This window comes from Oncorhynchus clarkii, chromosome 16 (genome assembly GCF_045791955.1).
Source record: "Oncorhynchus clarkii lewisi isolate Uvic-CL-2024 chromosome 16, UVic_Ocla_1.0, whole genome shotgun sequence".
In the NCBI taxonomy this organism is placed as follows: Eukaryota; Metazoa; Chordata; class Actinopteri; order Salmoniformes; family Salmonidae; genus Oncorhynchus; species Oncorhynchus clarkii.
This window is the reverse complement of record NC_092162.1, coordinates 67,234,523-67,306,611: the sequence shown is the minus strand read 5'-3', so window position 1 is coordinate 67,306,611 and position 72,089 is coordinate 67,234,523. Positions and strand designations below refer to the sequence as shown.

At 45.8% G+C, this 72,089-nt stretch overlaps 2 protein-coding genes across 4 annotated transcripts; both read right to left on the bottom strand.

The window, feature by feature from the left end:
* Positions 1 to 5,772: 5,772 nt before the first annotated feature.
* Positions 5,773 to 9,484, bottom strand: LOC139368958 (NSFL1 cofactor p47-like). 2 transcript variants are annotated; one of them, XM_071108488.1, is made up of 9 exons: positions 9,351 to 9,484; positions 8,504 to 8,607; positions 8,230 to 8,307; positions 7,621 to 7,786; positions 7,357 to 7,452; positions 7,108 to 7,217; positions 6,765 to 6,902; positions 6,280 to 6,450; positions 5,773 to 6,176 (listed from the first exon to the last, which is right to left on the bottom strand). In XM_071108488.1, the coding sequence occupies exons 1-9, from the start codon at positions 9,450 to 9,452 to the stop codon at positions 6,014 to 6,016; spliced, it is 1,128 nt and encodes a 375-aa protein (XP_070964589.1). In that variant the 5' UTR covers positions 9,453 to 9,484; the 3' UTR covers positions 5,773 to 6,013. The 2 variants fall into 2 exon arrangements, with proteins under 2 accessions (XP_070964589.1, XP_070964590.1); XM_071108489.1 differs by having other exon boundaries at positions 7,108 to 7,220; positions 9,351 to 9,482.
* Positions 9,485 to 55,880: 46,396 nt separating this feature from the next.
* On the bottom strand, positions 55,881 to 66,296 carry LOC139368957 (protein FAM110A-like). 2 transcript variants are annotated; one of them, XM_071108487.1, is made up of 3 exons: positions 66,172 to 66,296; positions 58,519 to 58,862; positions 56,768 to 58,327 (listed from the first exon to the last, which is right to left on the bottom strand). In XM_071108487.1, exon 3 carries the CDS (start codon positions 58,318 to 58,320, stop codon positions 56,920 to 56,922), a length of 1,401 nt encoding a protein of 466 aa, XP_070964588.1. In that variant the 5' UTR covers positions 58,321 to 58,327; positions 58,519 to 58,862; positions 66,172 to 66,296; the 3' UTR covers positions 56,768 to 56,919. The 2 variants fall into 2 exon arrangements, with proteins under 2 accessions (XP_070964587.1, XP_070964588.1); XM_071108486.1 differs by lacking the exon at positions 58,519 to 58,862 and having other exon boundaries at positions 55,881 to 58,327; positions 66,172 to 66,290.
* Positions 66,297 to 72,089: the final 5,793 nt, after the last annotated feature.

Genomic DNA, 72,089 nt, shown 5'->3' with positions numbered 1-72,089 from the left:
CTGCCTACCCATGTGAGAGACGCAGACTCGGTCTCAACCTTTAAGTCTTTATTGAAGACTAATCTCTTCAGTAGGTCCTATGATTGAGTGTAGTCTGGCCCAGGAGTGTGAAGGTGAACGGAAAGGCAGTTGAGCTACAAACCGACCGGTTCCCCTTTCTCCACTGGGATTCTCTGCCTCTAACCCTATTACAGGGGCTGAGTCACTGGCTTACTGGTGCTCTTTCATGCCGTCCCTAGGAGGGGTGCGTCACTTGAGTGGGTTGAGTCACTGACGTGATCTTCCTGTCCGGGTTGGCACCCTCCCTTGGGTTGTCCTGTGGTGATCTTTGTGGGCTATACTCGGCCTTGTCTCAGGATGGTAAGTTGGTGGTTGAAGATATCCCTCTAGTGGTGTGGGGGTTGTGCTTTGGCAAAGTGGGTGGGGTTATATCCTGCCTGTTTGGCCCTGTCCGGGGGTATTGTCGCATGGGGCCACAGTGTCTCCCGACCCCTCGTCTCAGCCTCCAGTATTTATGCTGCAGTCGTTTGTGTCGGGGGGCTAGGGTCAGTCTGTTCTATCTGGAGTGTTTATCCTGTCTATCTGGTGCCCTGTGTGAATTTAAGTATGCTCTCTCTAATTCTCTTTCTTTCTCTCTCTCGGAGGACCTGAGCTCTAGGACCATGCCTCAGGACTACCTGGCTTGATGACTCCTTGCTGTCCCCGGTCCACCTGGCCGTGCTGCTGCTCCAGTTCACCGGACGTGCTACCTGTCCTAGACCTGCTGTTTTCAACTCTCTAGAGACAGCAGTTGAATAATTGGCTATGAAAAGCCAACTGACATTTACTCCTGAGGTGCTGACCTGTTGCACCCTCAACAACTACTGTGATTGAACATCTTGGCCATGTTCTGTTCTAATCTCCACCCAGCATAGCCAGAAAATGACTGGCCACCCCTCATAGCTTGGTTCCTCAAGGATTCTTCCTAGGTTCTGGCCTTTCTAGGGAGTTTTTCCTAGCCACCGTGCTTCTACACCTGCATTGCTTGCTGTTTGGGGCTTTAGGCTGGGTTTCTGTACAGCACTATGTGACATCAGCTGATGTAAGAAGGGCTTTATAAATTAATTTGACCAATACAATGCATCTTCTCTGTAATCAAATTAACAGCAGGCTTTCAGCATGGTTATAGAGAAGGGGACTCAACATTTACTGCACTGACACAAATGACTGATGATTGGTTAAAATACATTTTGAAGATTGTGAGAGTTGTACTGTTAGATTTCAGTGCAGCCTTGATATTATTGACCATAACCTGCTGTTCAAGCTTTTCAACCATATCGTGGATTAAGAGATATCTAATATAACATAGGGTTTTCTTTAATGGAAGCTTCTCTAATGTCAAACATGTAAATTGTGCTGTACCGCAAGGCAGCTCTCTAGGTCCTATACTCATTTCTATTTTTACCAATGACATGCCAATGGCATTAAACCACATATGTCAGAGTCAAGGCCCGCGGGCCACATCCGGCCCGCAAGAAGGTTTTTTTACGGCCCCTGGGATGATCTTGATTTATTATTAGAACCGGCCCGCAGCAAGCCGGCAGCCCGCAGATCTTTTACACTCACCAATACTACATTTCCCACAATGCAAAGGTGACGCACCGAGCAGTAGGCTGCTTCATTTCAATATTTATTGGCACAGCAGTCGTCAGCATCACAGTAAAATTAACTTTCAGATACCCATCAAAAATGGCAAAACGGAAGGTGGATACTGAGAACCGGGGGTTTCAAACAAGGTGGGAGTCGGAGTATATGTTCACGAAGGTAGCTGGAAAACCTGTGTGTCTTCTGTGTGGAGAAAGTGTGGCGGTACTGAAAGAGTATAATCTGAGACGACATTATGAAACGAAACACGCGGACAAAAACAAGAATATGGACATGGAACAAAGGCTACAAAAGGCAGAGGAATTAAAACGAGGCCTCAAATCTCGACAGGCTCTGTTCAAAAAAGCCAAATCACAAGGCCAGGCTGCTGTCAAGGCCAGTTTTATTTTGGCAGAAGAGATCGCTAAATCAGCCCGGCCATTTACGGAGGGGGATTTCATCAAAAACTGCATGATTAAAGTTTGTGACGAAGTTTGCCCAGAAAAAAGGCAACTCTTTTTAAATGTGAGTCTGAGCAGAAACACCATTGCCGAGAGAGTAGACCAGTTGTCCATCAATCTAAAAGAGCAGCTTGTGAAAAAGGGAAAAGATTTTATTGCATATTCCTTGGCTGTGGATGAGAGCACCGACATTTCTGACATTGCCCAGTTGTCAATTTTCATCCGCGGAGTGGACTCCAACCTAAGCGTGACAGAGGAGTTTTTGGCTTTACGTCCTATGCATGGCACAACTACGGGGCATGATTTGTATGAAGAGGTGTCAAGATGTGTAAATGAGATGGAGCTGCCTTGGGAAAAACTCGTGGGTTTGACAACCGACGGAGCACCTGCGATGTGTGGACACAGGAGCGGACTGGTGGCGAAGATACGGGAAAAGATGCAAGAGGAAAACGCGACAGGTGAGCTGACAGCTTATCATTGTATCATACACCAGGAAGCGTTGTGCGGTAAAGCCTTGAAAATGGAGCATGTAATGAGCATCATCACGCGCACAGTTAACTTTATCAGAGCCAAAGGTTTGAATCACCGCCAGTTCAAGGCATTTCTGACGGAGTTAGAAACGGAGCATGGTGATTTGCCTTATCACACAGAGGTGCGATGGCTAAGCCAGGGAAAGGTGCTTCAAAGATGTTTCGAGCTTCGTGAGGAGATTTGTCTGTTCTTGGACAGCAAAGGGAAAGACACAACACAACTCCGAGACGAAATGTTTCTGTGTGAAATGGCTTTTCTGTGTGACATTACGAGTCATCTGAATGCAATAAACTTGCAGCTGCAGGGTCGGGATCGTGTCATCTCTGATATGTACAGTACAGTGAAGGCATTTAAAACCAAACTGACTCTGTGGGAGACGCAGATGCGGAAAGAAAATTTGAGCCACTTTCCCAGCTGCCAGACCATGAAAGAGAAGCTCTCTACCAGTGCGTTCCCGAGCACACAGTTGGCTGATAAAATAGGTGTGCTTGCCGCTGACTTTCGACGCCGATTTGCTGACTTTGAAGCACAAAAAAGCAGGTTGGAACTGCTCGGTAACCCATTTGCTGTTGACGTGGAAAGCTCACCACCAAACCTCCAAATGGAGTTGATTGACCTCCAATGCAATGATGCACTGAGGGCAAAATATGCGGCAGTGGGTGCTGCGGAGTTCGCCCGTTTCCTCCCCGGCACAATGCCCCAGCTGCGCATCCAGGCTGCTCAAACGTTGTCTATGTTTGGCAGCACATACCTGTGTGAACAACTGTTTTCTTTGATGAACCTGAACAAAACATCACACAGAAGTCGACTTACTGCTGAACACCTCCACTCAATTCTGAGGATTTCTTCAGCTCAGAGCCTTACCCCGAACATTGATGAACTTGTGGAAAAGATGGGACACCACCAAGTATCACCCTCAACCTCAAACAAGTGAACATTACTGTGCAATCACATATTTAGAGTTTTTACTCAGTTCAAGTTTAAAAGTTAAAATGTAATATTTGTTTTCACTGCATGTTACTTCTCCTTAAACAAAGTGTTGTTTTTGATTAATAGATTTTTGCACTTTATTTTTTTGTATTTCAATCCAATTATATTTTAAAAATATTTCAGTTGAGTGGATGATAGAAAATTGCTATTATTGTTTTTTCTTTGAAGTAAATTTAGCCCACTTTTGCTAAAATAGAAAATATAGTCTACTGATGGTGCCTTGAATACCGGTTTCTTTCATTTAATGTTCATGTTATGGGGATATTTATATAAAGGAAATTTGTCTTTTGTGTCTGTTGAAAATTAAAGATTACTGACAGAGCCATAAGAAAATATTGCTTTATTTATCTGATCATATTGTAATATATTTGTTAGGTTTTCAGTAGGTTCAATTAGGTTCACTAGACTATATGCGTCATTTAAAAAATTTTCAATGAACATTCGAACAGTCCGGCCCTCGTCTTGTAGCTGATTTTTTTATTTGGCCCTCCGTCCATTTGACTTTGACACCCCTGCATTAAACAAAGCATGTGTGCCCATGTATCCTGATTATTCGTCGATTTATACGCATCAGTTGCAGTCTGTTTTGGAATGGGTGGCCAGTAATAAACTGGTCTTAAACAGCTCTAAAACTAAGAGCATTGTTGCTTTCACTTGTTTGACTGCATCTCTCTTCTTCCTGTGTATTTCTCTATCGTGATCTCACTTCTTCCTGTGTATTTCTCTATCGTGATCTCTCTTCTTCCTGTGTCGTGATCTCTCTTCTTCCCTAAGTTCTAGACCTCAGCTGAATCAGGTAATGAATGGACTGGCTGTTGAACCAGTTGAGAAAAAATTAACTTAGTTACCTTCGATTGTAAACGGTCATGGTCAAAACATATAAATTAAATGGTTGTGAAGATGGAGGAGAGTTCTGCCCGTAATAAAGAGATGCTCTGGAAAGACTGATTGCGTCACTTCTTGTTTTTATAAGAAGCATTGTGTTGGAAAGTCAACTTACACACAGCACTGACACACACTTCTTTTTAGTCTCCAGGTCCAGAACAAATTCAAGGAAACGTACAGTATTATACAGAGCTATGAGAGCATGGAACTCCCATCTTATATAGCACAAGTGAACAGCAAACCTGGTTTCAAAAAAGCTAATAAAGCAACACCTCGCAGCACAACGCCTCTCCCCAAATGTGACCCACTTGTGTTTATGTACTGACATGTACAGTATGTGTAACTGATAGATGCGCACACACACTATGTGTTTATGTTTTTAAATGTATGTCAATTGTAAAGTATTTTGTCTGAAATGTATTTTTCGTTATGTGTCGGACCCCAGTCAGACTAGCTGTCACCATTAGCGTTGCCATGGGGATCCTAATCTATTAAATCAAACGGGTTGTAGTAGTAGGTGCACCGGTTTGTGTCAAGAACTGTAACGCTGCAGGGTTTTTCACGCTCAACAGTTTCCTTGTGTGTATCAAGAATGGTCCGCCACCCAAAAGGACATCCGGCCAACTTGACACAACAGTGGGAAGTATTGAAGGCAACATGGGCCATCATTCCTGTGGAACGCTCTCAACACCTTGTAGAGTCCATGCCCTCAACGAAATTAGGCTGTTCTGTTCTCAAATTAAGATCCTACATTTGGGCTCCAGAGCGGCGCAGCGGTCTAAGGCACTGCATCTCAGTGCTAGAGGCATCACTACAGACCCTGGTTCGATTCTAGGCTGTATCACAACCGGTCGTGATTGGGAGTCCCATAGGGCGGCGCACAATTTGCCCAGCATCGTCCAGGTTTGGGTTTAGCTGGGGTAGGCTGTCATTGTAAATAATATATTTTTTAAAATAAATTAGAAAGTCCATTCCTCTATGATTTGAGGCTGTCCTGAGGGCGGGGGGGGGGGGGGGGGGGGGGGGGGGGAGGTTATACACCCAGTTTATAATGGTAAACGAAAGTCTCAATAAAACCATTCTGTCTTTTGTTGTTGATGTTTTGTTGTGAATTGATGGGAGCAGGCTATTGGTGTACGTCGGGGATGCAGGGGTACATTTTCAGTTGAGATGATGGAAACTTGTGTGGAAAAAGCAGGCAAGAGTTGAGCCAAAGAAGAGATGATTGAAAGATGAACAAAACAGAAATGACAGTATTATAAACATCTAAAGCAATCTCTGAAACTGTTAAGAAAGCTTTATTGTTACTGTGCATGTTCAACAGCTACTTTCTAAACAGGTTTTACCACCAGATCTGTCTTTCGTCAAAAGCCTTATCCGCTCCCCACGTCCCCTCGCAAACAGCCGAAGAGGGAAAATGTATCATCACTATAGAAAGAAAAAAAAAGTCCATAAGTCCATGGTGTCTCATTCCTCCAGGGGTTAAAAGAGCTGTGAACCAGCTAGGCAACCAGGGGGCTCCATCACTTTAGTCGCTGCACAATGACTGCGTTGAGCAGGTTGGCATCCTGCAGCGACTGGCTCTCGTCAGTAAGCTCCTTGTTGGGGAAGGTTGTCATGAGCACAAACTCTGTCGCCGCCATCAAAGGGCGAGCTCCCACCACAAACTGACGCACGTCTGACACCCTGAGGATGGGAAGAGAAATGACGAGGAGAAAGTAGGTAATATGGTGTTGGACATGCCCTTCATTGAGGGGGTGATGTAGAGCTTCATGGCTTCATCACTGACCTGTGAGTGTGGTTGAACTTCTGCACCAGTCTCCCCCCGTCGGCCAGTCTGATCTGGATGTTGGTCACAGGCTGGGAGGCGTCCAGGTTCACAGAGGCGATGGCCTGGGTCTCACTGGCTACCGGATCCTGGTCCCCCATACACGGAGCAGACACCAGCTCAGGGGTGGCACTGAATGGACGGGTGAGGTGGGAAAGAGACATTTACTGTGATTATACTATATTTTAAATAAACTTGAAGAAAATATTATACGTGCACATTTTCCCAGAAGATAATATCAAGTTTTGAAAAAATCTAAATGTAACCCAGCAATTTAACTTCAAAAGTCCATCAAATACAATATCACTTTGTGCCAAAATAGCCCTTACTACCACCTTGTGGTAATAAGGTGTAACAGTCACCTTATTAACGCATTGTGCTGAAAAGGGGGGACCATTTCATTCCTTTCCTCTGTGTTGAATTCTATTAAAATAGAACTCACCCACCTGCCCAGTTTCTGTCCTTCCCCACCGAATGCCTTGAAGGCAACCTTGGGTTTGGAGAAGTCCTCATCCCGATTGTCCTCCATATCCAAGTTGACCTGACCCCCTCGGGAACGCTGCCTCAACTCCAAAGGAATCTCCCTGAAAGGACGAAGGACTTCTGTTATTACAATGCTCCACAGCAATAAGAAAACAGACTTCAGAGAGGGACACGTAGCCTCCAGCTGTCCAGTGCCATAAATCCATTTAGAACGTTTTAAATGGTTTGAGAAAAATGGTGATGTGTGACATGAGCTGTCGTCATATAAATAGTATGACAAGGACACGGTACAAACAATGTACTCACCCCCTGCGGATGGACTCCAGGAAGATGGCGTTTCCAGGGTCGCTGTAGTTTCTGAGTTCACCGTCATCCAGGCTGAAACCTGTCTTCCACAGCTTCAGGACTATATGCACCTTCAGCACATAGTAAAGAAAATACATAAGTAGGTAAAGAAGTAAACTGAAGTAAATGTATTTTTCTGAGATCTAATGTATACTAGCAATACAAAAAAATATATATATATAAAAAAAAAAATCACTGTCAAACACTCACATCCTGCTGGCTGTTAGCTGCTCTTCTCTCCCCAGCCACGTAAACAGGCTCCTCCTCAGGCGCGGCACCAAGCCGGTAGCCACCACCAATAAAGGGCTAGAGGGAAAGAGGAGAGATAAGAGTTTGAAAAACATGACAACTAACATCTTACACCATTGGATCCATCAATCCCAAAACATAGGGCTAATAACACATACATATGATCAGTAAATTAAAAAAAGAATGATCCTGGTGCAGAACGTATCACTGAGAATCTTTTCATACCCTGGCTCGACTAGGCTCTCCTGGGCCCCTCCCAGCCTTCTCCACGGGTACAGCCCCATGCTCCTTAGCCCCCTTGAAGAGGTCCTCCACCACCTCATTAGAGCTCTTCTTTTTGGGGGGTCCCACTATCTGCTGCCCACTGCGTTCAGAGCCCCCAGCAAAGAACCTGGTGGGAAGCCGAGGGAGGGTGTGGCCATTGAAGAGGGGAAATAACACAACCTGGATTTTGGATCTAATCCAAGCTTCTGGTTACAACACCAGTGCTGCAATTGTGTGGACGATGAAAACAATAACACAGGGACCCACCCCCACCCAGAAGAATCTGTTGATGCAGCAGAAAGCAATACCAGCCTACAGAGAACCGAGTACAGAAACATTCTGGAGGCTCACTAGCCTGGGTACCAGTAGGTTTCTGTGGTTCTGCTCTCTTGCCAACTCCTCATGGAATTGTCATGCTGTTTGGCTTGACAATGACACTGGAGTAGGCAGAAACAGATCTGGGACCTAGAGCCTCACTACACTACTGTCCAAAATGCACATAGACAACTACAATTCATTTTCAAATTCATTGAAAATACCCCAAAGTCACAGAAGTATAGTCAAACCTACCTTTGCCCTTCCTCCTCATCACTGTCATCTACTTCCTCATGCATCATATCTCTGAAGGAGGTCACCCTATTTTCACTCCTTTACACAACAGAAACACACACAAAAATAACCATCAACATCTATCATGTAACATGAAATGCTTCAATAGGATTTTATTTTATTTTAAGTTTGACAAGAGAAACACTGAAATGACTTAGATATAGCCTATCCTAAATTATACCGAGACTAACAGAGTAACAACAGATTTACGGAGGTCAGTTAGTTAGCTATGTACCTTGGCCCCGTAGGACGAGGCACAGAGGATCCACCACTCTCTGGCTGAGGAAGTGTCACGATGTCATCCTCAGGACCATCTTCAAAGAAACTGGCCAGGGCAAGCTAAGGAAACAGAACAAAACGCCATGTCATCCAAACATCAAGATGTCAGTGTCTAGTCACAGTCTAAACTTGATCGCCAACTACTTTGCTAGAGCTTAATTGTGAACTTGCCAAATTTAAAAAGGTAGCTAACTAAAAATTATGTTATTAAACTAGAAATTAGATAGGATGCGAAAATCTGATAAATTAGCTATCATCTCAGTCACTTGATGAAGATTAATGTTAGCTAGTTATGATTATGAACTAGGTTAACTGGAGCGGCAGGTAGCCTAGTGGTTAGAGAGTTGGACTAGTAACCAAAAGGTTGCCAGATCAAATCCCTGAGCTGACAAAATCTGGCATTCTGCCCCTGAACAAGGCCGTCATTGTAAATATGAATGTTATTAGATGACTGTGTTGAGAAAGAGACATTATTAAAATACTTGCTTAGTTAAATAAAAATATATTTTTTAAAAACTGCTGAACAATTCTATCTGCCAGTCTTAGAGCAAGTTAACTAACGTTAGCCAAGCTAACTATTAGACAGTGATTGTAAACTGATTGGTAGATTTAGGTCCTAGACAACAATGGTCATTCAAGCTTTTGTTGTGAGAAAGAGTGACTTGCACAAATCGTTACAAACTAGCTTCGTTAGTTATCTAGTACCGGCTAGCAGTGGTGGTCTGGCAGCTAGCTAACTACTGTCATTCGTATATCGTTGTGAGTTGAAATCAAATATCCCATTTAGTACAACTTGTACGTACCTGCAAATCCCAGCCGGCAGACTCCAAGAAAAAACGGGCCCTCTCCTCATCAACATCTGTAACAGCAACGAACTCCCTCACCGAGACTTCTTGGTCCGCCATTTTGATATGCCCATTCAATGAAAGCACCGACCTCAACTGAGGAAACAACTACCAACTTGGTTCCTATCCGAGCAAGCTGTGGTTCCTATCAGCGAGAAATGCTTTTTAATTAAATATTGTATTTAGCACAAAGTAAATACATTTTATTTGAAGGAATAATATTTCACATATATTTGACATTTATATCAAAAAAAAAATCTTATTTTGTATTACCATAACAAATACACCTATATTTTCTGCCAAAGCAAAGCGGTAATCTGGGATTTGCAAAATAACAATTCAGACACCGCCACTTGTTTTTGTTAACAGCTGAGGGATTGGAGTGGAGAAGTGTAACCACTCTCAAATTCATAGATAGAGCTATGATGCAAGGACTGACAATACATGGGATCAACAACTATGTTTTGAAGCTATATAGATGTTTATTTACAATTAAAACAAGCTTATATTTTGGGTTCTGATGGGTTACAATAGTTATACTGAGCCTATTTGCTTATTTATAAGTGATATTCTTCAAGACTCTTTGGGAAATCTGATGGGATTTGTATTTAAATGTTTTCATTGTTTCTAATAACGTGGACATTTAAACACTAACTCATCCAGTATAAAGATTGGTAGGATAAAGAATGGACCCTAGTGCTCGCCCCGTGAGGACTTAAGAAACACTACTGTTCCTGTTTTCTTCTACACATGTTTTAAAACACCTGAGCCAGGCTAGGCATATAAGCGATATGCATTACACAAATCCTAAACACAATTTATGACTGATAGCCTACAGGAATCATGTTTGTCTCACTTATAGGAATATTTTCACCATCGTTGTAAAGCCCTAGTTATTTGCTTTAACAAAGTTGTTTCAGAAAACTATTATTTATTTGATGTGATTCATTTAAATTTGTCCCCCAGGTTTAAGGTCAGCTCTGTAACTGAAATCTAATTTTAAAATTGGAAAACTATTCCTTTTTAAATATTATTTTTCAAAATAAACATTTAACATCCAACAGTCAACTGAGCGGGTCGAGCATGACATGTCAACCCTGTTGCCCAAGTAGAAAAAATAAATAATTCATTAAAGCACTTAACCCTAATTGCTCCGGTAAGTCGCTGTGGATAAGAGCTCTGCTAATTGACTAAAATGTACTACGGAGTGGCATTTTTATATTGATAACAGTTTTACATAGCCTTCACATCAATAGACATGTTTGCTCATTTTAATCTGTGTTTGTGATTTGGCTTTATAACTAGATATGAGATGATGTACCTTTTGGACTCATGATGCAGCAGTTTTTATTTTGATGAGGCGTCTGTGATAATAGTAAAGTATGAAGCATCTTAGTCAATGTTGGTTCTTGTTCTTGTTGAAAATGTAAACCCCTGCAACTAATGTTTTTGGGGTTGTAATGATGAGATAAGAGTAGCGCTAAATAATTTCAAATACTTAGGCTATGTATCATATCTTTCAAAAACCATGAGGAAGACGTTATTATCAATAACAATATCAAGTTACACCATGTTTTCTGATGCACCTTTAGTGTAATGTGTTTAGTACTTTCATATTCGTACTATATAAGAGAGCGGAAAAATAGATCATTTCATGAAGACTGGCTACCATGAGAGAGAAGAGACATTTTGAAAATCTATGACCTTATAATGCCTATTTACTCTATTCCATCTGACTGCGCAAACCACTGTCTCATCAGCCCAGCCTGGCAAATTACAAACTGGTTCTCCACTATAAAAAGGTATCTAGACATTATCTCACAATTCTTTTAGACTAACAGTTCGTTTTCAACAGCTGAGATTTGTATACATCTTGTTGTCTGTCTCTCTGACATTTGCAACATTGTTTCAATATTCAAATTGTCCCACAGTCATGTATGTGTAGGTGTCGGGACGAGACAGGCAGGCAACGTTTATCAGCCAGTCGAAATCATTAATCAGCTGGTATAATTTTAATGGACACATACAAAGAAATGTCAGTTGAAAAAAAGGTACAACGAAATGAAGTAAAGCTAGTTTATAGTCTTTACAACTTCATCTAAACGTTGTATATAAGTGATAATGCCCGATAAGCTGGTGTTTGGAGGAAATATTGGCACGTTTTGCAACACCTGTGCAAATATATCCTCCAAACATCAGCTTATAGGGCATTATCATGCTTAAATAAAACTTTTTACAACATATTAAAATAAAATAACAATGAATGACATGTTTTCATTAAAACGTTTTTCTGACAAGTTTTGCTATGCAAAAGACCTGGTCTTCCGTTCTAAACAAAATGTTTGCTATGCAAAAGGCCTGGTCATCCGTTCTAAACAAAATGGTTGCTATGCAAAAGGCCTGGTCATCCGTTCTAAACAAAATGGTTGCTATGCAAAAGACCTGGTCGTCCGTTCTAAACAAAATGGTTGCTATGCAGGCCGGATAACGTTATTGTCACTTGCTAGATAGCTAGCCAACTTCAGCTAACTCAGTCACGTCAAACATTGAACCTAGAATTACAGTACACTTTTTTAAATATATTTTTATCTACTTGGATATGTCCATGATAACGATGTTGATGCGTGATTTCGACTGGCTCAGAAAAAGTTCTCGTCTCGTCTGGGCACCACCGAGGTAAAAACAGTTTCACGTTGGATATTCGACGGATATTCGCCTGTAGTTTTCCTTACGTCCACCGCAGTTAGGGACCGTCAACATAGTGACAAATCAAAATGTGTCCAATTTCAATAGCTCTTTAACCATTACTCCTAACACTTTCAAAACTGGTTGTATCTAACCCGATGGCATAGACATACATTGAACACCCTTTAGTTTGTTCATTTTCATCTCACATGGTTTTACATGAATTTGTCAAAATGTAGAATTTCAATAGCTCCTTGGTCATGTGACCTAATGTCCGCTGACGACCCTTCTATATTGCACACTCTTGTTTGTGTACTGTAAAATCATGAGGTGAAACGTATATTTTTCATAGTTTCAAATTTGCAGTAGCTCCTTGGTCATGTCAATTACACACCTAAGAAGCGTGCAGTGGATATACACCCATATTGCATAAACTCTAGTCATGTATCTTCTGTGTTGTTGTACGTTATTATTAGTTTGACAATTAGGGGGTTCAGTCCAGTGTTGTGTTTACCCTTTTCTTTAATATTTATCTACAATAATCGGTAGTTCTAAGCACTTATTTTCCCTGTTTTTAATTTTTCCACAGTATTTAACAGTGGTACACAATAGGAGAGAGACAGATAATATCTCCTTTCGTTGTTAATATCAACCATAAAGGAAAAGGGCAAAGTACGAGAGTCATGCTATTAATTGTCCAAACCAGGGATGGAGAGTGAGCTGGTGAGGTAGGCTGCAGTGGGTTTACTGGTCAATACATATACTGATCATGTAACCACAGTCATGGTGGCCAGTAAATCAATGAATAAAAATGTAATATTGACAAATTAAACAAATTGTAGACCTTTAATCTTTTCCAACATGTCAGCAGACACTTAACTTCAATTAAGTATGAAACATTTTACAGTGTTAACTTTCTCTTTATCCCTGGTTGATGTACATGTCAGAGCCTCTTCAGTGTGGATGTGGTATAGCATACATTTTCGACAACAAAAACTGCACTTCCAGTTTGTGTTCTTCACTCTGTTGAACTATTTTGTCTTCCTTCCTAGTTACAGCACATGGAACCACCGTTGGCATGCAAAACATCCAATCAAAACAAAACAAAGCGTAACACGTTGTAAATAAAATCAGATATCAACGATGACGAATTAGACGTCCATTGTGTTATATCATAAATTGTCTTCCATGCCATCACTGTTGTCAAAAGATTATAAACATGTTAAATAAAGTTACTAACCCAGTCAGTCTTTGGGCCACATCCAGGTTCTTTATCAGTGGCACACATGAAGCAGTTGTTGGCTTTGTTGAACTCTGAAATCATAGGCATGAACTGAACATATGGCTGTCCCACACAAGTACATAAACATAAAGAATTTACATTTACTTTGAATTAAATGTCATTACATACCAGACATTTTTAGTATATCCTCAGACATTTCTTTTCGCAGTTGCTCCATGTGTTTTTGAAGGTTCCATATCAATTTGGGAGGGGATGTTGGGGAAGTTCTGTCCAACTTCCTTGGCCATCTATACCAAAAAAATCTAATATAGTTTTTGACCTAATTGTCACATAACAGCTAACCATTCATTATTGAAAATATAACTATCAAACCTGCATTACAAAGACCCCACAGCTGAAGGTGTCCTGCTGCATGGTGGGAGTTATTTCCCATCCTTTCCACTTTATGTCGTCTTTTCCATGGCAGGACCTTCTCATTTTGAAGTATTCTCTTTTTTTATGTAAAAATAATGGAATTATGATTAGTTATAGGCAAATTAATACAAAAGCCAAATGTGTATGCTGTTTTCACTATAATCTAGTAGTAATTTATTAGTAGAGATCATTTCCTTTATGCTCCATTCTACACACAGCCTACATTATAGGCACTGAACCATTTACAGTACAGTAATACAAGTAGCATATAGGATCCAACCCTATCACAGAGTGAATAAATGTAGAGCGTTTGTAGACTTTAAGAAAAAAATATTAAGTGACAGTTTCATCAGTACGTGTTTAAAGAAAGTCATATCACAAAATTCACAGATGACAGTGCCCACCAAGTCTATGACAATAGAGAATGAATTGTAAGCACCAAAGTGTGATTGTCAAATGAATATCTGAAAATGTCAGTTGTTGAACATAATACTTCTATTTGCAATAGTAATTTATGATATGTGCAGTTGAGGAATATTCCATGTACCAACACTACATATAGGAGGGACATAAGACATTTCCACATACAGTATTTAAAAATAAATAAAAAAATCACCTTTATTCAGCCAGTTGAGAACAAGTTCTCATTTACAACTGCGACCTGGCCAAGATAAAGCAAAGCAGTGTGACACAAACAACAACACAGAGCTACACATAAACAAATGTACAGTCAATAACACAATAGAAAAGTATATATACAGTGTGTGCAAATTAAGTTAGATTAGGGAGGAAAGGCAATAAATAGGCAGTAGTGGCAAAATAATTACAATTTCGCAAATTAACACTGGGGTGAGATGTGCAGAAGATGAATGTGCAAGTAGAGATACTGTGGTGCAAAGAAGCAAAAAAAATAATATATATAAATAAAATAAATAACAATATGGGGATGAGCTAGTTGGATGGGCTATTTACAGATGAGCTATTTACAGGTGGGCTACATACAGGTGCAGTGATCTGCAAGCTGCTCTGATAGCTGATGCTTAAAGATAGTGAGGGAGAAATGAGTCTTCAGCTTCAGTGAGTTTTGCAATTCGTTCCAGTCATTGGCAGCAGAGAACTGGAAGGAAAGGCGGCCAAAGCAGGAATTGGCTTTGGGGGTAACCAGTGAAATATACCTGCTGGAGGTACGGTGGGTGCTGCTATGGTGACCAGTGAGCTGAGATAAGGCGGGGCTTTAGCTAGCAAGGGCTTATAGATGACCTGGAGCCAGTGGGTTTGGCGACGAATATGAAGCGAGGGCCAGCCAACGAGAGCATACAGGTCACCGTGGTGGGTAGTATATGGGGCTTTGGTGACGAAACGGATGGCACTGTGATAGACTGCATCCAATTAGCTGAGTAGAGTGTTGGAGGCTGTTTTGTAAATGACATCGCCAAAGTCAAGGATTGGTAGGATAGTCAGTTTTACGAGGGTATGTTTGGCAGCATGAGGGAAGGATGCTTAGTTGCGAAATAGGAAGCCGATTCTAGATTTAATTTTGGATTGGAGATGCTTAATATGAGTCTGGAAGGAGAGTTAACAGTCTAACCAGACACCTAGGTATTTGTAGTTGTCCACATATTCTAAGTCAGAACCATCCAGACTAGTGATGCTAGTAGTGGACAGATGCGGGCAGCGATCGGTTGAAGAGCATGCATTTAGTTTTACTTGCATTTAAGAGCAGTTGGTGGCCACGGAAGGAGAGTTGTATGGCATTGAAGCACGTCTGCAGGTTAGTTAACACAGTGTCCAAAGAAGGGCCAGAAGTATACAGAATGGTGTCGTCTGCGTAGAGGTGGATCAGAGAATCAACAGCCGCAAGAGAGACATCATTGATGTATACAGAGAAAAGAGTCGTCCCGAGAATTGAACCCTGTGGCACCCCCATAGAGACTGCCAGAGGTCCAGATAAGGCAGTCATTTGAGAAACCAAGGCTGTTGAGTCTGCCGATAAGAATGCGGTGATTGACAGAGTCGAAAGCCTTGGCCAGGTCGATGAAGACGGCTGCACAGTATTGTCTTTTGTCGACAGCGGGTATGATATCATTTAGGACCTTGAGCGTGGCTGAGGTGCACCCATGACCAGCTCGGAAACCAGATTTTATAGTGGAGAAGGTACGGTGGGATTCGAAATGGTCGGTGATCTGTTTGTAGGTCTGTAACAGTTTGGGTCTAGAGTGTCTCCCCTTTGAATAGGGGGATGACCGCAGCAGCTTTCCAATCTTTGGGGATCTCAGACGATACGAAAGAGAGGTTGAACAGGCTAGTAATAGGGGTTGCAACAATTGCGGCGGATAATTTTAGAAAAAGAGGGTCCAGATTGTCTAGCCCAGCTGATTTGTAGGGGTCCAGATTGTGCAGCTCTTTCAGAACATCAGCTATCTGGATTTGGGTGAAGGAGAAGTGGGGGAGGCTTGGGCAAGTTGCTGTGGAGGGTGCAGAGCTGTTGACCGGGGTAGGGGTAGCCAGGTGGAAAGCAAGGCCAGCCGTAGAAAAATGCTTATTGAAATTCTCAACAATCGTAGATTTATCGGTGGTGACAGTGTTTCCTAGCCTCAGTGCAGTGAGGAGGTGGGTGCTCTTATTCTGAGGAGGAGGTGCTCTTATGGGCTATTTACGGACTTTACAGTGTCCCAGATCTTTTTGGAGTTTGTGCTACAGGATGCAAATTTCTGTTTGAATAAGCTAGCCTTTGCTTTCCTAACTGCCTGTGTATATTGGTTCCTAACTTCCCTGAAAAGTTGCATATCGCGGGGGCTATTCGATGCTAATGCAGTACGCCACAGGATGTTATAGTGCTGGTCAAGGGCAGTCAGGTCTGGAGTGAACCTAGGGCTATATCTGTTCCTGGTTCTACATTTTTTGAATGGGGCATGCTTATTTAAGAATAACCAGGCATCCTCTAATGACGGAATGAGGTCAATATCTTTCCAGGATACCTGGGCCAGGTCGATTAAAAAGGCCTGCTCGCTGAAGTGTTTTAGAGAGCGTTTAACTGTGATGAGGGGTGGTCGTTTGACCGCAGACCCATTACGGACGCAGGCCATGAGGCAGCGATCGCTGAGATCCTGGTTGAAGACAGCAGGTGTATTTAGAGGACAGGTTGGTCAGGATGATATCTATGAGGGTGCCCGAGTTTACGGATTTGGGGTTGTACCTGGTAGGTTCCATGATAATTTGGGTGAGATTGAGGACATCTAGCTTAGATTGTAGGATGGCCGGGGTGTTAAGCACATCCCAGTTTAGGTCACCTAACAGTACAAACTCTGAAGATAAATGGGGGGCAATTAATTCACATATGGTGTCCAGGGCGCAGCTGGGGGCTGAGGGGGGTTTGTAACAAGCGACAACAGTGAGAGACTTATTTCTGGAAAGGTGGATTTTTAAAAGTAGAAGCTCGAACTGTTTGGGAACAGACCTGGATAGCATGACAGAACTCTGCAGGCTGTCTCTGCAGTAGATTGCAACTCCACTCCCTTTGGCAGTTCTATGTTGGTGGAAAATGTTATAGTTAGGGATGGAAATTTCAGGGGTTTTGGTGGTATGGTACTACAGAGATCGATGTCTGACAAGCAGACAGCTAGGCTTATATTAACACCGCTGTACCAAAGTAAATGCTAGGCTTATATTAACCCCCGCTGTACCAAACTAAATGCTAGGCTTATATTAACCCCGCTGTACCAAACTAAATGCTAGGCTTGTATTAACCCCCGCTGTACCAAACTAAATGCTAGGCTTATATTAACCCCCGCTGTACCAAACTAAATGCTAGGCTTATATTAACACCGCTGTACCAAACTAAATGCTAGGCTTATATTAACCCCCGCTGTACCAAACTAAATGCTAGGCTTATATTAACCCCGCTGTACCAAACTAAATGCTAGGCTTATATTAGCCCGCTGTACCAAACTAAATGCTAGGCTTATATTAACCCCGCTGTACCAAACTAAATACTAGGCTTATATTAGACCGATGTACCAAACTAAATGCTAGGCTTATATTAACCCTGCAGTAGCAAACTAAATGCTAGGCTTATATTAACCCCGCTGTACCAAACTAAATGCTAGGCTTATATTAACCCCGCTGTACAAAACTAAATGCTAGGCTTATATTAACCCCCACTGTACCAAACTAATTGCTAGGCTTATATTAAAACCCACTGTACCAAACTAAATGCTAGGCTGGAAGCAAGGGAAACTAATGTGCAAGTTGAGATAAATACAAGAGATTATGTTTTTGGACTTTCTAGGGAGTTTTTCCTAGCCACCGTGCTTCTACACCTGCATTGCTTGCTGTTTGGGGTTTTAGGCTGGGTTTCTGTACAGCACTTTGAGATATCAGCTGATCTAAGAAGGGCTATATAAATACATTTGATTTGATTATTCGGATAGGAACATGAACATGGTATTCATATCGAGGCGAAGTGATACATTTCAGATGGAGCTGTTGCAAGTCATAGGTGTGTCTGTGACAGCCAATACAGCACGGGTTGGAACGCTGCTCGTCCTATCAGCATCCAGGATCCAAACAACCCGTTTTATAAAACAAAATACATTTTGAACTAATGTTAGTGTGTTGACTACGAGACAAACTGTCATTTTCTAGACTGTACATATTCACATTTGTTCTAATTTTACAGTTTTGGTACTTTTCCAATAAAATTGTTTATACCATTTCTACAAACCCACACAGAATCCATCACCTTAGTTATTACATCATCTCTTCTAGATTGACCAATCAGGATTGACAATAATAACAGCATCAATCCTCCTCTCTCCCCTGGTGTTCCTGGGTCTCTTGGCTCTCTCTCACCTGGATGGAGTGTTCACCTGTCACCCAGGGACCCCAAAATAATGTAATTCTCTTCTCTTTGTGCCTGGCTACAAACTAGCTAGGGAGGGCTATGATGTGGTGACACTGCAGAGCAAAGGGGCCTATGTGCTTGATGTTTATAACTACTTATTAACCTTTATTTAACTAAGCAAGTCAGTTAAGAACAAATTCTTATTTACATTGACGGCCTAGCAAACCCTAACCAGTACGACGCTGGGCCAATTGTGCGCCGCCATATCACGGCCAGTGTGATACCGCTTGGAATCAAACCAGGGTCTGTAATGATGCCTCTAGCACTGAGATGCAATGCCTTAGACCGCTGCGCCACTCGGGAGCCCAACTACCAACTCATGCACTGTATGTAATAAGCCATTTATGGGAAGTCAGCTGCAGAAACTCCCTCTCTACATGGTGGCCTGGCAATCCCAAAACAACTGCAGGAAGGACATTCACTGCTCCTCATTTACACCCGTCCCCTCTCTTGTACAGAGCTCCACCTCTATAATACAGAATGACTGGAAGGTGGGGCTCAACCTGAAGGATGTATGGTTGCATCTGGCGGGCAGCAAAGTGCTGCAGCCTCGTACTTCAAGACAGACAAGTCCTCCTTCACCTTCCACCAGTTTGCCTGCTCTCACTACAAGTCAGGTCATGTCTGAATGATCAGTTTGTGATCAGTGTAACTCATGCACATAAACTGTATGACAAGATTATTTAAGAATGGAATGTAAATTCACAGTACATGACGAGGCCTACCAGTGCAATATAATTCACATTTCTTCATAGCTAACAAAAACAACAAATCCTGTCAACACCACCCACACTCACATTATTAACCTGTCAACAACACCTACCTTTCACAGTACCCTGTCAACACCACCCACCCTCACAGTACCCTGTCAACACCACCCACCCTCACAATACCCTGTCAACACCACCCACCCTCACAGGAACCTGTCAACACCACCCACCCTCACATTAATCTGTCAACACTACCCACCCTCACATTAACATGTCAACACCACCCACCCTCACAGTTCCATGTCAACAACACCCACCCTCACAGTACCGTGTCAACACCATCCACCCTCACAATATCCTGTCAACACCCCCCACCCTCACAGTACCCTGTCAACACCACCCACCCTCACATTAACCTGTCAACACCACCCACCCTCACATTAATCTGTCAACACTACCCACCCTCACATTAACATGTCAACACCACCCACCCTCACAGTACCATGTCAACACCACCCACTCTCACAGTACCATGTCAACACCACCCACCCTCACAGTACCGTGTCAACACCACCCACCCTCACAGTACCATGTCAACACCAACCACCCTCACATTAACCTGTAAACACCACCCACCTCCACATTAACCTGTCAACACCACCCACCCTCATAGTACCATGTCAACACCACCCACCCTCACAGTACCATGTCAACACCACCCACCCTCACAGTACTCTGTCAACACCACCTACCCTCACAGTACCATGTCAACACCACCCACTCTCACAGTACCATGTCAACACCACCCACCCCCACAGTACCGTGTCAACACCACCCACCCTCACAGTACCATGTCAACACCACCCACCCTCACAGAACCCTGTCAACAACACCCACCTTCATAGTACCCTGTCAACAACACCCACCCTCATAGTACCCTGTCAACACCACCCACCCTCACAGTACCCTGTCAACAACACCCACTATCATAGTACCCTGTCAACACCACCCACCCTCACAGTACCCTGTCAACACCACCCACCCTCATAGTACCCTGTCAACACCACCCACCCTCACAGTACCCTTGCTCTTTCCATCTCCTAGATTCAGGGCCTCCAGTAGAGGCCCAGCGGGACATAGCTTCTCTCCCAAAGGAGTACACGTCCAACATCAGTCATGTCTGATGGCATGGGGTTGTTAAATGTGTTGAGTGGGCAGGGTTCAAAGGTCTTTAATAATGAAGATAGTATTACAGATTATGACAAGGGTTTCCTGAGTCACAGCACTGAGGTGACAGGTGGGGATGGCTGGATGGGTGAGGTTTCCATGACCAAACCAGACTCTGAAGGCTTCAAAAAAATGTCTGAATAGTCTAGAAAGGATCCCAGACATTCTGTCCTTCACTGGTCTCCCTCTGCGTGACTTGGTTCATGACACCAAGGTGAGGGATAATCTACAAGCAGCTATTGGTCAGAATGTGACAGACAATGGGATTGAGAAAAACAAGACAGAACAGACACCTTGTGGGGTGAGTTCTCCCAACCTGTCTCCTGATTGCTGCCCTCTGTTGGTAGGGAGAGGCAGACTGACTGTCTTTGTGGACCGTGGGTTCAGTATAAGGGGTGATGGGTGGGCCTGAACCAGAGGGTTACGTCAAATTGTGGCATGGAAATCCATACAGGCCCATTGGTATACTACCCATGATCCACTTTGGCACTGTAAATACCCATCACCACCTAACGCTCCAGGTGTGGTATAAGCCCCTATATAAACACAACCCCCCAGGTCAGTGATATATAAACACACATCATGGGAACCATTATCATCATCGTCTAACGCTCCAGGTGTGGTATAAGCCCCTATATAAACACAACCCCCCAGGTCAGTGATATATAAACACACAGCATGGGAAGCATTATCATCACCGTCTAACACTCCAGGTGTGGTATAAGCCCCTATATAAACACAACCCCCCAGGTCAGTGATATATAAACACACAGCATGGGAACCATTATCATCACTGTGGACTGAACCATGGTACTTTCTCCTTCTCCCTCTCATTAACTTGTGACAAACACCTGACTGCTCCTAAGCGTGATCGTTATGTCCTCATCCCAAACTAGAGGGGAATCCATATTACAGTGGTTTGAGGATGAAGATTATTCAAGAAAACAGTTTTTCTTAGAAGATTGCCAATGTATTTTAGGCATATTTAGTCTATGCATTTTTATTAGTGTCCAATTTGAATACATTCTCTGTTCATCTGTAGTGATTGATCAATGTGCAGTATGGTCCATATTTATTGTCATAAGCTAACTAACTGCAAGTCAGAGGGACATACTGAGGTGTCTGAGCCCACTGAGGTATCTGAACCCACTGAGGTGTATAAGCCCACTGAGGTGTCTGAGCCCACTGTGGTATCTGAGCCCATTGAGGTGTCTGAGCCCATTGAGGTGTCTGAGCCCACTGAGGTGTCTGAGCCCACTGAGGTGTCTGAGCCCACTGAGGTGTCTGAGCCCACTGAGGTGTCTGAGCCCATTGAGGTGTCTGAGCCCATTGAGGTGTCTGAGCCCATTGAGGTATCTGAGCCCACTGAGGTATCTGAGCCTACTGAGGTATCTGAGCCCACTGAGGTATCTGACTGTTATGTCATGCCTACATCTTAAAATAAACAATCTGTTGTCCTACTGTATTGTTCATTGCAAGAGTATTGGTCTAATGTCTGTTTAAGTTCTAATTTAAATTAAGACTAGCTCCTTCCAAAACCTTCAGTTATCCTCCAGTTCACCTAAAATCAACCGGATGTGCTGCACTTAGTTAGAATACTGCATTGTCATGCTACACCACTAGGTGGCAATATAATCTAACAATTTTGTTTAGACCGAGACCTCACATTGGAAATGCAGCTAGCAGCTTTAATAGCTGGTCTTGGGGGGAAAAGTAATTTAAGTCTCCTTACTTAGAAAGAAGGGAAATAACTCTTCACAAAGCTCACAAGCTTGACACCGGTCCTGACCGTGGTACATTTACTCCAGAAACACATATGTTGGCTCTGGACTGAGATTCTTCTCTGTACATGTTTCTTGAAACACAATACCTTGCTCTTGGTAAAGATTGTTAGAACAAAGATAATCCATCACTGTTCTAAACCTGTGATCACAGATCTTTGTTCCTGAAAACAAAGATAATCCATCACTGTTCTAAACCTGTGATCACAGATCTTTGTTCCTGAAAACAAAGATAATCCATCACTGTTCTAAACCTGTGATCACAGATCTTTGTTCCTGAAAACAAAGATAATCCATCACTGTTCTAAACCTGTGATCACAGATCTTTGTTCCTGAAAACAAAGATAATCCATCACTGTTCTAAACCTGTGATCACAGATCTTTGTTCCTGAAAACAAAGATAATCCATCACTGTTCTAAACCTGTGATCACAGATCTTTGTTCCTGAAAACAAAGATAATCTTCTACATCACAGACCCCTCACTGGGAGCCAGATGGCATGGTTGTACAGACATCACATAGTCTTAATTGTTTCTGTTTGATCTTCAAGGCTAATTAAGTTAATAAAATGATTGTTGTCACCAAGTACCTCTCAGTCCCCATCCGTCCACATACTGTATACGCATGCACACACGCACACGCACACACACACGCACACACACGTACAGGCACACACACATACAGCACACACACACACAGAGACTAAGTTGTTATGTATACAGAAGAAGAAAAACGTAACATTTCAGAAGGGTGATGACATTTTTCTTGTTTTCCCCTCAGTTTTTCTTCAAGCCCAGGGTCTGAACAATGAGGCAACAGTACATAGATACAGAGCAAGAGAGAGAGAGAGAGAGAGCGAGAGAGAGAGAGAGAGAGTACACCCAGTGACTGTGCTTTACACTGAACACCAGCCCCCTCAGACATGAAGATTCATAGACCTGTCACTCAAGAAAAAATACAATAATGTGCACTGTGGAATGAACCATCCTCTAGGGCACCCCAAGGACTGAGATTTGATCTTGTTTGAGACTACCTTTGGGATCTGTGAGCGATGTCGACTTCCCTAAAGCGTTACTATCATTATGTGGTTAGTGGTAGGACAAATAGGGGACAGTACATGTCGGCCCACACATTTTTTTTTAAAATAAAATAAGAGGCTTGGAAAGACAAATGTATTTTAAAACACTAAAGAAAATACTGTTGTTGTTTTTTTTAATAGGAAGATACATTTGTTCCTATAGAAGATCACTTTGAGAGAAGAGAGCTTAAGATGGCTGAGACTGTAGCAAAGGCAGACAAGGAAGCAAACACAATTATTGTTTGTTGGGTTTACATGTCTGATTTACAGTAAGGCCATAATATTTTGTAGTATAAGGTAAGTAACATAAAACAACAGCAATCAAACGTGTAGCTTGTGGGAGTTGATAAGGTCATCTGCCAAGCATCCATAAACCACAGAGAGAGAGAGAGAGAGAGAGAGAGAGAGAGAGAGAGAGAACGCCCTGTGACTGTGCTTTACACTGAACACCAGACAGCACTCACAAAGAGAGTAGTGGTGAAATTACCCTGCTCTCAATTCCCACCTCAGGCAATAGCACCATGTTGTAAAATAACCTTGCATTCTTTATGACTCCTTAAAGACTTCTTTATGACTCCTCCCTCTCACAGCATACTTGTCAGTTGAAGGAAAAGGGCTGACCTTATGACCTTCTGACCTAACATAATTGTTAACTTTATTTAACTAGGCAAGTCAGTTAAGAACAAATTCTTATTTACAATGACAGCCTACCCCGGCCAAACCTGGACGACGCTGGGCCAATTGTGCGCCGCCCTATGGGACTCCCAATCCCGGCTGGATGTGATTCAACCTTGATTCAAACCAGGGACTGTAGTGACACCTCTTGCGCTGAGATGCAGTGCCTTAGACCGCTGCGACACTCGGGAGCATTGTACTATCTGCCCAGAACAATTTCTCGCAGTGGTTGAATTTGTGCTTCATCATCTCTCATTCTCAATCCCTCTGTATCCTTGTTGTCCATCCCCCCATGTTCTGATAGAGTCATCATATATCTCCCTCAAGTCCCCTCCTGGGTGGAACAGTAGATTAATGGCTTAGAGATGCTGCTGGGGTCACGGCTCCATAGCTTGTTAATGTAACTCCCACCTAAAGGGTCAGCTGAGAAACAAGGCTTGAATGCCATGCTGTTGTTTGAGGAGAGTGCACAATTATGAAACAATTAGGCACATTTGGGCAGTCTTGATACAACATTTTGAATAGATAGGTAAGATTTCACCGGATTTCACCGGATTTCACTAGTTCTAAAACTTTGCACCTACAGTGCTGCCGTTTAGTGGACAATGTCTGAATTGTGCCTGGGCTAGAATAATTCATTATGCCCTTTCTCTTGCGTTTCAAAGATGATTTATTTTTAAACGGTTGTTTTTTTTCTTTGTATTATCTTTTACCAGATCTAATGTGTTATATTCTCATACATTCCCTTCACATTTCCTCAAACTTCAAAGTGTTTGTTTTCAAATGGAATCAAGAATATGCATATCCTTGCTTCAGGTCCTGAGCTACAGGCAGTTAGATTTGTCATTTTTGGTGAATAAAAAACAAAAAAAAGGTTGGATCCTTAAAAGGAGAGATAAAGTATAATCCTCTGAAATGAATGTGATGTATATCTACAACCGTAGTTACCTAAATACGGATGGGCTATTCCCCAAAGGCATTCCCTGGGTTTTAACATGGTATTGTGAGGTTGCACATGCTCAGATATAGAGATGGTGTGGTATCAACAGGAAGGAGACAACTAAGAGACTGGAGACACGGGAGATGGACTGGAGACAAGAGATGGGCTGGAGACAAGAGATGGACTGGAGACACAGGAGATGGACTGGAGACAAGAGATGGACTGGAGACACAGGAAATGGACTGGAGACACAGGAAATGGACTGGAGACACAGGAAATGGACTGAAGACACAGGAAATGGACTGAAGACACAGGAGATGGACTGAAGACACGGGAGATGGACTGGAGTCAAGAGATGGACTGGAGACACAGGAAATGGACTGGAGACACAGGAGATGGACTGGAGACACAGGAAATGGACTGGAGACACAGGAAATGGACTGAAGACACGGGAGATGGACTGAAGACACAGGAGATGGACTGAAGACACGGGAGATGGACTGGAGTCAAGAGATGGACTGGAGACAAGAGATGGACTGGAGACACAGGAGATGGACTGGAGACACAAGAGATGGACTGGAGACACAGGAGATGGACTGGAGACACAGGAGATGGACTGGAGACACAGGAGATGGACTGGAGACACAAGAGATGGACTGGAGACAAGAGATGGACTGGAGACAAGAGATGGACTGGAGACACAGGAGATGGACTGAAGACACGGGAGATGGACTGGAGACAAGAGATGGACTGGAGACACAGGAGATGGACTGGAGACACAGGAGATGGACTGGAGACAAGAGATGGACTGGAGACAAGAGATGGACTGGAGACACAAGAGATGGATTGGAGACATAGGAGATGGACTGGAGACACAGGAAATGGACTGGAGACACAGGAGATGGACTGGAGACACAGGAGATGGACTGGAAACACAGGAAATGGACTGGAGACACAGGAAATGGACTGGAGACACAGGAAATGGACTGGAAACACAGGAAATGGACTGGAGACACAGGAGATGGACTGGAGACAAGAGATGGACTGGAGACAAGAGATGGAGACACAGGAAATGGACTGGAGACACAGGAGATGGACTGGAGACACGGGAGATGGACTGGAAACACGGGAGTGGACTGAAGACACAGTAGATGGACTGGAGACACGGGAGATGGACTGGAGATGGACTGGAGACACGGGAGATGGACTGGAAACACGGGAGATGGACTGAAGACACAGTAGATGGACTGGAGACACGGGAGATGGACTGGAGACACGGGAGATGGACTGGAGACACAGGAGATGGATTGGAGACATGGGAAGAACTTGCCGCGGAGTAGGTAAACCACCAGTACCCTCCGTATTATTGGCCAAGTTGCCAATAATAATCATTGGAAAATAAACTGGACAATCTACGTTTAAGACTATCCAACCAACAGGACATTAACTGTAATATCTTATGTTTCACCGAGACGTGGCTGAACGACAACATGGATAATATAGAGCTGGCTGGGTTTTCCATACATCGGCTTGACAGAGAAGCTACGTCTGCTAAGACGAGGGGCGGGGTGTGTGTGTCTATTTGTAAATAACGGGTGGTGGGAGCAGGCATGTCCAATATTAAAGAAGTCTCAAGGTATTGCTCGCCTGAGGTAGAATACCTTATGATAAGCTCTAGACCACACTATCAACTATTCGTAGCCGTCTATTTACCACCACAAACCGATGCTGCACTAAGACCGCACTCAACAAGCTTTGTAAGGCCATAAGCATGTCACGCCTGCTCCCGCTCCCCATCTCTGGCGCTCGAGGGCACATCTGTCACCATCATTACGTGCATCTGTCACCATCATTACGCGCATCTGCGCAATATTGGACTCAACTGGACTCTAATACTTTGTTGATTGCCCCTCTATATCTGTGTGCTCCTCAGTTTGTTCCCAGGAGTTTTTTGTTTTTGTTGGTGAAGTCGGGTCCGGGACCCACTGCCGTAGAGGAGGAACCGGGGGTGCCTCAGCTGGCTCATCCGTCTTCCAAGCCTTAGCTGGCTCGAGAGGTTACCTTGCCTTGGTTGGCTCGGCAGGCTCCCATCCCACGTCATGCCTCAGCTGGCTCATCGGGCTCCCCCTGACCAGACGCAGTCCTTGTTTGTTTCTTGTCTGTTATCCATTAATGTTCACTCCCTGTACTTGCTTCTCATCTCCAAGTGCCCTTACAAATCGAACAACAAAATGCTCACCCAGAAGCGGTGCTCCTAGTGGCCGGGGACTTTAATGCAGGCAAACTTAAACTTGACCGGTTATAGAATGACTAGTAACAGAATGACTGGTTATAGAATGACTAGTAACAGAATGACTGGTTATAGAATGACTAGTAACAGAATGACTAGTAACATAATGGCTGGTTACAGAATGACTGGTTATAGAATGACTAGTAACAGAAGGACTGGTTATAGAATGACTAGCAACAGAATGGCTGGTTATAGGATGACTGGTTATAGAATGGCTGGTTATAGGATGACTGGTTATAGAATGACTGGTTATAGAATGACTGGTTATAGGATGACTGGTTATAGAATGGCTGGTTATAGAATGGCTGGTTATAGAATGGCTGGTTATAGAATGGCTGGTTATAGAATGGCTGGTTATAGAATGGCTGGTTATAGAATGGCTGGTTATAGAATGACTGGTTATAGAATGACTGGTTATAGAATGACTGGTTATAGAATGGCTGATTAAAGAGATTCCTACCATGTAACCATATTATTTCTTGTTATCAGGTTGCAGGGCCATAAGGCCGAGCTGCCCCTTGGCTCCAGCTAGTTCTATGTCTCTTTGTGATTTGATTGACAACAAATGAGAAACAGCAGATCCAGGCCCTCTGGGCGTTTTCAGATGTTTGAGGAAAAAGAGGATCCCATTCCAGTCTCGTAACAAGGTTTCAGACTACCATAAATCTGTGCCTCTCAGCCAAGATTTACTACAAGTTACTGTGTTTATTTCAAATTCTTCTCCCTCCTACAGCAGGGAAGGTCTAGCACTTAGCACACGCCATTGTTCCTCGAGGTCACACTGGCCTTCCATCGCTGCTCCACAAAGTTTATTTAAAGATGTTGATTTACGGTGATCAAGGCGGCACAGAACAGCGATTATATGTCAGACACATGAAAACAATCTATGTTGTTCAGAAAAACATATTAACGTAAAATGTTATTTCATTTTAATTACTACGGTCACGTTGAGCATTTTCTGTACAGAATCAGAAAAGCGAATGAAAATGGTAGTTGATTGAACTGTGTTACTGGACCAGTTATGTTGTTGAAAGAGCCGTTTGCATGTAGAGTACTGCCCTTTATTGAATCGGTTGAATTGCTTTGTTTTTCAAATTCATTAGGGTTTACATTCCCCCAAAATAATACATAAGGGAAAACATCTGTGAGTGTATGCACATGTCGACAGGTGCCTAATATACACATAATACACAATAATATACACATAATATACAATATACACATAATATACAATAATATATACATAATACACAATAATATACAGATAATACACAATAATATACAGATAATACACAAAATATACACATAATACACAAAATATTCACATAATACACAAAATATACACATAATACACAATAATATACACCTAATATACACAGTATACATATAATATTGTCACGGCTTTCTTCTGTTGAAGGAGAGGCGGACCAAACCACACTGCGTTTATTTTGATACATCTTTAATGAAGATGATAAATTAACAATATACAAAAACAAGAAACGTGAAAAAATGAAAACAGCCCTATCTGGTGTAACAAACACAAAGACAGGAACAATCACCCACAAAACCCAACACAAAACAGGCTACCTAAATATGGCTCCCAATCAGAGACAATGACTAACACCTGCCTCTGATTGAGAACCATATCAGGCCAAACACAGAAACAGACAAACTAGACATAGAACATAGAATGCCCACTCAGATCACACCCTGACCAAGCAAAACATAGAACATACAAAGCAAACTAGGGTCAGGGTGTGACAAATATACATTAATATACACAGTATACACATAATATACACACAATATACAATAACCTAAACATAATATACACAAAATATACAATAACCTAAACATAATATACAATAACCTACACATAATGATATACAATAATCATATATCATATATAATAATATACACAAAATATACAATAATACACAATAATATACACATAATATACACATCTGAATTCATGGCTTACAGAATTATAGACTTATTTAGCCATTTTCAGAAACAAAGGAAGTCAATCTGCTTCTGTAATTAACGGTGCAACAAAGCCTCGGGAACTCACTTGGTTGGTGTGAATGCACAATAAAAACCCAAGTCAAACAAGCATAAAAACAGCCCACTCTTAGTGCATGTTTCATCTCAGGACCCCCCCCCCCCCGCTCCCCACTCCAGGGGGAATTCTTTCCTCTTCATGCCTTTTTAGTGGGGTCACCATGGTAACCACATGCTCCACTGGAGGACCTCATCTGGCCAAATGGGCATTTGGGACGTGCCTGCAAGCCAATGCCCCAGATCTCGGCTGACATTTGGCAGTCTTTAGTGTCTGTCTGGCTGTGTATATGTGTGTGTTTATGTATGTGCTGATGTGCATGTGGGGGGAGGGTCTCTGTCTGGCAGAGTCTGGGCCATATAGAAATGACTTCTGTCTGGCGATTTTTTTGTTTAGTTTCACCGGCAAAAAGACACAACTGAGCTGATCTAAAGAATATAGAGGAGTGGTGGTGTGGCCCAAGGCTCAGCTGTGTCTGTGTCCTCGCTGATATCTGTGTTATGGGATCATTTATATTTGGGATCGATATCTGAGAAACAGATTTGGTCCTGTTGTGTTGTTGCCACTGGAAATATGGAGACGTGTTAAATATGGAGATGTGTTAAACATTTATGTCCTTACTTGAAACTGGTCTCTTGAAATACCATAGTATACTGTTTAAAGGGATACTTCTGTGATTTTGGCAAAATAGGCTTATAGAGTTTTATTTTTACCTTCAAACCGTACGTAGACACATAAAAATGGTATCCATCAGTTCATCTGAGTCTGTGGAAATAGATAAAGAGCCTCATCTGACTCTGGGTCAGTAGATAAAGAGCCTCATCTGACTCTGGGTCAGTAGATAAAGAGCCTCATCTGACTCTGGGTCAGTAGATAAAGAGCCTCATCTGACTCTGGGTCAGTAGATAAAGAGCCTCATCTGACTCTGGGTCAGTAGATAAAGAGCCTCATCTGACTCTGGGTCAGTAGATAAAGAGCCTCATCTGACTCTGGGTCAGTAGATAAAGAGCCTCATCTGACTCTGGGTCAGTAGATAAAGAGCCTCATCTGACTCTGGGTCAGTAGATAAAGAGCCTCATCTGACTCTGGGTCAGTAGATAAAGAGCCTCATCTGACTCTGGGTCAGTCGATAAAGAGCCTCATCTGACTCTGGGTCAGTAGATAAAGAGCCTCATCTGACTCTGGGTCAGTAGATAAAGAGCCTCATCTGACTCTGGGTCAGTAGATAAAGAGCCTCATCTGACTCTGGGTCAGTCGATAAAGAGCCTCATCTGACTCTGGGTCAGTAGATAAAGAGCCTCATCTGACTCTGGGTCAGTAGATAAAGAGCCTCATCTGACTCTGGGTCAGTAGATAAAGAGCCTCATCTGACTCTGGGTCAGTAGATAAAGAGCCTCATCTGACTCTGGGTCAGTAGATAAAGAGCCTCATCTGACTCTGGGTCAGTAGATAAAGAGCCTCATCTGACTCTGGGTCAGTAGATAAAGGGCCTCATCTGACTCTGGGTCAGTAGATAAAGAGCCTCATCTGACTCTGGGTCAGTAGATAAAGAGCCTCATCTGACTCTGGGTCAGTAGATAAAGAGCCTCATCTGACTCTGGGTCAGTAGATAAAGAGCCTCATCTGACTCTGGGTCAGTAGATAAAGAGCCTCATCTGACTCTGGGTCAGTAGATAAAGAGCCTCATCTGACTCTGGGTCAGTAGATAAAGAGCCTCATCTGACTCTGGGTCAGTAGATAAAGAGCCTCATTACCAAAATCCAGAAGTATCCCTTTAAAGATTCAGACATGGCTCTTCCTCTTTCATCTTTTCTCTCTCTCCCTCTCTCTCTCTCTCTCTCGCCTCTCTCGCCTCTCTTTCTCGCCTCTCTTTCTTTGTCACTGTATCAAGTGAATAAATAACTATATACCTGCTGAAAATGTGTGTCTGTTGGATATGTTGAGGGAAGTCAAAGGGGTGAGGAACCGTTTCATTTCTTAGGGAGGGAACAGAGAAAAGAGATTTTTTTTAAAAGAGCAGAACAGCAGACAGTTGAAAGAAGGCGTTGCTCATCCCATCACTGCCACCCAGATCAACGAGTCACCACATTAATATAAACCCTGGTCGATACATCAGCAGGGTTTTGTTCACATGAGGCTTGGTGAGATCCACCCTCTGCACACAGCGTGCAGTGTAAGGTACTCCCCATGTCCAAGGGATAACATTCTCAGTCTTTGAGGTAGCACATCCAAATCACATGCAGATGAAAAGGATTTTGGAGGCAGGGTTGTGGTCCCGGCTCGGTCCCATGAGGCCACCCCTTCTCGTCAGCTTCTGATTGTCTTCCAGACAAAACAAGGCCTTGGATCAAACGCTATCCTTACTAAACCATCTCTGTCTTTCTGTCTTGTACCGGCCTTTTTTTCTCTCAATCTGCCTGCCTTTATCCTCTCTATCGTCTTTATCTCTCCCATCCCGCTCTTCCTCCCTGTGATTGACTGGGCACATCCTTGGCAGGTTCTGTCTCAAGGCTCTCCTGACCTATTTCAACAACAGGAAATACATGTTTTGATGTAATTTAATCAAGTCCCTAACGCGGCGTCTTCTACTACTTCTACTTCTTCTTAGCCTCTGTTTCCTTTCCATTTCCCTTCCGTTTCTGCTATTGCTCTAACAAGTTTAATTATCTCTCTCTTAGAAATCTCCTTATCTCTTTCTCGCCCAGTCAGTCTCTGTTTTTTTTCTGTTTTTTTCCTTCCTTCCTTCCTTCCTTCCTTCCTTCCTTCCTTCCTTTTCTTTCTTTCTTTCTTTCTTCCTCACTCTCTCCTTTCCTCGGTCCCTTGTTATCTCTCGTCTCTCTTACTTTCCTATGCCTTCCTAAATCTGTCTCGGTCCTCTCCTCTGGTGGGGGTTTCCTCCAAGCTCTCGTGGCTCTAGTTCTCTCTGTTATCAAACAGGAAGTGGCTGAAAGTGGCATCCTGTTCCACATACACAGGCAGGGCATGATAATACCCCCAAAATTGCCACCACTATTTATGAAATATTCAGCCGAGAGCTCACTGCGACACTGCCGGGAGCTCCCTCTATCACGGCTTCTGTGTTTCATTGTGTGTCATTGAATGTTCTATAGACTTTTGCTATCATCGTGACATGTTATCAAACTCTATGACAAATCAAATCAAATGTTATTTGTCACATGTGCCCAAATACAACAGGTGTTACAGTGAAATGCTTACTTACTAGCCCTTAACCAACAATGCAGATTTAAGCAAAATAAGTGGTAAGTAAAAAAATAGATAAGTAAAACATTTAAATAACAAATAGTTAAAGAACAGCAGTAAAATAACAGTAGCGAGGCTAAATGCAAGGCGTACCAGTAATATGTACATGTAGATGTCTCAGCCTCCAGTATTTATGCTGCAGTAGTTTATGTGTCGGGGGGCTAGGGTCAGTTTGTTATATCTGGAGTACTTCTCCTGTCCTATTCGGTGTCCTGTGTGAATCTAAGTGTGCGTTCTCTAATTCTCTCCTTCTCTCTTTCTCTCTCTCGGAGGACCTGAGCCCTAGGACCATGCCCCAGGACTACCTGACATGATGACTCCTTGCTGTCCCCAGTCCACCTGACTGTGCTGCTGCTCCAGTTTCAACTGTTCTGCCTTATTATTATTCGACCATGCTGGTCATTTATGAACATTTGAACATCTTGACCATGTTCTGTTATAATCTCCACCCGGCACAGCCAGAAGAGGACTGGCCACCCCACATAGCCTGGTTCCTCTCTAGGTTTCTTCCTAGGTTTTGGCTTTTCTAGGGAGTTTTTCCTAGCCACCGTGCTTCTACACCTGCATTGCTTGCTGTTTGGGGTTTTAGGCTGGGTTTCTGTACAGCACTTTGAGATATCAGCTGATGTACGAAGGGCTATATAAATAAATTTGATTTGATTTGAGGTAGAGTTAAAGTGGCTATGCATGGATAATAACCAGAGAGTAGCAGCAAAGTAAAAGAGGGGGTGAGAGGGGGGGGGGGGCAAATAGTCTGGGTAGCCATTTGATTAGATGGTCAGGAGTATTATGGTTTGGGCGTAGAAGCTGTTAAGAAGCCTTTTGGACCTAGACTTGGCGCTCCGGTAACGCTTGCCGTGCGGTAGCAGAGAGAACAGTCTATGATTACGGTGGCTGGAGACTTTGAAAATCTTTAGGGCCGTCCTCTGCCACCGCCTGGTAAAGAGGTCTTGGCTGGCAGGAAGCTTAGCCCCAGTGATGTACTGGGCCGTTCGCACTACCCTCTGTAGTGCCTTGCAGTCGGAGGCCGAGCAGTTGCCATACCAGGCAGTGATGCAACCAGGATGCTCTCGATGGTGCAGCTGTATAACTTTTTGAGGATCTGAGGGCCCATGCCAAACCTTTTCAGTCTCCTGAGGGGGAAAAGGTGTTATCGTGACCTCTTCATGACTGTCTTGGTGTGTTTGGACCATGATAGTTTGTTGGTGATGTGGACACCAAGGAACTTGAAGCTCTCAACCTGCTCCACTACAGCCCCGTCGATGAGAATGGGGGTGTGCTCAGTACTCCTTTTCCAATCATCTCCTTTGTCTTGATCATGTTGAGGGAGAGGTTATTAACCTGGCACCACACTGCCAGGTCTCTGACCTCCTCCCTATAGGCTGTCTCATCATTGTCGGTGATCAGGCCTACCACTGTATTGTCGTCTGCAAACTTAATGATGGTGCTGGAGTCGTGCCTGGCCATGCAGTCGTAGGTGAACAGGGAGTACAGGAGGGGACTGAGAACGCATCCCTGAGGGGCCCACGTGTTAAGGATCAGCGTGGTAGATATGTTGTTGCCTACCCTTACCACCTGGGGGAGGCCCGTCACGAACTCCAGGATCCAGTTACAGAGGGAGGTGTTTAGTCCCAGGGTCCTTTGAGGGCACTATGGTGTTGAACGCTGAGCTGTATCAGCCTCATATTCAACACAGAAAGCATGACTATGGGAGAAATGTGGAATGACCAGAGAACTGATCTCTGTGCTGCTGTGTGAACTCAGACGTAGCATTCAACAGGAGGTCATTACTTTGCCCGTTATGAGCTCCATCTCTTCTCCCATAAGCATGTACTGTATCTGGCAAACACTGGGACCACACAGGCAAGCCAGCTATGTTTCACGCACAGACCAGCTACATGCTGAATCAAGCCCTTTCAACAGACCACTTTCAGGCTGGATCAAGCTTTCAAAAGGAGCCTGGCAGAGAGGAATATAGAGTGAGGAAATACAGAGAGACAAACAAGACAGAAAGAGAGACAAACAAGACAGAAAGAGAGACAAACAAGACAGAAAGAGACAAACAAGACAGAAAGAGACAAACAAGACAGAAAGAGACAAACAAGACAGAAAGAGACAAACAAGACAGAAAGAGAGACAAACAAGAAAGGAGAAAAGACAGACAGACAAACAAGACAGAAAGAGAGACAAACAAGACAGAAAGAGAGACAAACAAGACAGAAAGAGAGACAAAGAGAGACAAACAAGACAGAAAGAGAGACAAACAAGAAAGGAGAAAAGACAGACAGACAAACAAGACAGAAAGAGAGACAAACAAAACAGAAATGAGGAAAGTGTAAGTGGAGTACACCTTGTGTACCCCAGTAAGAATAGCAGGGACTCACAGCTAATGGGTACTCAAATAAACAAAACTAAACCTAAAGAAAAGTACAAAGACAGAAACTAGGAACATTCTGAAAAGCATATTGTTGATTCAACATGCATGTTTTTTTCCCAATGGTCTGATAGGAGAGCAGAAAGTAAAGAGGGGTGCTGGGGAGGAGGGCTGGGAGGATGGCTGGGAGAAGGTCCAGGAGAAGGGCTGGGAGAAGGTCCAGGAGGAGGGCTGGGAGAAGGTCCAGGAGGAGGGCTGGGAGAAGGTCCAGGAGGAGGGCTGGGAGAAGGTCCAGGAGGAGGGCTGGGAGAAGGTCCAGGAGGAGGGCTGGAGAAGGGCCGGGAAGAGGGCTGGGAGGAGGGCTGGGAGGAGGGCTGGGAGGATGGCTGGGAGAAGGGCTGGGAGAAGGGCTGGGAGAAGGGCTGGGAGGAGGGCTGGGAGAAGGTCCAGGAGGAGGGCTGGGAGAAGGTCCAGGAAGAGGGCTGGGAGAAGGTCCAGGAGGAGGGCTGGGAGAAGGTCCAGGAGGAGGGCTGGGAGAAGGTCCAGGAGGAGGGCTGGGAGAAGGTCCAGGAGGAGGGCTGGGAGAAGGTCCAGGAGGAGGGCTGGGAGAAGGTCCAGGAGGAGGGCTGGGAGAAGGTCCAGGAGGAGGGCTGGGAGAAGGTCCAGGAGGAAGGGTTGGAACAGACACAGAGAATGTCCAGAAACCATTCCTCCATCATGAATTGGAGATAGTTGGTGAGTGGCAGTAGGAGGCAGAGGGCAAGTCCAGCCAAGAAATGAACAAAACAAAGTCAGCCCACATGTTACGCAATCTGGGTTCGTCTTTCCCTTTCAGCTAGCCAACAGGTGAGTCAGGTGACACACACACACACACCGACTGAGAAATTGCTACAGAGGATGAGATTACGCATTTTTCTTGTGCCGTTCCTGAATATATTCTGAAATACTGCTGGGCCTCTGCTATTTCAAACTGCGCCAGCGGCTGAATTAGCAATGGAAATGGTTACATGAATTAGAGATACGCATCCGTTCCGCCTCATTGATTTATACATCACAAGCAATCAGACAGAGAGCTTTGGGGCGAAGGTCATTGTATTACAAATACAGATAAAAAGAGGAAAACAACGAAACTCTTGAGTGGCGCAGCGTCATCCAGGTTAGGGGAGGGTTTGGCGTGGGGGGGGGGGGTACATCGCGCTCTAGCGACTCCTTGTGGCGGGCCGGGCACCTGCAAGCTGACTTCGGTTGTCAGTTGAACGGTGTTTCCTCCAACACATTGGTGTGGCTGACTACCGGGTTAAACGGGTGGGTGTTAAGCAGCGCGGTTTGGCGGGTCATGTTTTTGGGGACGCATGAGTCCTCCTTCGCCTCACCTGAGCCCGGTGCAGCGATGAGACAAGAACATAAATTAAATTGTGAGGAAAAGGGGGTAAAATACTAAAAAAATATATATTTTAAAGAAACAAAAAAAGGAAAAACCACAATGATTCAGCTATCATATTAAAATGAGCCTTTGTGAAAATCCCTGTTAGTGAATCACTGGAGAGTTGTACACTATGTCCCTGTTAGTGAATCACTGGAGAGTTGTACACTATGTCCCTGTTAGTGAATCACTGGAGAGTTGTACACTGGAGAGTTGTCTACACCATGTCCCTGTTAGTGAATCACTGGAGAGTTGTACACTTTGTCCCTGTTAGTGAATCACTGGAGAGTTGTACACTTTGTCCCTGTTAGTGAATCACTGGAGAGTTGTACACTTTGTCCCTGTTAGTGAATCACTGGAGAGTTGTACACCATGTCCCTGTTAGTGAATCACTGGAGAGTTGTACACTATGTCCCTGTTAGTGAATCACTGGAGAGTTGTACACTATGTCCCTGTTAGTGAATCACTGGAGAGTTGTACACTTTGTCCCTGTTAGTGAATCACTGGAGAGTTGTACACTTTGTCCCTGTTAGTGAATCACTGGAGAGTTGTACACTATGTCCCTGTTAGTGAATCACTGGAGAGTTGTACACTATGTCCCTCCTCATAGACAATAGTCACATGGTCAGTCACATGACCTATCCAAACCAGAAGTGCTCCAGATGCATTTCACCAGAGCTGACTAACTGGTATGGCATCTCTGGAGGGGATTCATGCTCCAGTCATGGTTGTTGTGGGTTGCTGTGTGTCCCGGGGTGGATTAGATTGGGTTGGGCAGGTAAGAGGATTGGAACAGCGGGTCGGGGTCAGCACCCCGCATTAGCCAGCAGGTCAAACAGGCAGCTGCACAGTCAACCATAATCTTGCCTTCGCCTCTCTTCTCCCAGATCCACCAGTAATCTCAGCCGTACTCCCACATGAGAACCCCATCTCACACTCAGAACCACAGGATTCCAGGTCACCTGACCTGGTTCTATCACGTCGGCCAGCCATACGTATGCAGAGGCAATGCATTCACACACATCTCATCGTCTCAGTTTTTCCAGCTCCACTCATTCCACCCCCCCGACACACATCTCATCTCCACGTCTCAGTTTTTCCAGCTCCACTCATTCCACCCCCCGACACACATGCACGAGTCAAAAAGACAAATTTTTATCATGTCATCTAGCTCTCTACCAATACAATCTACCCGATACAATCTACCCGATACAATCTACCAATACAACATACCTGTCACGGTCGTCATATGGAGGAGACCAAGGCGCAGCGTGATACGCATACATTCTCCTTTTAATGAAGGAAACCACTAAACAAAGAAACAAAACGACTGTGCCTCTATGTAACACGAGTGCTGACAGGCAACTACACATAGACAATAACCCACAAAACCAAAATGGAAAATGGCAACCTAAATAGGATCCCCAATCAGAGACAACGATAAACAGCTGTCTCTGATTGGGAACCAATTCAGGCCACCATAGACCTACAAACACCTAGACATACCAAAACCCCATAGAATTACAAAAAACCCTAGACAAGGCAGGAACACACATACCACCCTCATCAAACCCTGACCTAAACAAATTAATAAATAAAATAAAGATAACTAAGGTCAGGGCGTAACAATACCAATACAATATACCAATACAATATACCAATACATTCTACCAATACAATATACAATACAATATACAATACAATCTACCAATGCAATATACCAATACATTCTACCAATACAATATACAATACAATAAACAATACAATCTACCAATACAATATACAATACAATATACCAATACAATATACAAAACAGTCTACCAATACAATATACAATACAATCTACCAATGCAATATACCAATACATTCTCCCAATGCAATCTACCAATACAATGTACCAATACAGTCTACCAATACATTCGCCCAATGCAAACTACCAATACAATGTACCAATACAATGTACCAATACAATATACCAATACAATGTACCAATACAATCTACCAATACAGTCTACCAATACATTCTCCCAATGCAATCTACCAATACAATGTACCAATACAATATACCAATACGATATACATCTTCACCACTGGGTTGGTCCTCTCCTCTCCACAGCTTCACCACTGGGTTGGTCCTCTCCTCTCCACAGCTTCACCACGGGGTTGGTCCTCTCCTCTCCACAGCTTCACCACTGGGTTGGTCCTCCCCCTCTCCACAGCTTCACCACTGGGTTGGTCCTCTCCTCTCCACAGCTTCACCACTGGGTTGGTCCTCTCCTCTCCACAGCTTCACCACTGGGTTGGTCCTCTCCTTCTCCACAGCTTCACCACTGGGTTGGTCCTCTCCTCTCCACAGCTTCACCACTGGGTTGGTCCTCTCCTCTCCACAGCTTCACCACTGGGTTGGTCCTCTCCTCTCCACAGCTTCACCACTGGGTTGGTCCTCTCCTCTCCACAGCTTCACCACTGGGTTGGTCCTCTCCTCTCCACAGCTTCACCACTGGGTTGGTCCTCTCCTCTCCACAGCTTCACCACTGGGTTGGTCCTCTCCTCTCCACAGCTTCACCACTGGGTTGGTCCTCCCCGACTCCACAGCTTCACCACTGGGTTGGTCCTCCCCCTCTTCACCACTGGGTTGGTCCTCTCCTCTCCACAGCTTCACCACTGGGTTGGTCATCCCCCTCTCCACAGCTTCAGCACTGGGCTGGTCCTCCCCCTCTCCACAGCTTCACCACTGGGTTGGTCCTCCCCGACTCCACATCTTCACCACTGGGTTGGTCCTCCCCCTCTCCACATCTTCACCACTGGGTTGGTCCTCCCCCTCTCCACAGCTTCACCACTAGGTTGGTCCTCCCCCTCTTCACCACTGGGTTGGTCCTCCCCTCTCCACAGCTTCACCACTGGGTTGGTCATCCCCCTCTCCACAGCTTCAGCACTGGGCTGGTCCTCCCCCTCTCCACAGCTTCACCACTGGGTTGGTCCTCCCCTCTCCACAGCTTCACCACTGGGTTGGTCCTCCCCCTCTCCACAGCTTCACCACTGGGTTGGTCCTCCCCCTCTCCACAGCTTCAGCACTGGGTTGGTCATCCCCCTCTCCACAGCTTCACCACTGGGTTGGTCCTCTCCTCTCCACAGCTTCACCACTGGGTTGGTCCTCTCCTCTCCACAGCTTCACCACTGGGTTGGTCCTCTCCTCTCCACAGCTTCACCACTGGGTTGGTCCTCTCCTTCTCCACAGCTTCACCACTGGGTTGGTCATCTCCTCTCCACAGCTTCACCACTGGGTTGGTCCTCTCCTCTCCACAGCTTCACCACTGGGTTGGTCCTCTCCTTCTCCACAGCTTCACCACTGGGTTGGTCATCTCCTCTCCACAGCTTCACCACTGGGTTGGTCCTCTCCTTCTCCACAGCTTCACCACTGGGTTGGTCCTCCCCCTCTCCACAGCTTCACCACTGGGTTGGTCCTCCCCCTCTCCACAGCTTCAGCACTGGGTTGGTCCTCCCCCTCTCCACATCTCCACCACAGGGTTGGTCCTCCCCCTCTTCACCACTGGGTTGGTCCTCCCCCTCTTCACCACTGGGTTGGTCCTCCCCCTCTCCACAGCTTCAGCACTGGGTTGGTCCTCCCCCTCTCCACATCTCCACCACAGGGTTGGTCCTCCCCCTCTTCACCACGGGGTTGGTCCTCCCCCTCTCCACAGCTTCACCACGGGGTTGGTCCTCCCCTCTCCCCCTCTTCACCACTGGGTTGGTCCTCCCCCTCTCCACAGCTTCAGCACTGGGTTGGTCCTCCCCCTCTCCACAGCTTCAGCACTGGGTTGGTCCTCCCCCTCTCCACATCTCCACCACAGGGTTGGTCCTCCCCCTCTTCACCACTGGGTTGGTCCTCCCCCTCTTCACCACTGGGTTGGTCCTCCCCCTCTCCACAGCTTCAGCACTGGGTTGGTCCTCCCCCTCTCCACATCTCCACCACAGGGTTGGTCCTCCCCCTCTTCACCACGGGGTTGGTCCTCCCCCTCTCCACAGCTTCACCACTGGGTTGGTCCTCCCCCTCCCCCTCTCCACATCTTCACTGGGTTGGTCCTCCCCTCTCCACAGCTTCACCACTGGGTTGGTCCTCCCCCCCCCCCCCCCCCCCCCTCCACATCTTCACTGGGTTGGTCCTCCCCCTCTCCACAGCTTCACCACCCTTTTGGCCTGCCTTCAGAAAGCTGATTCCTCTCCATAATACATCAATGTGTTCCGTTAGTTGACGCCGCTGGCCGTTGGCCTGCCTTCAGAAAGCTGATTCTTCTCCATAATTCAGCTCAACAGACATGGAATAGATACAGCGACAGACCTGCTCACAGTCACACCTGCCATATTTAATGACTCATATATGCAGCTGAAGTCTTAATAGAGAATCCAAGTCAAATTATGGTCTCTGGGGTACAATGTCTCCCACTGTTCGAGACAAATGCACGAGCGCTGGTTGAGACACTCACACGCACGCACGCACACCACACACACACACAAAACACACACACACTCCTTGTCAAGCAGTAACATTAGCTTGCCCATTAGATTGAGAAGGCCCAGGGGATTTCACCTCTTAAATGGTTGTAATGCCGGACACTTAGGCATGCTATTATTGCATGCTGTTGATGTTTACATACTAGAGAAACCCCCTGACCATCATATACGCTAGGGGGAAAGCTTAGTGGTGTGACACCTTCATTTAAAGAGACAGTGTCATTACACACTACATCCAGAAGCCTGGGGTGCATCTGAATTCCTTCCCCCCACAGTTCAATACATTGCATACCCGACAGCTAGCTATAATAAGGACAGATATTCAAATTAATATGTAAACCAATTAAATGTTATCCTCACTTCCCGTTTCCTTGGTGACTCCTTACTTCGCACCCTGTGATCCTACAGTATGCCGTATATGTTCGAGATTTAAAAAATAACCAAAACAAGGAGGCTGTGTCACGTCATTTGGATGGATTCAATTTATCCATCCAGGCAAACCATTATAACTGTGAATGTACTCATTCCAGTGCTACCGCCAAAACTTTTCTCTCTTGTAAAATCCTTGGCTACACTGGCGACCCAGTTTAGTGATATCGCCTCGGAGACATTAGCGTTTCCCTTTGAAGACGCGATGAGCTTCAAAGCATGGCGTCCACATTACAGAGCCGGGAAGAGAAATCCCTCAATTACTGATGCTGATTCCAGAGGAAGAGTGAAAATGCAACATTCATTTGACAAAATCAGTACTTATATCAAAAAATGTTAGCATAGATAGTGTAAAGGTAAAGTCTATTCTGTTCCATTCTATGGCATTTAGTGAGATACCCAATTGGGTTGGATGCTTCTCTTCACATCACTCATCTTGAAAAAAAAGGATACTAAAAAGTTGGATATCAATAAAAGTATTTGTTATTTAAATATTGAAAGTGTGTGGGCTACGGATAGAAACAGAATGATGCAGATTTAGGTTGTGGTGGGAAGTGATGCGGGCGCTGGAGATGGGGGTATGAGCTAGTGGGTCTGATGTAGTTGATGGAGATGGGGGTATGAGCTAGTGGGTCTGATGTAGTTGATGGAGATGGGGGTATGAGCTAGTGGGTCTGATGTAGTTGATGGAGATGGGGGTATGAGCTAGTGGGTATGATGTAGTTGATGGAGATGGGGGTATGAGCTAGTGGGTCTGATGTAGTTGATGGATATGGGGGTATGAGCTAGTGGGTCTGATGTAGTTCATGGAGATGGGGGTATGAGCTAGTGGGTCTGATGTAGTTGATGGAGATGGGGGTATGAGCTAGTGGGTCTGATGTAGTTGATGGAGATGGAGGTATGAGCTAGTGGGTCTGATGTAGTTGATAAAGATGGGGGTATGAGCTAGTGGGTCTGATGTAGTTGATGGAGATGGGGGTATGAGCTAGTGGGTCTGATGTAGTTGATGGAGATGGGGGTATGAGCTAGTGGGTCTGATGTAGGTGATGGAGATGGGGGTATGAGCTAGTGGGTATGATGTAGTGGATGGAGATGGTGGTGTAAGCTAGTGGGTCTGGGCAGGTATGATATAGTTGATGGAGATGGTGGTGTGAGCTAGTGGGTCTGGGCAGGTATGATGTAGTTGATGGAGATGGGGGTATGAGCTAGTGGGTCTGATGTAGTTGATGGAGATGGGGGTGTAAGCTAGTGGGTCTGGGCAGGTATGATGTAGTTGATGGAGATGGTGGTGTGAGCTAGTGGGTCTGGGCAGGTATGATGTAGTTGATGGAGATGGGGGTATGAGCTAGTGGGTCTGATGTAGTTGATGGAGATGGGGGTATGAGCTAGTGGGTCTGATGTAGTTGATGGAGATATGAGCTAGTGGGTCTGATGTAGTTGATGGAGATGGGGGTATGAGCTAGTGGGTCTGATGTAGTTGATGGAGATGGGGGTATGAGCTAGTGGGTCTGATGTAGTTGATGGAGATGGGGGTATGAGCTAGTGGGTCTGATGTAGTTGATGGAGATGGGGGTATGAGCTAGTGGGTCTGATGTAGTTGATGGAGATGGGGGTATGAGCTAGTGGGTCTGATGTAGTTGATGGAGATGGGGGTATGAGCTAGTGGGTCTGATGTAGTTGATGGAGATGGGGGTATGAGCTAGTGGGTCTGATGTAGGTGATGGAGATGGGGGTATGAACTAGTGGGTATGATGTAGTGGATGGAGATGGTGGTGTAAGCTAGTGGGTCTGGGCAGGTATGATATAGTTGATGGAGATGGTGGTGTGAGCTAGTGGGTCTGGGCAGGTATGATGTAGTTGATGGAGATGGGGGTATGAGCTAGTGGGTCTGATGTAGTTGATGGAGATGGGGGTGTAAGCTAGTGGGTCTGGGCAGGTATGATGTAGTTGATGGAGATGGTGGTGTGAGCTAGTGGGTCTGGGCAGGTATGATGTAGTTGATGGAGATGGGGGTATGAGCTAGTGGGTCTGATGTAGTTGATGGAGATGGGGGTGTGAGCTAGTGGGTCTGGGCAGGTATGATGTAGTTGATGGAGATGGTGGTGTGAGCTAGTGGGTCTGGGCAGGTATGATGTAGTTGATGGAGATGGTGGTGTGGGTCTGGGCAGGTATGATGTAGTTGATGGAGATGGTGGTGTGGGTCTGGGCAGGTGTGATGTAGTTGATGGAGATTGTGGTGTGAGCTAGTGGGTCTGGGCAGGTATGATGTAGTTGATGGAGATTGTGGTGTGAGCTAGTGGGTCAGGGCAGGTGTGATGTAGTTGATGGAGATGGTGGTGTGGGTCTGGGCAGGTATGATATAGTTGATGGCGATTGTGGTGTGAGCTAGTGGGTCTGGGCAGGTATGATGTAGTTGATGGAGATTGTGGTGTGAGCTAGTGGGTCTGGGCAGGTGTGATGTAGTTGATGGAGATTGTGGTGTGAGCTAGTGGGTCTGGGCAGGTGTGATGTAGTTGATGGAGATTGTGGTGTGAGCTAGTGGGTCTGGGCAGGTGTGATGTAGTTGATGGAGATTGTGGTGTGAGCTAATGGGTCTGGGAAGGTTTGATGTAGTTGATGTTTGTATTATGTTGTTGTTTCTATGTGTTTGTATGTATTTTTGTATGTAAGGTTTGTTGTAGATACAGACATCACCATGGCAGCCCCCTGGCCTCACTCAGAGGGTAAAAACATGACCCATCCCCAATTAGAACAAACAATGGTGGAATCTCACTGTGCTCACAACAGGGCTCCACCTTGGTGGCAAGGAGGGACAAGACAAAGGCTCTATGCCCATCAACTGGCACCGAGAGATGGATGCTGTGATCCTATTGGTGTCAGTGGGAGTTGGGGAGAGGGACAGTGAAACACTGGCCAAGACTGATATCTAAAAATTGAAAATAGGCACAACATCTTATATGGGATAAATCAACGAGCCAAGCTATACCGTTATCCTAACACACTGAGGGTTCTCTGAGCTGATGAGCCAAGCTATACCGTTATCCTAACACACTGAGGGTTCTCTGAGCTGATGAGCCAAGCTATACCGTTATCCTAACACACTGAGGGTTCTCTGAGCTGATGAGCCAAGCTATACCGTTATCCTAACACACTGAGGGTTCTCTGAGCTGATGAGCCAAGCTATACCGTTATCCTAACACACTGAGGGTTCTCTGAGCTTCCATATTGTGCAACCGCAGCCCAGTGTAGAAGATGTTCTCAAAGTTATATACACTTAGAAAAAAAGGTGCTATCTAGAACCTAAAGGGGTTATTTGGCTGTCCCCATAGGAGAACCCTTTGAAGAACCCCTTTTGTTCCAAGTATAACTATTTTGGGATACATGTAGAACCTTTTCCACAGTGGGTTCTACATGGAACCCTAAAGGGTTCTCCTATGGGGACAACCAAAGAACCCTTTTGGAACCCGTTTTTCTACGAGTGTATATGATGTATGTGTGTGTGTGTGTGTGTGTGTGTGTGTGTGTGTGTGTGTGTGTGTGTGTGTGTGTGTGTGTGAAAGACTGAAAGAATGAGAGTGAGAAACACAAGCCTTTTATGGTGGAGGAAAGCAGCCCTGCTTTAGAAGCAGTTTTACGGACATTAAGCTGTAACTGAAAGTGGGGTAGATTTTGCATCTTTAATTAGTTGAGGGATTTATCCCCTGAAAGGCTCCTGTGTAGACTGAATGGAAAAGAAGGTGGGATAGGATGAGAGAGAGAGAGAGAGAGAGAGGAAGAATGAGAGAGAGAGAGAGAGAGAGAGAGAGAGGAAGGATGAGAGAGAGAGTATGTCTGTCTGTCCTCTAGCTGTCTGTCTGTCTGTCTGTTCTCTAGCTGTCTGTCTGTCCTCTAGCTGTCTGTCTGTTCTCTAGTCGTCTGTCTGTTCTCTAGTTGTCTGTCTGTCCTCTATCTGTCTGTCTGTCTTTTCATATCTCTCAGTGACTCGATATCTGTCTCAGTGTTTATCAGACTCTCCCTCTGTCATGATATTCACTCACAGAGTCGGAGCCAGTGGGTATCTGCTCACGCTTGTCTCAGTCCAGGGCACCAGCTATGTCCCAACAGACAACTAGTCTACTAGGACAACTGGCTCTAGCATATCAGTGGAGCTAACAAGCCGAGGCTCTCTTCCAACTCCAACGTAGCACACGTGCTGTCCTCTCTATGGACGTGTGTTAGCATGCATTTTTATAATGACAGATGTAGGGCACACGTAGAGGAAGTCTGCAAAACAGATTCTTTATACAGGGCATTTATTGACATTAAAAATAAATAATAATACCTACATCAGATACATTACATACAGTACCAGTAAAACGTTTGGACACACCTACTCATTCAAGGGTCCTTCTTTATTTGTACTATGTTCTACATTATAGCATAATATTAAAGACATCCAACTATGAAATAGCACATGTGGAATCACGTAGTAACCAAAAAAGTGTTAAATCAAAATATATTTTAATATTTTAGATTATTTCAAAGTAGCCACCCTTTGCCTTGATGACAGCTTTGAACACTCTTGGCATTCTCTCAACCAGCTTCACCTGGAATGCTTTTCCAACCGTCTTGAATGAGTTCCCACATATGCTGAGCACTTGTTGGCTGCTTTTCCTTCAATCTGTGGTCCAACTCATCCCAAACCATCTCAATTGGGTTGAGGTCAAATGATTGTGGAGGCCAGGTTCAAGGGTTTTATTTTTTTTAAATAAAGAAAAACCCTTGAATGAGTAGGTGTGTCCAAACTTTTGACTGGTACTGTACATCAGACCAGTTTGAAAAGCAATGTACAAGCAGAGAAATGAACCAATATTTCAATACACTCTAGTCCTTTTAATTCTAATTAATCCAGCATTCAATGTTATTGAAACCATACTTTGTGCTGATCCTACATGTGACGCCTGGAGCCACAGTGGCAGAGAAACAGTGATTATGTTTTCTAGGTCACTACAGGTCATGAGGCCGGATACTCCTTTGTGTAACCCACCCATCAACTCAATCACTTGTTGATCTGTTGCTTTAGGTCAATTGCCATGTTGAAGGACAGAGACACACTAACCTAAAATCCAGTGTAATATCATGTATACCTGTAACGATATTCTCCGTCCTCCTCTGACGAGGAGTAAGACATGTCAGACCAATGCGCAGCGTGGTATGTGTTCATGATGTTTATTCACTGAACACTGAAAAATACAAAAATAACAACGTGAAATAAACGAAAACCGAAACAGTCCTGAAAGGTGCAGAAAACACTAGACAGAAAATAATCACCCACAAAACACAGGTGGGAAAAGGCTACCTAAGTATGATTCTCAATCAGAGACAACGAACGACACCTGCCTCTGATTGGGAACCATACCAGGACAAACACATAAACACAACATAGAAAAAAATAACATAGACAAACCCACCCCAACTCACGCCCTGACCAAACTAAAACAAAGACATAACAAAGGAACTAAGGTCAGAACGTGACAATATCACACACATCATTTAAAAAACCTTGTTAATGACAGACCATCTGTGCATATCAAGCACCATAACACTATAATAAAGTCTTCACTATAATATAACGTATTACATCATTATTAGCACGCTTGTACTATGATCAGGGTGGCCAACTACAGTACCGATGGGCTGGTCTCCCCCATGCTGCCTGTGTTACGTGGGCAGACCTTTGACGAGAGAGTTCTTTATTACAGGACATCGAGGGCCAGGGTTCACAACAACAACAGGGTGGGAGACTTCCTATAAAACTTGTGATGTCAGTCAAGGAATTTTTTCAATGGAAGAGGGTTAGGCAATCACTAACAATCCTGGAATTGCCCAACTCTGGCCTAAGGTACTCCCGGTACATGGCATCCGACGTGGGCGGTTTAAATCCTGTGTTTCCGTTGATTACGGCTCCTGGCCTGACATTGTTATTGCCAGAGAGAGGAGGGTTGTGAGGCAGGCAGGTGTGGATGTGTTTGTCTGTGTGCAGCAGACAGGTCAAAGTGGAAGACATATCTCATCTGATTATCTCAGAGATTTAAGGTATTTTACTGTATGTACATATTTCCAACAGGAAAGGCTATATGTTTCCCAGATAACCAGACAGGAAGTCAAACCCCCCAAGCAGATAAAGACACGTTGACCCTCTCACTGAAATAACACATTCCTCAAAGCCCTAATACACTAAAGGAAGCTCATACAATTGAAGCGATAGGACCAATTGAAGTGACAGGACCAATTGAAGTGATAGGACCAATTGAAGTGACAGGACCAATTGAAGTGACAGGACCAATTGAAGTGATAGGACCAATTGAAGTGACAGGACCAATTGAAGTGATAGGACCAATTGAAGTGATAGGACCAATTGAAGTGACAGGAAAACATGTTTCATGCCACACCAGCCCAATTCATATTGTGTTGAGTGTGTCTCAGATGTTTCTTCTGCCTTAGCCTGCTCGTTAACAAGCTTCACACACTATTAAAACTTCAGCGACCCCTGTCAGAGATCCGCCCTGTTGAGACATGGCTCTGCACCCCTACCCTCCCACGCTGCTACTTATTCTTGCAAAACAGTAGCAAACACAGCCACCTTGCTCATAACCTCGTGTTTGCCATCCTCCTCGTCCTGTTCTCTGTTGTTGAAACATACAGTGATGGAAAAAGTACCCAATTGTCATACTTGAGTAAAAGTAAAGAAACCTTCATAGAAAATGACTCAAGTAAAAGTGAAAAGTAAAATATTACTTGAGTAAAAGTATAAAAGTATTTGTTTTTAAATATACTTAAGTATCAAAAGTAACTGTAATTGCTCAAATATACTTAGTAAAAATATATAGTAAAAGTATGAATCATTTCAAATTGCGTATATTAAGCAAACCAGACAGATAGCCAGCGGCACACTACAGCACTCAGACATCATTTACAAACTAAGCATTTGTGTTTAGTGAGTCTGTCAGATTAAAGGCAGTAGGGATGACCAGGGATGTTCTCTTGATAAGTGTGTGAATTGGAGCATTTTCCTGTCCTGCTAATCATTAAAAAATGTAATGAGTACTTTTTGGTGTCAGGGAAAATGTATGGAGTAAAAAGTACAATATTTTATTCAGGAATGTAGTGAAGTAAAAGTTGTCAAAAATATAAATAGTAAAGTACAGATACCCCAAAAACTACTAAGTAATACTTTAAAGTATTTTTACTTAAGTACTTTACAACCCTAGAAACTGTCACGCCCTGACCATCATTTGCTTTGTTTGTCTCTATGTTTTGTTTGGTCAGGGTGTGATCTAAGTTGGCATTCTATGTTGGATGTCTAGTTTGTCTGTTTCTGTGTTTGGGCCTGATATGGTTCTCAATCAGAGGCAGGTGTTAGTCATTGTCTCTGATTGGGAACCATATTTAGGTAGCCTGTTAAAAAAAAAGGCCTTCTTCAATTGTACAAGGGGCGACACTCCAGGCTGAGGAGTGAGTTTAACTAATACCAGTCTTCAAGATCAAGCAAAGTTACTCGCATGGTTTGGGGATCCATGAAAATCTTTTACCGGAGACCTGAAGATGTGTTAGTTTGACGTGTTAGTTCATATTAGACAGTCTAGTTTCAAGCAGGGGTGGACTGGCCATATGGCATTTCAGGCAAATGCCAGATGGGCTGGTCTATTTTTAGACCAGTGGTCCTGTGTAACTTTTTTTTTTTTTTTGAAAAATGATCATTATCTGGCTAATAATGGGCCCCTCAAGCAAAAGAATGGGCCGGGTGAAATGTAACACAGGTGGTTCGCTGACCACGCTCATGTCATGAGTAACTTGTCTTGTGCACTGGGGACCTGGGTTAGAAACCCATCAGTCAAACTAACACGTCTTCATGTCTCAGCCAAGGTTGCTCATCACATAGCCTCGCGAGCGGGCCTGATCCCGCGAGCTTACATGAATGGTTTGCTACACACGGTAATGTAATCAGTCTGGTAATTACAAGGCTACTCATCACATGCATGGATCACCAAACCACCTCTATTGCACTCTCATTCAATTGGGGTGCACAGATCCTTCTGCTTCTGTTTGCCACTGAATGTGTTGTTGTGCAGTAGGACTGATCTGGAAACCAGTCAGTTATATTGGTACCGTGATCTCTGAGTATGAGGTCAAATGGGGGGGGGTGAAATGTAACCGAGGTGGTTCAATGAACCTTGCTGGAGAATTGAAGACTTGTGTTACCTTCCTGAACAAATCCCTATGGGCTTTATCTAAGTGTGTTAATTAGCACAGTCTTGTGACATGCAGGAGACCTGGTTCGAAGCCAATCAGTCGCAATATTAAATAGGGAATGGAAATGCTGTCCTTAGAAGGGCTTTGAAGGGGCTATTCAACTATTCTTATATTTCACTTTGATCAACTTTAAATGATGGTTTGTAAACTTGATACACAGACAATGAATGCAATATCTACCATATTGAAACTGAATATATAAATAATATAGTTTACAAAAAAAACTGAATGCAATAAATTATTCAATTTTAAATCATGAAATACAAGTTCAATCTTACATTTTAGTAGACACTTTTATCCAGAGCAACTTACAAGTAGTGAGGGCGCACATTTTCATACTGGTCCCCCCCCCCCCGTGGGAATCGAACCCACAACCCTGGCATTGGAGGTAACATGCTCTACCAACTCAGCCACATGGCTCAGTTCAAAGTTCAAAGATTCAATTGGTGCATTAATTAAACAATGAACAATATTATAAAATCAAATTCAATATCCTAATACAAATAAAAAATTATCATATTAAAATACAAATTAGCTCCATACCTGTCTCCCCTGCTCAACCAACACTCATTCTGCCCTTTCACCTAGCCAAAAGCTCCTGAGTGGCGCAGCAGTCTAAGGCACTGCTTCTCAGTGCTAAAGGTGTCACTACAGTACCTGGTTTGATTCCAGGCTGTATCACATCTGGCTATGGTGTCCCATAGGGCAGTGCACAAATTAGCTCCATACCTGTCTCCCCTGCTCAACCAACACTCATTCTGCCCTTTCACCTAGCCAAAAGCTCCTGAGTGGCGCAGCAGTCTAAGGCACTGCTTCTCAGTGCTAAAGGTGTCACTACAGTACCTGGTTTGATTCCAGGCTGTATCACATCTGGCTATGATTTGGAGTCCCATAGGGCAGTGCACAATGGGCCCAGTGCCGTCTGTGTTTGGCTGAGGTAGATCGTCATTGTAAATAAGAATTTGTAACTGACTTGCCTAGTTAAACGTAAAAAAAATAATAGAGATGGTTTCACATTTGAGCTTTTAAAAGGCTTTAGGAGACGAGACAGAGACCCCATCTGCCCCTTGTCCCTAATCAGCTTATCACTGCACATGCTCCACCTACTTCCTGCTGGTGGGTTAGTGTGTCACTAGCAGCAGCCTAGAAACTAGGAATCAGCAAGCCCTCAGTTTACAATAACACTCACCCAGCCCCCCAGAAATCAACACACACAAAGTGCATTCCCTTTTAGCACAGCCCTCCTAGTCTAAAGTCAAACAAGCTCTACACACACATACAAACACCCTAAACTGATACACAGAGCAAACATACACACAGTGACACACTGAACATGCAGTTCACACACTAACAGATGGCTACATTTCCACGTGACTGTGTGTGTTTGTAGAGAAATGCAGATGTGTGTGTGTATCTGTGTGTGTTTTTCCCCTTGCTGAGCACCAGAGCCCAGCTGATCTCTCAGTAAATATGGACATATGGCCTCCTCTGTGCCTCGCTTCCTCGCTCCCTCACTCCCTTGCTCCCTCGCTCTGCCTGAGAACTAGGTGTTCCTCTGCTTGTTAGACTGAGTCTAATGGGAAACGATAGAACACAGGAAATATGCTAAATTGTTCATCCCTGTCCCACACTCCCTAAAAATGTGTCTTGTCTCTTGAAATTCTTCTAGCGTGGTCATAGTATCTTCTGCTGTTGCTGTACTCCAGGTAAGTTATTGGATACGAATTTGAGAGGTGTCATCCTAAAAACACTGTGGCAGTAGAGCCCCTGGCCTGTTGTCCTTATCCCTGTATTCCTCTACGACATCAGTCGTTAACCACTGTCATCCCGGGGCCAAGGTGGTCTGCTCCTTCAGAATACAAAGGGCCTCTTTACACTACGTTGACGACACAAACTAGATCCAGGAGAGGCACAGTGCTCGTGTAGTGTAAATAGACAGATCCAGATTCAAATCTCTCTTTAAGAGATGTCCTAATCTACACCACATACCCCCCTCTCTGAGGGGTACAGTGTAAAGACAATGGCTCTCCAACACCCCACGTCCCTGCAAGAATAACCTTTATTAACTTACCTATGTTATTACTTGCATTTTTTGCCTCTGTTAGTCAAATAGGCCACATTTAAAATATCCACACGTTTGTTAATCAATGCATTAGTCAATTGTGCAACACTAGTGTATGTATGAAGACCCCCCTCTCGAGCACAATATTTGTTCCTGTATGAAGACCCCCCTCTCGAGCGTCCCATTGGTTCCTGTATGAAGACCCCCCTCTCGAGCGTCCCATTGGTTCCTGTATGAAGACCCCCCTCTCGAGCACCCTATTGGTTCCTGTATGAAGACCCCCCTCTCGAGCGTCCCTATTGGTTCCTGTATGAAGACCCCCCTCTCGAGCACCCTATTGGTTCCTGTATGAAGACCCCCCTCTCGAGCGTCCCATTGGTTCCTGTATGAAGACCCCCCTCTCGAGCGTCCCTATTGGTGCAGTCTTTCGGATGAGACGTTAAACGGGTGTCCTGGCTAAATTCCCATTCTGGCCCTCATACCATAATTATCTCCAGCTTCCAATTGGCTCATTCATCCCTCATTATTCCTCAGGTCATTGCTGTAAATGAACATGTATTCTCAGTCAACTTGCCTGGTAAAATAAGGGTTAAATTAAATCAAAATTCCTGCAGGAACATCCCCCATTGAGCATGACACCTTCATGCTTGTGTACCATGTTTCTTTCTGTGGCTCAAAATGGAAATAAAAGTCTTATCTGAGGTAGACAGTGTCCTTCGCTCCAGCCTGCCATTAACAGACACTGGCTGGGGGGTGGGGGGGGGGGGGGGGGGGGGGGGGGGGGCGGACGGACGGACACTGGGTGTACTAGCTATAGCTCTGCTACCATGGGTCGTCCCTGCCTCTTCTTCTTCCGTTGGGTTTATTGGTGGGTGACAGCCAATGTTATGGTGCATTACACCTGAGAGTCCAAAATGTTCACATTTCCATATCATAAAACTATATTTTATGTACAGTTAACAAGATAACTGCGTCTCAGTGCAAGAGGTGTCACTACAGACCCTGGTTCGATTACAGGCTATATCACAAAAGGCTGTGATTAGGAATTGGCCCAGTGTAATCCGGGGTGCTGCACCAATACCATCAAAACACTATAACCCTCCCCAAATCAACTAAAACCTGCAGCACCTTGAATCAGAACACATCCTTGAGTAAGTAGGGTGTGTTACAATGACGTGCCATGGAACATGGTTTGGCAGGCAGGGACACTGTGGAAGGAGGATTCGGCGCCTGGGTAACAGCCCCCTCCTGTACCCACTACCCATTCCATTCTCTCTCAGTATGGAGGGCAACCACCTCAGGAAGACAAGAGAGAAGGACATCTTTCTCTGGTGTGTAATATCACATCAAGTACTGACCAGGGAAATACTTTTTTCAAAAAAAAACATTATTCTTTATTGACATGTTAAGAAAGACACCATGTTGCAGCATAAGGATAGCTTGACTTTTCTTTGGGCAGCCAGACAGTGTTGGACTCAACAGTACATCATCACAGACCATGGAGCTCAGGCCCAGACCCACATCATCAGACCAGACCAGACCATGGAGCTCAGGCCCAGACCCACATCATAACACCAGACCAGACCATGGAGCTCAGGCCCAGACCCACATCATCAGACCAGACCATGGAGCTCAGGCCCAGACCCACATCATAACACCAGACCAGACCATGGAGCTCAGGCCCAGACCCACATCATAACACCAGACCAGACCATGGAGCTCAGGCCCAGACCCACATCATCATAACACCAGACCAGACCATGGAGCTCAGGCCCAGACCCACATCATCATAACACCAGACCAGACCGTGGCTGAGCCCTCCGTCTGTCTCCCCTGAGAGGAACAGGAAGTCGAATAAATAGTCTTCCCTCCTTTTCTTTCCCACAGAGCAGAGTGCATATTACACTATCATCACACGTACTTCAGCATTCAGTTACACACAACATTCACACTCATGTTGTGTGGCTGGTGCCTAGGTGTGTGTGTGTGTGTGCATGTTCACATAGATACGATCAGATTGTACTTTTGTACACATTTTTAACACTATGCACTGGTTGTTGAATATTACAATAGTTTGTAACTTCAAATGACATTGTAAAAATAAATATTGGTCCATTTCAGTAGACTATGTCGTGTACACGCAGTTTCCTTTTGAGATAATCCACTTTTCCTGTATCAACCTGTCTCACACTCTTTCCTGTATCAACCTGTCTCACACTCTTTCCTGTATCAACCTGTCTCACACTCTTTCCTGTATCAACCCTGTCTCACACTCTTTCCTGTATCAACCTGTCTCACACTCTTTCCTGTATCAACCCTGTCTCACACTCTTTCCTGTATCAACCTGTCTCACACTCTTTCCTGTATCAATCTGTCTCACACTCTTTCCTGTATCAACCTGTCTCACACTCTTTCCTGTATCAACCTGTCTCACACTCTTTCCTGTATCAACCCTGTCTCACACTCTTTCCTGTATCAATCTGTCTCACACTCTTTCCTGTATCAATCTGTCTCACACTCTTTCCTGTATCAACCTGTCTCACACTCTTTCCTGTATCAATCTGTCTCACACTCTTTCCTGTATCAACCTGTCTCACACTCTTTCCTGTATCAATCCGTCTCACACTCTTTCCTGTATCAATCTGTCTCACACTATTTCCTGTATCAATCCGTCTCACACTCTTTCCTGTATCAACCGGTCTCACACTCTTTCCTGTATCAACCTGTCTCACACTCTTTCCTGTATCAATCCGTCTCACACTCTTTCCTGTATCAACCTGTCTCACTAGACCGTCCTGATCCCTCTTCCATTGAGCCGCGTGTCTCTCCTCCAACCCCAGACAGCAAACTACTCATCCAACCTACACTTACCTCAACCCTCCACTCATCACAATACTATCTTTGTCATCCGTGCCCAGACATATACCCTGTTCACTGAATAAACGGAGACTAACTGAACCAATGCAGCCATGTTTGATTAGAGACCGTGTTCAACTGCGGTGCAGAAAACGCCGACACAGTACACAGCTATAGACGATACTCTATCACTGACCTGAACACGTCTGTTTCAACGGTGAGTCGTGAGTATAGGTGATCGTGCTTTGTTGAGATGAGGAGACATATTAACTTTGACTTGTGTGTTTGACAGCAACGGTATTAATGAACAGTTTTACAGACGAGGTTACAAGAAAGAAAAACAGGTTATTTTACAGAAGATTTCATGTTTCACAGTATCAATGAAGTCCCCCCCTCACACACACACACACACACACACACACACACACACACACACACACACACACCTGAATGTGTGAGAGCTGTGAAACACCCAGAGCCTTTTCTTGCATCATTAGATTCTGTAAATTCAGAACAGGGTCTGGACCCCTGTGTAGACAGAACAGGGCCTGGACCCCTGTGCAGAGAGAACGGGGCCCTGGACCCCTGTGCAGACAGAACGGGGCCTGGACCCCTGTGCAGACAGAACAGGGCCCTGGACCCCTGTGCAGACAGAACGGGGCCTGGACCCCTGTGCAGACAGAACAGGGCCCTGGACCCCTGTGTAGACAGAACAGGGCCCTGGACCCCTGTGCAGACAGAACAGGGCCCTGGACCCCTGTGCAGACAGAACAGGGCCCTGGACCCCTGTGCAGAGAGAACGGGGCCCTGGACTCTAAACACAGCCTCCGAAGTACCTGTATTTCAGACAGACAGTGACAGCAGGAACCACAGCATCTGGTCAACATCACCATCATCCTCAGCATTCAGTCATTTCTACCACTGTTGCCACTATTGCTTTGAATATTTGTTTAGAGAGGAGTGTGATTTCTGGTCCTTCATCTCTATTATACATGCCGTAAGGCAACACAATACAGAATAACAATGTCCTCCTGGAAAATATGTACCCTCAATGGTCTGTGGGATTTATCAATAAATAAAAAACAACCTGTGTTAGTCCTGGGTATCATTCCAGAGCCTCCCCCTCCTGTCTCTTTCCTCTAGTCCTGGGTATCATTCCAGAGCCTCCCCCTCCTGTCTCTTTCCTCTAGGCCTGGGTATCATTCCAGAGCCTCCCCCTCCTGTCTCTTTCCTCTAGTCCTGGGTATCATTCCAGAGCCTCCCCCTCGTGTCTCTTTCCTCTAGTCCTGGGTATCATTCCAGAGCCTCCCCCTCGTGTCTCTTTCCTCTAGGCCTGGGTATCATTCCAGAGCCTCCCCCTCCTGTCTCTTTCCTCTAGGCCTGGGTATCATTCCAGAGCCTCCCCCTCCCGTCTCTTTCCTCTAGTCCTGGGTATCATTCCAGAGCCTCCCCCTCGTGTCTCTTTCCTCTAGGCCTGGGTATCATTCCAGAGCCTCCCCCTCCTGTCTCTTTCCTCTAGTCCTGGGTATCATTCCAGAGCCTCCCCCTCGTGTCTCTTTATTCTAGTCCTGGGTATCATTCCAGAGCCTCCCCCTCGTGTCTCTTTCCTCTAGGCCTGGGTATCATTCCAGAGCCTCCCCCTCCTGTCTCTTTCCTCTAGGCCTGGGTATCATTCCAGAGCCTCCCCTCGTGTCTCTTTCCTCTAGTCCTGGGTATCATTCCAGAGCCTCCCCCTCGTGTCTCTTTCCTCTAGTCCTGGGTATCATTCCAGAGCCTCCCCCTCCCGTCTCTTTCCTCTAGTCCTGGGTATCATTCCAGAGCCTCCCCCTCGTGTCTCTTTCCTCTAGGCCTGGGTATCATTCCAGAGCCTCCCCCTCGTGTCTCTTTCCTCTAGTCCTGGGTATCATTCCAGAGCCTCCCCCTCCTGTCTCTTTCCTCTAGGCCTGGGTATCATTCCAGAGCCTCCCCCTCGTGTCTCTTTCCTCTAGGTCTGGGTATCATTCCAGAGCCTCCCCCTCGTGTCTCTTTCCTCTAGGCCTGGGTATCATTCCAGAGCCTCCCCCTCCTGTCTCTTTCCTCTAGGCCTGGGTATCATTCCAGAGCCTCCCCCTCGTGTCTCTTTTCTCTAGGCCTGGGTATCATTCCAGAGCCTCCCCCTCCCGTCTCTTTCCTCTAGGCCTGGGTATCATTCCAGAGCCTCCCCCTCGTGTCTCTTTCCTCTAGGCCTGGGTATCATTCCAGAGCCTCCCCCTCGTGTCTCTTTCCTCTAGGCTTGGGTATCATTCCAGAGCCTCCCCCTCCTGTCTCTTTCCTCTAAACGTTGGACACAGCGTCCCGCGCCTGCCGGATCCCGTACAGCCACTTGATGACACGAGCGTTCCTCTCGATGATTGAGATTCCGTAGGGGACACGCTCCCCGGGTCGGGCAGGACCCTCCTCGCCCTCCACCTCCCCTTGTTCCCGCGCCTGCTCACACTCAGAGCTGGGGGTGCTGGCGCTGCGCAGCTTGGACACAGACACAATGTCTGAGCTGGCCCTGGCGAAGCGCTCCACTCCCCCCATGCCCTCTACCTCCTCTGGGTGCAGCCCACAGTAGTTGAAGAAGCGCTCCAGGTCGGCTGTGGCTCGTGAGTACCGGTCGCTCAGGTCAGACTTGGAGCGGTGTAGGGAGGGGTGTTTCCGGGCCGAGCCGGGCCGAGACCCCCTGGAGCTGGCTGAGGACAGGCGGGTGAAAGCAGGGGAGGCTGGGGGCATCATGCCGGCCCGGATCAGCATGGGGCTGGGAGGCAGGCAGGTTAGGGGAGAGGGTAAAGCCTGGGTGGGGGTGAGAGGCTGGGGCTTGGCCTGCTGTGAAGGTGGTAGTGATGGGGCCTGGAGCTGAGCCACCTGGGGCTGGGAAGTTTGTCTGGGCTTGATCTGAGGCTGAAACTGGGTCCTCTGGGGCTTCCTCGGCTCAGCCTGGGGCTTCACATCCACCCTGCGCACCGTCACCGAGTTAGGAGAGCTGTAGGGCGCTGGCACCCCCACCCTGATGCCCCGTGCTGGGACAGGGGGAGGCCGGTGGCTAGGCTCGGCAGGGCAGGTATGGCTGTTGTTGTTGTTGAGGGGAGAGGAGGTGGAAGAAGAGGAAGTGGTGGAGGAGGAGGTGTTGCAGTTATTAACAGGTTTAAGGTTGCTCAGGACTCGATTGCTCCTCTCCCGGTCAGCTGAGAGACCATTCTCCAAGCTGTTCCCCCCAGATGAAGGAGAGGAGGTGTAGGGCGAGGAGGGGACGGAAGATGGGGAGCAGAGAAGGGGTCCATCACACACATTGTTGATGAGGTTGTTGAGGATCTCCAGGTTAAGAGGTGGTCCCCTCCGCCACCCTATCCCTCCTGTCCCTCCTCCGTTCTCTGAGTCGGCAGGCCGCCGAGGCGCCTTGCGTGTCGGGGGGGCGTTGATCCGACACTGCAGCATCATGCCCGGGGACAGCAGAGGCTTGCGGATGATGGGTGGTTTGACAGGCTCCTGCCTGGTGAGCACCACCTGCTGGCTCTTCACATACTTGGCCTTGTCCGCCTCCAGACGCTCCACCGCGCTCAGCTTACGGGCTCCAGGCTCCGCGGGCCGCCGGAAGTAGTCGGGTCCCTTGTTGAGGATACGGAAAGGCATGGCTGAGGTGAAGGGGACCCCCGCCAGGCGCCCGTCTGAGGGCCGGAGGGTCTCTACAGGCATTCTGGAGCTGTGAAGGAGGAACAGAGCGTTAGGAAAAGAGGGTGAGACGGGGGTGAGACGGGGGGGGGGGGGGTAATGTTCAACGTCCTTGTTGTGCTCTCAAATGTCCTAAACCAGAGAAAATAGGAATCTTCTATTCCACCTTTTACCCCCCAGTCTCCTCTTCTCCCTCCCACCCAAGGTCTTTAACTATCTTACTGGCTCGTCTGCTGCTGTTCGTCCTCCTGTCTTCACGTCGTTCCTCTGGTCTATTGTCTGTCCTCTTCGCAGTCTTCCTCACTGAAAGGCTTCTTGTGGGACAGAGTCACCATGGCTCGCACACCACATCAGTCCGGCTTAGTGACCCAACGGGGGCATATCCTGGGGTGCTGGTTGGTCCCTTTAACTAAATCACACAGCAGAAAACTGTCAGACTGTCTGAGCGACTAAATCTCCTGATCCTGCTCCGTCTGTCCGGTCCTCCCACTATCCTCAAACGCAGCGGATCAACTGGCAGCGCCACAGATTCCCAGGGTCCCCGGTGTGATGCTCCAGCAGGGCTCCTGGAGAGGAGAGACAGAGCGAGAAAGACTGTGTCAGACCGATAGGACTTCCTGTTGTGTTCCTGCTCCACATTAACACAAGCACACAGGAGCACTCTAAAGGAACGGAGAGCAGACAGCCCAGCTTTAATATGCCATCTGACTCCTCCCCTAAACACGCTCACAGCCTCTGGCTGACAGGGTCCCACAGCAGCCAATCACAGGCCAGACAGGGAATCTCAGCAGGGCAGGGAGGAGGGGTGGAGGGTGGGAGCTACACTGCTATTGGCTGTATTCAAAGGATTGACCAATTGCACCCCTCCCCCACTGACAACCAAACACAGACTGAATTTTCATTCAAATTAAATTACTTGAAAGGGAGAATAATAAAAAAAAAAAATAAAGGAGAGAGAGAAAGTGGGAAAAACAGCTGAAATATTTCACATTCAGTTGCATCAAACACTGCAGGATCTTATGAAAACATTTCAACTTCCTCAATTACTCCACTTGTTCTGCTCTTCGTTCAACACCACAAGACAGACAGTGAGAGAAAGTCTTTGTGATGAAATATGGGCAGGTCCAACCTGTCAAGGCAGATGATATGAAGATGATTTATATATCCCCTCCACAACACCAAACCTGATCCTCTAAATCCCAGTACAACAAACACTCTGGCACACCACCACCTCTTCCTGGTAAAGATGAGCCCCTTTTTAATACTCCTAATGCGTGACTGGAGTAAAGAAGAGAATTGCTCCATTGCTGTTCTGGTCTCACAGCAGATTACAGCTCTCATCCACCACTTAGTTCTCCTCTTTTCTTCATCCCCAGTTTCAGAGGAATTGAAAAGCAATCCCGTTTTCTTTTTTTTGTCTTCACACATCTTTTTTTTTCATGACAGTTACACCATCAAACTCCCGGATTACATCACACTACCGGTTCTACCGGGTTCATCTCTTTCCCCTTCGTCATCATCATCATCAACATGACCATATTCATCCGTCAATTTTTTGATGAATCTTTTTAAAGCCTTGCTGTCTCCCAGAGCCCAAGTAGCATCAGAGAGAGAAAGCAGGGCCGGCTGGTACCAGGCAGCTCAGACTACTGTAATTCACCTCACACTGCTCCTCTGTATGTGACAAACTAAAGAAGAACTCTCCACCCAAATAGACATTAGAGTCCCAGTAGTAAAATCCTTCGCTAATCTAGCTACATCCTGTATTAAAATAATCATGTGAAATATCACATGTCCCTGATTCTACCAATCAGGAGAAGGGATGGATATACAAATATTGAAGTTGAATGGTACTGTACGCAGACAGTCAGCAAATAACCAGTAAGAAAAGATCAGCAACGATGTTGAAGCATGGAGAGAGGACAGGAGAGGACAGAAGAGGACAGGAGAGGACAAGTTAGGGTGAAGCATGGGGAGAGGACAGGAGAGGACAGAAGAGGACAGGAGAGGACAAGTTAGGGTGAAGCATGGGGAGAGGACAGGAGAGGACAGAAGAGGACAGGAGAGGACAAGTTAGGGTGAAGCATGGGGAGAGGACAGAAGAGGACAGGAGAGGACAGGAGAGGACGAGTTATGTTGAAGCATGGGGAGAGGACAGGAGAGGACAGGAGAGGACAAGTTAGGGTGAAGCATGGGGAGAGGACAGAAGAGGACAGGAGAGGACAGGAGAGGACAAGATAGGGTGAAGCATGGGGAGAGGACAGAAGAGGACAGGAGAGGACAGGAGAGGACGAGTTATGTTGAAGCATGGGGAGAGGACAGGAGAGGACAGGAGAGGACAGGAGAGGACAGAAGAGGACAGGAGAGGACAGAAGAGGACAGGAGAGGACGAGTTATGTTGAAGCATGGGGAGAGGACAGGAGAGGACAGGAGAGGACAGAAGAGGACAGAAGAGGACAGGAGAGGACAAGTTATGTTGAAGCATGGGGAGAGGACAGAAGAGGACAAGTTATGTTGAAGCATGGGGAGAGGACAGAAGAGGACAGGAGAGGACAGGAGAGGACAGGTTATGTTGAAGCATGGGGAGAGGACAGAAGAGGACAAGTTATGTTGAAGCCTGGGGAGAGGACAGAAGAGGACAGGAGAGGACAGGAGAGGACAGGTTAGGGTGAAGCATGGGGAGAGGACAGAAGAGGACAGGAGAGGACAGGAGAGGACGAGTTATGTTGAAGCATGGAGAGAGGACAGAAGAGGACAGGAGAGGACAGAAGAGGACAGGAGAGGACAAGTTAGGGTGAAGCATGGGGAGAGGACAGAAGAGGACAGGAGAGGACGAGTTATGTTGAAGCATGGGGAGAGGACAGGAGAGGACAGGAGAGGCCAGAAGAGGACAGGAGAGGACAGAAGAGGACAGGAGAGGACGAGTTATGTTGAAGCATGGGGAGAGGACAGGAGAGGACAGAAGAGGACAGGAGAGGACAAGTTATGTTGAAGCATGGGGAGAGGACAGAAGAGGACAAGTTATGTTGAAGCATGGGGAGAGGACAGAAGAGGACAAGTTAGGGTGAGGCATGGAGAGAGGACAGGAGAGGACAAGTTCTGTTGAAGCATGGAGAGAGGACAGAAGAGGACAGGAGAGGACAAGTTATGTTGAAGCATGGGGAGAGGACAGGAGAGGACAGGAGAGGACAGAAGAGGACAAGTTATGTTGAAGCATGGGGAGAGGACAGGAGAGGACAAGTTCTGTTGAAGCATGGGGAGAGGACAGAAGAGGACAAGTTATGTTGAATCATGGGGAGAGGACAGAAGAGGACAAGTTATGTCGAAATGTAGATGTCAGTCCCCACACAGAAAGGACATAATCATGATATTGGCACATAAAACAAGGTTGAATTGTCTCGTGTAGCTCAGTCTCTCCTCACACACTGCTGTCCCGAAGAGGCAGGTCTTTTAATAGCTGGCCCAGTTGCTCAGGCAGAGTGTTGACTGGGTGAAGTGGCAGGCTAGCAGGCAGGCAGGCTCTCTAGTGTCTAGGCTTTACCTGACCCAGTCATCATTCACATCCAGAGCTACTGTGGAGCCATGATGCAGCCCTACAGGCCCACACACAAGGACACAAGGACAGGACACTGTCAAACACAACACGGCAGCTTCTGGTCAAAGGCAAGACAAATCTCACACAGACAGTGATCATTCCAGAACACACTCAACCCAGATTCTTGTTCAGACGAGAGACTTAGTAACCCCCCCCATCTCCTTTTCTCACTCTTGACCTAATCAACTGCCCAGTTAACTGGCACACTCATGCTATTGTGTGATTAGCATTCTTGTATGGTTAGCATTCTGGGTGTAATCACACCAACAAATGAGTCTCATTGTTCAGGTGGTAATTAGGGTAAACCTCTCCTGTTCCTGGTGATAAAACAGAGGGTTAATCTTTTCGCCCCAGACGGTGCCGTTGCCTCCTGCCCATTCAAACCCAGCCTAACTGATGGTGTTATCCTCAAATCCACTCACTTTGTTATCTGTGGCCCCACCCAGCAATACGGCCATGACTACCAAATACTGTGCACTAAGAAGGAAGGTGTCGAAACACAACCCACCAACACAGACCAACAACTACCCAACCGTCTCCTCCTGAAGCAATGGCTAGTGGCATTCAGAGGTAGATAGGTACACACATGGTCATCTTATCCCCCACACCAATGGCCCACCAGAGTCTCACGTTGATACATCTCTAGTGTTATTGTGTTTCTATCAGGACAGTGACAGTAAAGACTTGGGGTGAACAAGATCAACAAGCTCTGCATCATTCAAAACTGTTGCTTTGTGTGAAGGTGTTAAGGTTCAGAGTTAGCCATTGTTATGTAAATGCAGGCTGAAAAGTGGTATGGGGGGGTAATAGGGGAGGAGGGACTGGTGGAGCTAAACCCTGGTGGACCTAATCCCTGGTGGAGCTAAACCCTGGTGCAGCTAAACCCTGGTGGACCTAATCCATGGTGGACCTAAACCCTGGTGGACCTAATCCCTGGTGGACCTAAATCCCTGGTGGAGCTAATCTCTGGTGGACCTAATCCCTGGTGGACCTAATCCCTGGTGGAGCTAAATCCCTGGTGGAGCTAATCTCTGGTGGAGCTAAATCCCTGGTGGAGCTAAATCCCTGGTGGACCTAATCCTTGGTGGAGCTAAACCCTGGTGGACCTAATCCCTGGGGGAGCTAAATCCCTGGTGGAGCTAATCTCTGGTGGAGCTAAATCCCTGGTGGAGCTAAATCCCTGGTGGACCTAATCCTTGGTGGAGCTAAACCCTGGTGGACCTAATCCCTGGTGGAGCTAAATCCCTGGTGGAGCTAATCTCTGGTGGAGCTAAATCCCTGGTGGAGCTAAACCCTGGTGGACCTAATCCCTGGTGGACCTAAACCCTGGTGGACCTAATCCCTGGTGGAGCTAATCTCTGGTGGAGCTAAATCCCTGGTGGACCTAATCCTTGGTGGAGCTAAACCCTAGTGGACCTAATCCCTGGTGGAGCTAAATCCCTGGTGGAGCTAATCTCTGGTGGAGCTAAATCCCTGGTGGAGCTAATCTCTGGTGGAGCTAAATCCCTGGTGGACCTAATCCCTGGTGGAGCTAAATCCCTGGTGGAGCTAAATCCCTAGTGGACCTAATCCCTGGTGGAGCTAAATCCCTGGTGGAGCTAAATCCCTGGTGGGACTAAATCCCTGGTGGACCTAATCCCTTGTAGAGCTAAATCCCTGGTGGAGCTAAACCCCTGGTGGAGCTAAATCCCTGGTGGGGCTAAATCCCTGGTGGGGCTAAATCCCTGGTGGGGCTAAATCCCTGGTGGGACTAAATCCCTGGTAGACCTAATCCCTGGTAGAGCTAAATCCCTAGTGGACCTAATCCCTGGTGGAGCTAAATCCCTGGTGGAGCTAAATCCCTGGTGGGGCTAAATCCCTGGTGGGGCTAAATCCCTGGTGGGGCTAAATCCCTGGTGGACCTAATCCCTGGTAGAGCTAAATCCCTGTTGGACCTAAACCCTGGTGGACCTAAATCCCTGGTGAAGCTAAATACCTAGTGGAGCTAAACCCTGGTGGAGCTAAACCCTGGTGGAGCTAAATCCCTGGTGGAGCTAAATCCCTGGTGGGGCTAAATCCCTGGTGGGGCTAAATCCCTGGTGGGACTAAATCCCTGGTAGACCTAATCCCTGGTAGAGCTAAATCCCTAGTGGACCTAATCCCTGGTGGAGCTAAATCCCTGGTGGAGCTAAATCCCTGTTGGACCTAAACCCTGGTGGACCTAAATCCCTGGTGGACCTAAATCCCTGGTGGAGCTAAATACCTAGTGGAGCTAAACCCTGGTGGAGCTAAACCCTGGTGGAGCTAAATCCCTGGTGGACCTAAACCCTGGTGGAGCTAAATCCCTGGTGGACCTAAACCCTGGTGGAGCTAAATCCCTTGTAGAGCTAAACCCTGGTGGAGCTAAATCCCTTGTAGAGCTAAACCCTGGTGGAGCTAAATCCCTTGTAGAGCTAAACCCTGGTGGAGCTAAATCCCTTGTAGAGCTAAACCCTGGTGGAGCTAAATCCCTTGTAGAGCTAAACATAGAGACACTGAGATCTGCCTTTTGTCCACATTAGCCCACGAGAACAAAAAAATGAAAAGAGAATAGTTCAAAAGCCCTTTATCATCAGTCACGATGTTGACACAGGCTTTGTGACGTAACCTTTGCCCTCAACTCTGCTTCACCTGCAAACGACTGACGATTAGACAGTGTTCCACATATTCCTAAATTAGCCTAAAACATCTATAGTGCTCCGACTCAATCTATCATCATACTGTTCACAACCATTCATGTTCCTCTGAAATTCCTAAACCTAAGGCTCAGTCCCCAGCCCTGCTAATCTTAGGTAACACCGTATAGACAATTCCACAGGCCTTTACTGGGGTAGTAAAACTCAGCCTAAGAGGAGAGAGAAAGGGAGCACAGAGCAATGAATGCATGACAAAGATATGCAGGCACGGGCGCAATCACAAACATGTCCATAGTCAGCCAGCCAGTCAGTCACCCAGTAATCACAGAGATGTGATTCTGGAGGAGAGAGTGGCCAGGCTGAGTCACCAGCTGGTGCCTCCTTTTGGCTTTGCCAGAGAACCCACTTTCCCCCAGACACACAGATCTCAGTCATCATCCAATGATTAACCCCTGGAATCCCAGGTTGTTTCGCCATAGGCAGGCAGAGAGCCTCTCAAAGTCCAAAGTGTGCAGGAGAGAGTGGGGCAGTTTGTTTGTTTTAACTGACGGCCTGAGGATATTACGACCTCTACGGTGCATTAGAAAACATTCAGACCCCTTGACTTTTTCCACATTTTGTTACGTTACAGTTGATTACATTACTATTTTTACACATCAATCCACACACAATATCCCACAATGACAAAGCCAAAACAGGTTTTTAGAAAAACCTTACAGAGCTTGAGAGGATCTGTAGAGAAGAATGGGAGAAACTCCCCAAATACAGGTGTGCCAAACTTGTAGCGTCATACCCAAGGCTGTAATCGCTGCCAAAGGAGCTTCAACAAAGTACTGAGTAAAGGGTCTGAATACTTATTTTAAAAAACAAAAAATCGACTTGTGCAGAAATGTCTGAATCTGTTTTTTGCTTCATCATTATGAGTTAAGGCTGTAACATAGCAACATGTGGAAAAAAGTAAAGGGGTCTGAATACTTTCCCAATGCACTGTACACACTAGTCTATACACAGACTGGCAGCAGAGACCACCAGCCAACCTGTGGATCTGACTTAAAGTTACATTATCCCAGTTCGGTATTACAACTGCCCGAACTACATCATTATCAACAGCATGATCCGTTTTCAACATTCTCATTCTGAAATGCATGGTTGCTAAGTGTTTACACTTCATCCGTCCACTGCCATACATACTTTCACCCGACTAAGGCGAGAGACGATTGTCTTCGAGCAGAGTTGCCAAATGTTATAATCAAGGCCAGTATTTTTAGGAACATTCCAGCAACAATGAGGCCACGGGGAGCCAGAGACGAGAAGACACAGACAGAGTGGATGGTCTCTGTGTCTTCATGGATAGAAGTCTCACACAGGTGTTGTTTTTTTTAATAACATTTGTTCAGCCAACTTACAACAAATGTATCTAGGTTAGTTTCAAATGGAATGTGCTTCTGGTTAATATAAATGTCACTTACATGTCTGGAGTACAAAAAGTTATTTCCCTTGAGTCAAAGTTTGGTTACCTCAACTAACAAAGACCAAAGCCCTCCTACCATAAAAGCACACAGACACAAACCACGTCTAAACTCTGACTGTTTGATCTGCTCGTTCAGACAGTCCTAGTTTACTTACTTGTGAGTGTTCACCAACTCCAGCGGAGTCTCAGAGACCTGGATCATAACACTCCCTGGGACACTGGAAGATTCCTCTCGTCTAAGTGAAAAGCTGGCTATGAGAATGTAGATCATGAGTCTGCGTCTTGTGAGCATGTGCTGAGTGCTGTCTGAAGACAAGCCTTTAAAAGGCTGGCTCACTCCTCCTCCTGCTCTCACTCCGCCCTACGTCATGAATCAGGAAGAGCCACTCTGGATGCAGGACGTAAGGACTTTTGCTCTCAGCCACATGACATCCCTTATACTTTCTGACACTCTCTTCCCCGCTTCCTTTTAAGAGGTTGGACACATTTTCCTCGACCTGTGACAGATGAACAAGGGAATGGTGCCACTGTGCCAGGGTAGGATTTCAGTACACTATCAGTCAAACTGTCATTTAGTCCAGGCATTCCTTTTATCCAGCATAAAATCACCTTCTTTGTCCCTAACAAACCCAATGAACAAACAATATGAACTCTGACCTATTATATGGGCATACACGTTAATTCCAGTTGAAACACACCTCTGGTCTGCTGGACAGGAAGTGACATTACATCATAGAAAAGGATGGGTAAAGGAAAGAAAATCATGTGCAAATGGATGAGGATATCCTTTACAGCCTGATAGGAATGCGTTACAGCCTGATAGGCCTGCGTTACGGCCTGCGTTACAGCCTGATAGGCCTGAGTTACAGCCTGATAGGCCTGAGTTACAGCCTGAGTTACAGCCTGATAGGCCTGAGTTACAGCCTGATAGGCCTGAGTTACAGCCTGATAGGCCTGAGTTACAGCCTGATAGGCCTGAGTTACAGCCTGATAGGCCTGCGTTACAGCCTGATAGGCCTGCGTTACAGCCTGATAGGCCTGCGTTACAGCCTGATAGGCCTGCGTTACAGCCTGATAGGCCTGCGTTACAGCCTGATAGGCCTGCGTTACAGCCTGATAGGCCTGCGTTACAGCCTGATAGGCCCGCGTTACAGCCTGATAGGCCCGCGTTACAGCCTGATAGGCCCGCGTTACAGCCTGATAGGCCCGCGTTACAGCCTGATAGGCCCGCGTTACAGCCTGATAGGCCCGAGTTACAGCCTGATAGGCCCGAGTTACAGCCTGATAGGCCCGCGTTACAGCCTGATAGGCCCGCGTTACAGCCTGATAGGCCCGCGTTACAGCCTGATAGGCCCGCGTTACAGCCTGATAGGCCCGCGTTACAGCCTGATAGGCCCGCGTTACAGCCTGATAGGCCCGCGTTACAGCCTGATAGGCCCGCGTTACAGCCTGATAGGCCCGCGTTACAGCCTGATAGGCCCGAGTTCCAGCCTGATAGGCCCGAGTTCCAGCCTGATAGGCCTGCGTTACAGCCTGATAGGCCTGAGTTACAGCCTGATAGGCCTGCGTTACAGCCTGATAGGCCTGAGTTGCAGCCTGATAGGTCTGCGTTACAGCCTGATAGGCCTGCGTTACAGCCTGATAGGCCTGCGTTACAGCCTGATAGGCCTGCGTTACAGCCTGATAGGCCCGAGTTACAGCCTGATAGGCCCGCGTTACAGCCTGATAGGCCCGCGTTACAGCCTGATAGGCCCGAGTTACAGCCTGATAGGCCCGAGTTACAGCCTGATAGGCCCGCGTTACAGCCTGATAGGCCCGCGTTACAGCCTGATAGGCCCGCGTTACAGCCTGATAGGCCCGCGTTACAGCCTGATAGGCCCGCGTTACAGCCTGATAGGCCCGCGTTACAGTCTGATAGGCCCGCGTTACAGTCTGATAGGCCCGCGTTACAGCCTGATAGGCCTGCGTTACAGCCTGATAGGCCTGCGTTACAGCGGCAGACCTACTGGGAACACCTGGAAAGGACTGTGCTATGTCCAAGTACATTCATACCAGCGGCTTTATGGCTTCCTGTGAGACAGAGCTTCTCTTCTACAGTTCAAAACACACATCTTGCTTATTTATGGGAGACTACATGTAGGGTGGAGTGTTATTTTTCTGACACAGCACAGTGAAACTAGCACCGTCTTTCCACTTAAACACTAGCTAGCTGTCTGCACTCTGCAGCGAAAGGTCAAGAACACAAACACTACAATAATATAATAGCCCCATATGTCATCATGATTTAAAGACATCCAGTCAGTTGATGTCAAAACAAACCGTTAGTCTAGTTAGGACAGTATCCCACCACATAACATCCTCCACTGTCTCAGTGTCCCATCAAACACAGAGAACAGCAGAACAGCAGAACCAGTCAGATCACAGAGAACAGCAGAACCAGTCAGATCACAGAGAACAGCAGAACCAGTCAGATCAGGGAGAACAGCAGAACCAGTCAGATCACAGAGAACAGCGGAACCAGTCAGATCACAGAGAACAGCAGAACCAGTCAGATCAGGGAGAACAGCAGAACCAGTCAGATCACAGAGAACAGCAGAACCAGTCAGATCACAGAGAACAGCAGAACCAGTCAGATCACAGAGAACAGCAGAACCAGTCAGATCACAGAGAACAGCAGAACCAGTCAGATCAGAGAGAACAGCAGAACTGCAGAACCAGTCAGATCACAGAGAACAGCAGAACCAGTCAGATCACAGAGAACAGCAGAACCAGTCAGATCAGAGAGAACAGCAGAACCAGTCAGATCAGAGAGAACAGCAGAACCAGTCAGATCAGAGAGAACAGCAGAACCAGTCAGATCACAGAGAACAGCAGAACCAGTCATATCAGAGAACAGCAGAACCAGTCAGATCACATCTCCAGCAACAAACAGCCCTCTGATCCTTCAAATGTATGTAGTTCTGTCCTTGTGCTGATAGGCCTGTGTTACAGTCTATTAATGTTCTGTATTATGTCATGTTTCATGTGGACCCCATGGAGAGTAGCTGCTGCTTTTGCAACAGCTAATGGGGATGCTAATAAAATACCAAAATACCACCCACTTCATTAGCCTTCTGCTAAACTAGCACCTATACAGACAGACCATCAACCCTGGTCCATGTGAGTTAGCCCCCTCTCTCCGCTTCTCCATCCTCTGCTGCTTTGAAACACACACCACTCTGCCAGAGGAACACACCTCAGCAAGAACAACAATTGAACATTCCTAACGACTTCCAAAGTGTACCCAGTAGCTATGGTAATGTTTCACCATGGAAACTCAAGTTTAGCTGAGCGTGTACCCTAACAACGTAACACCTGCTCCTGGTCCACCTGCGTTAGCCAGCTGCCAGGTAGGTGTCAGAGAGGATTAAACAGACACAGTGTATGATTGGTATTCTCCAGCAGGGGTTGAATATAATAACCTACGACATGGACCCTCCATCTACAGCGTCAGACGTCTTGGACAAATCTACAATAACAAAATGTCCGCTTTATGAACAGATAGCCAGAGTTACACTATCAGACTTCCCATTTTGATCCATGTTTTGTATTACTAGTTTCTAGCTGAGGTTGAAAGGGCTTAACAAATGCTCCTCTCAGATCTGAGCGACAATTACCAGTTACCGAACCCATAACGCTTCAAAGCCTATAGCCTTCATATTTGTTATTTAACTTTTCAAATGTATTAACTTTTATGTGTGGCATAAACACAACCAGTCACAATGTTGGAATCTGATTAGGCTGCTTTTAAAAAGTCTGTTGTAGGTTACCTGGGCACGTATATATACAAAATATCATTCCAGCATCCTAACTGTGCAGATTATGGTGTCGAAATACGCAAACCGTGATGTTGAAGCTCCCAAAGTCAGAAGGATTTTGCTTATTGGTTGTAGTGCAACCAAGTTGATGCTATATTTATAATAGACATAATGCTATTATAAATATGTTGAAAATCTGATTACCACCTAACTGATCATTGTCTACAGCCAGCTTGTGTTGTAGTCTAATGAAACAGGCAGGGAGACAGGAGACAGGCAGGGAGACAGGAAACAGGCAGGGAGACAGGAGACAGGCAGGGAGACAGGAGACAGGCAGGGAGACAGGAGACAGGCAGGGAGACAGGAGACAGGCAGGGAGACAGGAAACAGGCAGGGAGACAGGAAACAGGCAGGGAGACAGGAAACAGGCAGGGAGACAGGAAACAGGCAGGGAGACAGGAGACAGGCAGGGAGACAGGAAACAGGCAGGGAGACCAGGCAGGGAGACAGGAGACAGGCAGGGAGACAGGAGACATGCAGGGAGACAGGAGACATGCAGGGAGACAGGAAACAGGCAGGGAGACAGGAAACAGGCAGGGAGACAGGCATCAACCTTCTGGCCCGTAGCCCTGCCTGGCATCAACCTTCTGGCCCGTAGCCCTGCCTGGCATCAACCTTCTGGCCCGTAGCCCTGCCTGGCATCAACCTTCTGGTCCGTACCCCTGCCTGGCATCAACCTTCTGGCCCGTAGCCCTGCCTGGCATCAACCTTCTGGCCCGTAGCCCTGCCTGGCATCAACCTTCTGGCCTGTAGCCCTGCCTGGCATCGACTGTGCCACAAAAGCATCCTGAAGTGGCAAAGTGGATATTCATGTTTATAAACACAGGGTTCCTACAGCTACTGTTATTTGCTGATGTAAATATTCGTTTGAGTTAATTATATTCACAGAACAAGGGGAGGTTGTGCAATTCTTCAATTCCCTTCATAGAACAAGGGGAGAGTCGTGGCCATTTTATTTTTGCAATGACACTTCGATTTGGACTGTCCCTGAGCCTGACCTCTGGGCTCAAACAAACAAACAAACAAACACACAAACACACACACACACACATACACACACACACACTGAACTAAATGGCCCCACAGTCACTATCCAGTTAACTAAATTCCCCCACAGTCTCTATCCAGCTAACTAAATGCCCCCACAGTCTCTATCCAGCTAACTAAATGGCCCCACAGTCTCTATCCAGCTAACTAAATGACCCCACAGTCTCTATCCAGCTAACTAAATGGCCCCACAGTCTCTATCCAGCTAACTAAATGGCCCCACAGTCTCTATCCAGCTAACTAAATGGCCCCACAGTCTCTATCCAGCTAACTAAATTGCCCCACAGTCTCTATCCAGCTAACTAAATGGCCCCACAGTCTCTATCCAGCTAACTAAATGGCCCACAGTCTCTATCCAGCTAACTAAATGGCCCCACAGTCTCTATCCAGCTAACTAAATGGCCTCACTACCTCTATCCAGCTAACTAAATTGCCCCACAGTCTCTATCCAGCTAACTAAATGGCCCCACAGTCTCTATCCAGCTAACTAAATGGCCCCACAGTCTCTATCCAGCTAACTAAATGGCCCCACAGTCTCTATCCAGCTAACTAAATGGCCCCACAGTCTCTATCCAGCTAACTAAATGACCCCACAGTCTCTATCCAGCTAACTATGGAGAAATGAAAGACCTGAAACATAACAGCACTATAATGATGCAATAAAACGTACCTTGTTATCTACTCACATTTGCATTCATTGTAAATTTGCCTATGATACACTACAGTTCAAATTCAAATGTCTTTCAGTTAGCTTATCAGGGTCAATGAACTGCAACAGACCCACAAGGTGAACAGTCACAGGTATTGTAACAGCAGCACACTGCCAGTGGATTACAGTATGACCATTCTTTTGAGAGATAAAACTCTACAAAGAGTCTGGCACAAATAGAGCCAAAACACCAAGTGAAGAGATACTTTGCACAATAGCACAAGTTCAAGTGACGACGTGAATAGTTGCCATGGAGAGTTGACTCCCTGCCTACCTCTAAGTTGTACTACCCTAACTGGTCCGACTCCCACTTTGAACCCAGGAGACACAGCGGTGAACCAATAACAGAGCAGCTCGCACAGCTCACTGTTTAAACACACAGCTCACTGTTTAAACACACAGCTCACTGTTTAAACACACAGCTCAGTTGGTCAACGGTCCCTTTGGTAATGAAAGAAGG

Bases quoted from the DNA above. Each gene is read 5' to 3' on its own strand.
- LOC139368957 (XM_071108486.1), bottom strand. From the start codon at position 66,287: ATGATCTACATTCTCATAGCCAGCTTTTCACTTAGACGAGAGGAATCT. The intron at 58,328-66,171 runs GTAAGTAAACTA...CCTCCTTCACAG, and splicing joins GAGTTGGTGAACACTCACAA to CTCCAGAATGCCTGTAGAGA.
- LOC139368958 (XM_071108489.1), bottom strand. From the start codon at position 9,452: ATGGCGGACCAAGAAGTCTCGGTGAGGGAGTTCGTTGCTGTTACAGAT. The intron at 7,453-7,620 runs GTATGAAAAGAT...CTTTCCCTCTAG, and splicing joins GAGAGCCTAGTCGAGCCAGG to CCCTTTATTGGTGGTGGCTA. The intron at 6,903-7,107 runs GTGAGTACATTG...TCGTCCTTTCAG, and splicing joins CTGGAGTCCATCCGCAGGGG to GGAGATTCCTTTGGAGTTGA.